The following is a 70,277-nucleotide window of genomic DNA, read 5'->3' on the forward strand; positions in this document are numbered from 1 at the left end:
GGGGTTCTTTTCAATTCCCCACAAGGAGAGATGATACGATTCTGGTGCGTGAGGCCCTCGTCATCGAGGCTGGAGGCCCAGGCCGCAGCCTGCCCCAGGCCACAGCCTGCCCCCATCATTCCCGGATCTGGAACGTACCATTCAAATACAACAAGAGGACTGTCTTCTCTGGGTGATCCTTGCCAGACGCTCATTTCCGTCTGAGAATGGTCCCTGAGATGCCCAGGGCTGGACTGGATTAGCAGGTGCAAAGGGGATTCAGAAGTGGCTTGTGCGGTGAGCGTTCTCACAGCACAGGGTGTCAGGAAACGTGAGCAAGCCTAAGAAATTAACCTCTCTTTCATGGGTTTCATAACTAAGAAAACGATCATTTTTTAAATTAATCTTTTTATTTTGAATAATTGTAGATTTCCATGCCATCGCAAGAAAGGATACAGAGGGATCCCGTGGACCCCTTACCCAGTTTCCCCAGGGGCGGCACCTTGCACGGCTCTAGGTCAGCATCACCTCCAGGATGTGGACACTGACCGGTCCAGGTACAGAGAGTCCCCTCCCCACGGGGTTCCTCCTGCAGGCCTCGATAGCCACGCCCTCTTCCCTTCCACCCCACCTGACCCCTACCACCCCTGCTCTCTTCTCCATTCTATACATTTGTTCTTTCATGAATATGATATACATGGCATCACACACTACATGACCTTCGAGGTTGGCTTTTTCCACTCAGCATCGTCCCCTGGAGATTCACCAGGTGGTTGTGTGGGTCAGGAATCTGTTCTCTCTTATTGCTGAGTTGTGTTCCAAGATGCGAGTGGACCACGGTCTGTTTAACCATTCGCCAGTTGAAGGACATCTGGGCTGCTTCCAGTTATTTTGCTCTTCTGAATAAAGCCGCCATAAACATTGACTACGAGGTTTTTTTATGAATATGACCTTTCATCTCTCTGGGATGAATGCCAAGGAGTGTGAGCACTAGGTAATATGGTAATTGTCTCTCTACTTTTCCAGGAAACTGTCATTCCCGAATGGCTGTGCCAGCGCACTTTCCCACCAACAATGTGGGAGGGGCCCAGTTTCTCCACACGTTCACCAGCTTTCTGTGTTTTCCCTGTTTTATTTTAGCCATTCGGATAGGGGTGCAGTGCTGGCCCATGTGGCTTTAATTTGCATGTCCCCAGTGGCTGAGATGTTGAACATCTGGAAGAATGTACACTGTATGTCCTCGTTGGCAAAATGTGTGTTCATGTCTTGTTTGGGGGTGTGGGGGTGAGTTTTGGGAGTTCTTTGTAGACTGCAGATACCGGTCCGATGTGTGGTTTGCAATATTTCCTCCCAGTCTGCAGCTGGCCCTTTCCTCCCTTGAACAGCGTTTTTCACCGAGCAAACATTTTTAATTCTGATAAAGTCCCACTTATCAGCTTTTCCTTTTATCAGTCTTGCCTTTGGTGCCAGGTCTAAGAACTCTCTGCCTCCCTAGATCCTGGAGATTTGCTTCCATGATTTTTTTCCAAAAGTCTTGTCGTTTTATGCTTTAAGCCAGGGTCCATTTTGAGTTCACTTTGATACCAAGCGTGAGCTCTGGGTTGAGGCTGGTTGTTTCGCCTGTGAATGTCCAATTGCTTCCGCTCCATTTGCTGAGAAGACTGTCGGCTCCACCCACCTGCTCTTCCCCACTCCGTTGTGCACGTTCCTGTGGGTGTGACCCTGGTTCTCTGTTCTGCTCCATGGACCTCCGCGTCTGTCCCGCAGTCTCTTTCCCAGCGTCACACAGTCTTGGTTATTGTAGCTGTGTAATAGGGCCTACAATCGCATGGACTGATTCCTCTCCCTTTTCAAGAATATTTAGCTACTCTAGTTTCTTTGCTTTTTCATGTGCATTTAAAATCATCTTTTCTGGGCTCTGACCGCATCTGGGCCTGGGGCAGGGAGGAGCGGGGGTGGCAGTGGGGGGCGGGGAGAGGGGCGGCTGGGGCGCAGCTGCTGCAGCTTCACCGAAGCCAGTTCTAGCCAAGTCGAGTGCCCGCTGCATGCGCCCCCACACCTCCTTGGAGGACTGCGCGCAGGGCCTGCAGCGGGAGCTGGACGGAGCGGGAGCAGCGCAGAAAGCTGAAGGAGATGCGACAGCTCTCAATCCACGCATCCAGCGCATTGAGGAGGAGTTAGGGCTCAAGAACGACTGGCCACGGCCCTGCAGAAGCTAGAGGAAGCAGAAAAGGCTGCCGATGAGAGTGAGAGAGGAATGAAGGTGAGAGAAAACCGGGCCATGAAAGAGGAGGAGAAGATGGAGATCCAGGAGTTGCAGCTCAAAGAGGCCAAGCACGCTGCAGAGGGGGCTGACCGCAAATAGGAGGGGGTAGCTCGTAAGTTGCTCATCCTGGAGGGCGAGTGGAGAGAGCAGAGGAGCGGGCCGAGGTGTCTGAACTAAAATGTGGGGACCTGGAGGAAGAACTCAAGAATGGCACTAACAACCTGAAATGGCTGGAGGCTGCCTCTGAAAAGGAGGATAAATATGAAGAAGCAATTAAACTTCTGTCTGACAAACTGAAAGAGGCTGAGACCCGTGCTGAATCTGCAGAGAGAACAGTTGCAAAGCTGGAAAGATCTATTGATGACCTGGAAGAAAAACTTGCTCAGGCCAAAGGAGAGAATGTGGGCTTGCATCCGACACTGGATCGGACACTGAAGGAACGTAACTGTGTAGAACCACACAGAAGAGTCTTGTTCCAACAGGAGCTCCAGACCTCCGCTTCTTTCTCTTCTCTTGTAGGAAGTTTCTTCTGTTACTGCATCTACGCAAATTATGAGTCTGTGACCAAATACTTTGTATCAGAGAAGCTTTGAGCATCAGTTAAATCTCATTCCTTCCCCTCTTCCCCAAATGGCACCAGAATTTTTTAGCTCTATTTTTATCCTTAAATTGCATTTATTCCTAAGCTCTTCAGGGTGTTTCCTATTGAACATTAGTCTCTTAAGACTGAGGGCATATGGTTTCTGGGAGATTAAACAACCCCACACTTCCAAAACACAGACTCTAATATCTAGTCACTGGCCAGTTTAAAAGGTTGAAGAATAGAACCACTGGGCCACTGTTGGACACGCTATAGGAAGCCAGGGATCATCGCATTAAAAAGGGTGAGGATTTTCCATCCAGAGCAAAATAAAGTTGGGGGAGAGGCTATTGTAGGAAGTCATAAACCACAGACAGATTCATCATCCTGGCTCTTTTCCACACTCTACTGTGCAGAACATCCTTTGAGCAAACAGTATGAGAATGCTTGGGAAATAGTTATAACATTTACTCTTACTTGAGGCCATCCACTCAGCAGGAATGAATTCAGTCCTGTCCAGGAAGCCATACCAAAAATAGCCTTCAATCATTGAGCAAGAGCATTTTTCTATTAAATATTGGGCAGATCTCTCTCTGGCTAAAGAGATCATGTAATCGGCCTAACTTATCTCCTCCGTACTTTGGGAATGGGAAATTGAAGATTTACTTATTTAGGGCTTTAATTCCTTCGTCAGCACCAAGTTAATAAAAGACCGAGAAACTCCTGATTCAACTGGATATAGAGTATTTTGTAGACAGGGCTGCACATTTTGGCTTTGTTATGTTTTTGCTTCCTTGGTTAACATCTCAGCTGAAACATTCCATATTCCCCAGCAGTGAAGGGGGTAACTCAAGTTTACAGTTCTGCCTAAAAATCACCCTGATTCTAGCTTTTTGGACTCCTCTGCCCCTCACTCCTCTGTATTACGCATCACACTACCCAGGAGATACACTAGCAAATTGTGCAATTGAATAAAACCCACACTTTTCATTTAGATTCTTACAACTGTATCATATACAATAGTATCACTTTTTCTACATTTTGGTCAAATGAATTTTTACATAAACTATAAAAAAATAAAATCATCTTTTCTGTATCTATAAAATCTTGCTGGGGTTTTGATAAGAATTGCATTAAATTTGTATTTCAGTTTGGGGAGAATTGACATCTTTACTATGTTGTCTTCTAAGCCATGAACATTGTTTAGTTCTTTCCTCAATATTTTGTAGTTTTCAGCATACACATCCTATCTTGTTAGATTTACACCCAAATATGACTTTTTTGTTTTAGTGGATGAAAATGTATTATTTTTAATTTTAGTGCCCATGTGTTTATTGCTAGTCTATAGAAATACAATTGATTTTTGTATATTGATCCTGTATCCTGTAATCTTTTTTTTTTTTTTTGTGAGGAAATCAACTGTCTTTATTGTTATGCCCAGATTTCAAGATTCCCAAGAAACCACATCAGGGAGCCAGCCAATCCGATGCAAAAGCATAAGAATCTGTATTTCAAGCTAGCTCGGCTCCCCATCCACCAGACTCACCGACACAACGACAAGCCAAGTGGCGAAGAGAGAGAGAACCCCGCCTAGAGACCGGTTATATAGGGGGGGGTTGGAGTAAGGGGAGGAGAAAGGACTGTGCTCTGCCGATTGGCCAGGCGCAAGTCGATGTCTTGTTCCTGGGTGTGGCTAGCAGAGTCTTAGACTTCCGGGAAGACGCTCCTTGCCAAACACGTGGCCAAGGTAAGATGGAGGACGTAGCCCTTACCCTGGGGCAAGGTGGAGGGCCTAGCCCTCGCCCTTTCATTCCCCGCTTTGTCTTGGAACTTCCGGCTCAATCATGAGATGGGGACTGCATTTCCATTCCACCGTTGCTAGAGGCCCGAACTGGCAACTGAACTATCCCTATACGCTTAACAAATGGTCCGGTGGAAGGGAGAGAAACCATTTTAGCTTTAACAACTTCTATTGAAATAGGATTTTTCTTCTTAAAATTCCTCCATGGCTATCAAAAAGCCAAATCAAGATTAAACACAACAAGAATGGTAACTGACTACCTTTCCTGGAATCTCATGGTTGAATCTTAATATGCCCCGTAGGGCCAGGAAGCCACGCCACCCAGCTGCCATCAGGCCCGCCTGCAGTATCTGCTGAGTTAGGTGAATCCCTCACCTGTAGCAACTCCACCTGAGCCCACGCTCCAGGCTTTAAGGCCCATCTCAGTAGCCCTCCTACTTGTTGCGGCCCAGAGTGTGTGGGGGTTCCGCAGGGACGCAGAGGCATCCTTACTGCTCCCCTTCTACTCTTACCAACCGCCAGTGATGGTAGGGCATCGGCCTGACACTCCAGCGCCAGCCATCTTCAGGGCTTCCAAGCAGGAAGTATCCTGTAATCTTGATTAGCTCAATTACTAGGGGGGGGTAAATTCTTTGGGATTTTTCATGTAAACAATCATGTCATCAGCAAACAGGGACAGTTTTATTTCTTCCTCCTGACCTATATTCCTTCTTTTTCCTTTTCTTGCCTTATCACACTGACTAGAATGTCTAGCACCATGTTGAATAGGAGCAGTGAGAGCAGACATCCTGCCTTGTTCCTGATCTTAGGGGAAACTCTTTCACCATTAATTATAATATTCTTTATCAATGTGAGGAAGTCACCCTCTATTCCTGTATTCCTGTTTTTTTTCTGAAAGATTTTTCCTTGAATGGGTGTTACATTTTGTCAAATGCTTTTCCTGCATTGATTGATATGACCATATGGTCTTTCCCCTCACCTTGTTAAACTGGTAGGTTACATTGATTCGTTTTGCATATTGAACCAACCATGCATCCCTTGTATCCCTGAAATAAACTCCACTTGGTCATAGTGATTCATTCTTTTTATAGATGGCTGAATTGTATTTGCTAATATTTTGTCAAGGATTTTGCATCTATACTCATAAGAGATACTGGTCTGCAGTTTCCCTTTTTGGTCCTGTCTTTGTCCTGCACAGTTCAATTTAACCTGTTGTATTTTCATGTTGATTCAGTCCAACGTAATTTTTATTTCCCCTGAGACTTCCTCTTTGATTATTTGGACCCCAGAAGCAGTTTCCTCCCTTACCCTCCACGCCTAAGGGATACCACAGCGGCCTGTCCTTGCTAGAACACTGGCTTTGGTATCAAGAGCGATACTGCCTTTGTTGAGTAACTTTGGCCGTGCTCCCTTCTCTCCTATTTTCTGCAAGAGGTTGTGTAGAAGTGGTGTTAAGTTTTTTGTTTCTTTTAAGCCTGGAAGACTTCTCCAGTGAGAACATCTAGGTCTAGGAATTTGGGCAGAGTATTTTAATTACTGATTCCATTTCCTTAATAGTTCTAGAGCCTGTCAAGTGATCCACCTCATACTAGGTGAGTTGGCTAGTTTGTGCTTTTCGAAGAATCGGCCCACTTCATCTAAGCTGTGAAATGTATGTGCGTGGGGTTCTTTGAAGTGTTTCCTTATTATCCTTTTGATGCAGTGATCTGTAGTGACGGTCCCTATTTCATGCCCGATTTGGGCAGTGTGTGTATCTCCCTTTATTTCGTTGTCGTCTTGCTAACGGGTGATTGATTTTTTTCAAGGAGCCAGCTCTTTGTTTTGTTGAGCTTCTCTTATTTTTCTGTTTTCAGTTACATTCATTTCTTCTCTTACCTTTATTATTTCCTTCCTTCTGTTTGTTTTGGGTTCATTTTGCTCTTTGAGAGCAGAGCTGAGATTATTGATTTGAGATTTTTTTCCTCTCTCCTAATGCCAGCATTGATTGCTGTAAATGTCCCTCTCGATCCTGCACAGTTCAATTTAACCTGTTGTATTTTCATGTTGATTCGGTCCAACGTAATTTTTATTTCCCCTGAGACTTCCTCTTTGATTATTTGGATCCCAGAAGCAGTTTCCTCCCTTACCCTCCACGCTTAAAGGATGCCACAGCAGCCTGTCCTTGCTAGGACACTGGCTTCTCTACGCCTGCCCCCAGCCTCGTCACTTTCTTCAGTGACCCAGTTTTTTGAGCCATCTGTTTCCTGCTGAGGCCTCATCATGTAATATGTAGCCCAGCGGCCTAATACCATCCCCAGGATGCCTACTGGGGAAATTCCCACCAAAAATGCCCTTGCAGAGTGATTTCGTTCAGTGTGGGCTGCAAAAAGATGCGTTAACAGAGACTTCCATTTCCACTTAGAATGCAGGAAGCTGCAAGGAACATCGCTCCCACGCTAGCGATGACAAAAGCCAGGTAATCCTCAAAGCCATCAGACAGATGAGTCACAGAGGGACGCGGTGAACTGGATTCCAGAAAGTAACGAGCCCTCCAAGGCGAGAACTGTCTCCTCTCTGACAGCACAAGACGGAGAGGTGGCCACCTACAGGCGGACAGGAAGGATTCAGCCGCATTTTAAGAAATTCTTCAAGACTAGTTAGTAGGACAATGGGGAAAAGCTGGGGGTCACTCCAGTTTTTCCCAAATAAGAGGAGTTTGCACCCACTTGCAAGCTCTCTGCCATGCCCTGCCCCGCCCCCAGCTGCTTCCAAAAAAGACTGGGGACAGGGCAGGAGACCTGAGAGCCATGGGTGCCACAGGTGGTCGTGAAGTGGTCAGCAGCTCCCAGGGGCAGGAGCAAGCCCCACATGCTTCCTGGACTCTTTTACAAGCAAAAGGCTGAGGCTGCTGAGGGAAGGGCAGAGCAAAGACCCCGTGGTTCTCAGGGGGGTAAGAGCTTGGCAAGGGACCCCCTCTGTGGGACAGACAAACAGCGACAGTTAAAGACAGAGGGGACACAGGAACCCTGAGAAGAAACCTCAGCCCACTAGCCCCCGCTGTCACCATGCGGCCGACGCAGCCTCACCTGGAGGGATTTGAAGTCTGTGGCACTGAGCTAACCATGGTAACAACAAACCCAAGCCAGCCAGTGCCTGACCAGATGGCCCAGCCCCCACGCTAGGCCTGCAGGAGACTAGAGGCCCTGATTGCTGGGCCTCTGTCTACATCTTCTGTCCACACATTCCATCAGCATGGAAGTCTCCGGTGTCATTGTGGTCTATGTCAACATTCACTTCTGTCAGGTGTTGTTTTGTTATTTTCATTATTTTGAGGCCCTGCTGTTGGGACATACACATCTAGGATTGTGCTGTCTCTTCTTCAGGACTTGACCTTCATCTTTATGGATGTCCCTCTTGATCCCTGGTAACAGGGGTCATCATTTGGCTTCCTGAACTGGTCACTAGAGATGGCAGTCTGACTTCCTACTCAGCTGACTTCCAACAGCTGACTCCCTGGGCCGGTCACGGAGATAACGGGTTGGTTTCCTGGGCAGGTTGCTGTAGGCTGTGGGTCAGGGGTCTTATTTTTATATATCGTCTGGCCATGGTCCATTTGTGTATTCAATCTCTCAGCATTCATTATCAAGGTCACCTCATGGTCCCAATACGGCCACTGCAGCTCCAGCCATTGTGACCACATTCCAGGCAGAAACAAGAAGGTAAGCAGAAGGGCAAAGGGCATGCTTCCCGGGTGAGTCTCTTCACAGGCTCTTTAACGAGATCCACCCAGACACATTTGTTTACATCTCTGCAGCCCTCCCTACTTTCAGGGAGGCTGGAAAAGTGATTTTTACTGGGCACAATGATATCCCCCCAAAACACAAGGCCTTCTGTTAAAGGGAAAGGGAAATGGACAGACAACTAGCAAATTCATTCACCCCTTCAGATTGAAAAGGTGGAAGAATAAATCTACAAAAAAAAAAAACACGTGTATGGAAAACACATCACTATCATCTTGAATATATTCTTCAATATGATAATTACTTTAATAAAGAAATGGTTGATGAGAGCTCTTCGGAGTCAAGGTTATGTGCCTAAGATGTCCTCTCCAGTGCCCTCCCAACCCTTCCCCCGCCCCCCCCACACCCCACCCCCCGTCCCTCCGTCTCCGGGGCACTGAGGCAGAGACTAAGGAGCAGTCTGAATATTCTGATAGGAACACAAATTGAAAACTGCTCAACTGAAACGAATTAGTGCAAAGAAACCATTGATTCAGGGAATTGGTCACTTGGCAAATTAGCTCTACAGAGAACTGGCTTTTAGCGATTGCCAGAGAGCAAGGAGTGGGTTCACGCAGAAGTCCATAGGACAGCCCGATGGGGGCTCCCCTGTGGGGATGGTGCCCCCCCTCACACCCCCCTCCCCAAGCTCAGGGAGGGCCCCAGGGCTGGAGGGATGACTTCACAGCACAGTAATCACTCCCTCTGAAGTGACTGAGTAATGTCCTCTGGAAACAAAGAAATGGGATGAGCTGAAAATTCAGAGTTTGGGAGAGATTATGTTCTGAAGAAATGCATGGAAACGGGTGCTTTGCACATTGAGACCCAGCCATGCTTTCAAGACAGGGCCCTGGGCAGCCGGGAGGCCTTGCTGGGGAAGCATGCTCATGGGGGGGGGGGGGCAAGGGTGGGCTTCGGGGGCGGTGGCCTTCCCTCCAAGGCACCCACCTTGCTTAGGAAATGAGAGCGGCTAGTATGTGAGTCCCTTTCCCGACGAAGGTCCAGATGAACACATATTTGTGCACGCGTGCATGCACCCACACCCCCACACGCACGCACACGCATATACACACACATGCACACACATGCATACACACACACACGCTCCACTTGCCTCTCCTTCCCTGGAGTTTTCCATTTTCTCTGCTGTTGGGAGGTGCTTTCCGTCTTTGCTCTGTAGCTGTGCTCAGCACATTCCCTGCCCCGCAGCCCCATCCACACAGCTCGTCCCCCAATGAAATGCCGCTCCCTCCAGACTTGCCAAACACACGGAGGGCCCTCCTGCCACCAAGTCTCCCAGGAAAAATTCCTCCATCAAAAATCCATCTCCGCCGAAACCGGTTTGGCTCAGTGGATAGAGCGTCGGCCTGCGGACTGAAAGGTCCCAGGTTCGATTCCGGTCAAGGGCATGTACCTGGGTTGCGGGCACATCCCCAATAGGAGATGTGCAGGAGGCAGCTGATCGATGTTTCTCTCTCATCAATGTTTCTAACTCTCTATCTCTCTCCCTTCCTCTCTGTAAAAAATCAATAAAATATATTTTTTTAAAAAAATCCATCTCCTTCCATGGATGAAGCGTCTGTGATCAAAATGCAAACCAGGAGGCAGGACACCACCACCCGGTGACTTCCAGCCGATAAAGAAAACACTGAAATCACCTCCAATCCCTCTGGGAGAGGGAAACTGACAACCCAGGGCGGAAGGAAAGTTGGCCTGGTCCTGCTCTGGGTGTACAGTCAGCAGCAAGACTCTATAGAAGAATAGGAAATGATTGCATTGGAAGCTTTTCAATGTTAAAAAAAAATTGGTGCCGAACCAGTTTGGCTCGGTGGCTAGAGCATCGGCCTTCGGACTGAAGGGTCCCAGGTTCGATTCCGGTCAAGGGCATGTACCTTGGTTGCGGGCACATCCCCTGTAGGGGGCATGCAGGAGGCAGCTGATCGATCTCTCTCATCGATGTTTCTAGCTCTCTATCCCTCTCCCTTCTTCTCTGTAAAAAATCAATAAAATATATATTTTAAAAAATTGGTGAGTTAACACATGATTGACAACTTAATGGGAAGTAGTCCTCTGATCATGTGTAACGGCCCTAACAGGAAAGTCCTCAATTCCCGAGGAAGGCTCCAAGCCTCGTGTCCACCCAGAAGGGCCACCATTGTGTTTCTTCACAGCTCTTGAGCTGTTTCATTGGGAAACTGCTGACTTGAGGGAGAAGGGACCCAGGAGAGGGGGGACCCCCAAGGGTGGGAGGTGGCAGCGACGGCTCCCACAGCACCAGCCACAGGCTTTTCCGAGGCTCCTACAGGTATTGTCCCCCGTTTTTCTGGATTAAGCTTTTCTATTTCATTTTTCTTTCTACTATTTGAGTTGTACACTTATCCTATTTCCAGCCTTTTCACTGGTGCCATTCACGCTCTCAACTGTATACTTAGATTAACAAAGTCAAGTTACTAAATCTCCCTCTTGCCAAAGGCAAATATCTTTGGATACTTTCGTGTGTGTGTTTCTGTCGCCCAGTGTTTCGGAGTCTACCCTGGTGTTTAAATGACCCACATTGAACTGTTACCATCGCGTTATTTTATAGTCGATGCTTGTTTCTAGTCACCCACGGTTGCCAGGGCTTTTGTCCACCTCTCCTTTTGCATCTCCGCTTCCTTCCTCGGGCTGTAGAGTTCCTTTCATGGTAAACTCCCTTTGTTTTCGCTTCTTTGAAAATGTCTTTATTTCGTGACTCGGAAAAGATAAGTCAGCCAAGCTGGCCCGTCCTGGTTGGCAGTTAATTGTTTCCTCCGCACTTGGCTTTTCCTGCCGCCTTCCAGCTGCCTTCACTGCTACTGAAATGCCAGCTGGTCGTCCGTAATTGCCACGTGTCACTTAGCATTTCGCTCTGCACGCTTTTAAGATTTTATTTTTGTCTCCCAACAGGAAATGGTTAAAGTGGGAAAGCCACAAACAGGGGAATAAGGCACAGATCTAGCAAGAGAAAAAATTTTAAGATGAACTGAAATATAAAATGAACTTGGACATCTGAAGATGGGCAGGAGCAGGTAAGATGGAGACAGAGGAGAGGAGGGGAGACAAGGGGAGGGCCGGTACGGGGTGAACCGTGCATGGCTTCCCCCCGCCGTGTTCCTGTGGCCTGTGGCTTGTCTGACATGTCCCGTGGTTCCGAGTGTTGGCAGAAGCTCCCAGCAGTGACAGCGAGTCCTCAGGGCAGCCACTGGGGCCTGGGGTGTCCGCATGCTGGATCACTGGGGCGGCTGACCTTGATCACTAGGCTGAGGCGGCATCTGCCTGGTTTTTCCATTATAAAGACCTGGTTTTCCATTTGTAATGAATAAACGCCTCAGAGGAGCCACTCGGAAGCTGTGTAGATGTCCCGTGGCTCCCCAAACAGGGTCTGACCGGCAGCAACTATTTCTGCGGCATTTGCCTAGCGGTGACTTCGTGTTTCAGTCCTTCCTTTTACATTATTAATTGGGATCCTCTGTAAGGCAGAGCTGTCCCTTCTCTGTTTCTTTGTTTACTCTTCAATGATTCATTTACATCCGGATGGGTTCATGGGTATTCGTCGTGCTACGGCTTACCATCCAGGTCTACCCTCATTTATTTTCTTGCTCCAATTGTTCCAGCTTCGCCACCGGGAGCTCCTTCCGGTTGCTTCCTGCGTTCTTTCAACAAGCCCATCCTTTTAAAGCATGTCCTTATTTTCTGGTTCCACAAAATGTCCCAGGCTCCGCTTGTATTTTTCCTGCCCCAGTTCTGGAACCAACCACTTCTCCAGGGGCCCCTGGTTTCTTAGCAGGCGCACATCGGAGACAGACGGTGTGGGTTCAGTTCCAGACACCGCAGTTAAGTGAGTATCGCAAGGAAGGGAGTCGTAATCTTTCTGTTGGTGGAAGGTTTTGCCTTCCATTTATTAAAAACACATCTGGTCAACTGCAATTAAAAATTTTTTTTTAAATTGAAATATCACATCCATGAAATAAATGACACAAGCCTGCAGGGAGATGGTTTACTTCCTTGGCCGCTGTCATGCTCAGGTGGTTCCTCCCGTGTGGCCTGCGGGCTCACACCTGTGCTGCGCGTGGGGGGCAGAGGCAGGGCCATCAGTGCCTTGTTCCTGACCTCGGTGGGAGTGCCTTAGGCTCTTTGCCAAGTAAGATACGAACTTGAGCACCAAGGTATATAGATCTTATCAGGTCAAATGTGTATCCCTTGGCTGCAAGCAATGTGAGTGTACTTAATGCCACTATCTGTACACTTACAAATGGCTAAATGGGCCCTGGCCGGGTGGCTCAGTTGCTTGGAGCATCGTCCCGGACACCAAAAGGTCGTGGGTCCAGTTCTCGGTCAGGGCACATACCCTGATCTAGGCACAGATGGGAAGCAACTGAGCAATGTCTCTCTCTCTCTCTCTCTCTCTCTCTCTTCCTCTCTCTATCTCTGAAAATCAATAAAAAATATATCCTTGAGTTGGGACTTTTTTTAATGTTTTTTATTGATTTCAGAGAGGAAGGGAGAGGGACAGAGAGAGTTAGAAATGAGGCACATGCCCGGGTTGCGGACTCAACACCCAGGGTGGGGCGTGTAGAAGGCAGCCAGTCAATGATTCTCTCTCATCATTGATGTGTCTCTTTTTCCCTCTTCCTTCCTCTCTGAAATCAATAAAAATATTTTTTAAAAAAAAAAGCAAGCTGGCGAATTGAGGCAAATAACCATGTGATCTCAAGTCAAGGGCAGTGTCTGCCTTGTTCGCTTTGCAGGACAAGCCACTTGGGCCAAAACGTATGAAGCAGCACATTTGCGACGTCCTAAAAGCCACTCCACTGCCTTTCACCAGGCGCCCAGACGTCCCCTATCCCTTTGATCTCTCAGCCGATGGTCATGTGAGCCAGTCACCTCCAAGGACAGACCTCAGGCGCTGAGCCGCAGGCGCACAGGAACTCTTATCTTGTCGCCATTCCCGCCGTCCTGATCCACTGGGTCCTCTGCTCTTTGCTCTCCATCTTCCGTCCGTCAAGCCAGCAAAACACAGCCCAGAGGAGCCATGAAAACAGCTTTATTTTTCTAGTTTTTTCATTTGTCATGAAATAGGAGCCAGCAAAACATAATACCCAACTGAGAATCCTACAGTGTCCCCTCAATTCCATTTTGTCAGTAACAAGCCAGGCTTGCAGGGGGAGGGGGGGCACCTACAAGTAAGCGGCTTTTTTGTTGTTAATCCTCACCCAAGGATATTTTTCCATTGATTTTCAAGGGAGACACAGAGAAGCATCGATGTGAGAGAAACACATAGATTGGTTGCCTCCTGTATGCGCCCCAACCAGGGCCTGGACTGGGGAGGAGCCTGCAACCAGAATTGAACCCGAGACCCTTTGGTCCATAGGCTGATGCTCTATCCACTGAGCCAAACCGGCCAGGGCCTAAATGGCTTTTGATGTGGAAATCAATCTTCCCATGCGCTCGCTTCCCACCAGCCACTGGTCGCCACCTCATGTCAGGTGTGCCCGTTTCTGTCCTCTGTCCCACTCTCTGTCTCCCCTTCATGAGGGGCCATTTCAAAAGTGGAGGGAGTGGAGAAAAACGTTTGATACCCAGAGAGCACAAACAAAAGATGGATAAATTGGACTACAAAAAGGTCTGTATTAAAAAGAGAACACTAAAAAAGCCAAAAGTCAAACTGGAAAAAATTTGCAATTCATACAGCAGGTGTAGAGTAGAAAGATCACCTTCAAATCATCTGTCCTCTGAAAAAAAAAAAACACAGAGAAGCAACTGGGCAAAGGAGACTATAAAGGCTGTTCAAACAGCTATGGCTGGTTTGGCTCAGTGGATAGAGCCTTGGCCTGAGGACTGAAGGGTCCCAGGTTGGACTCCCGTCAAGGGCACATGCCCAGGTTGTGGGCTTGATCCCCAGTAGGGGGCATGCAGGAGGAAGCCAACTGGTGATTCTCACTCATCATTGATGTTTCTCTCTCTCCCTCTCCCTTCCTCCCTGAAATCAATAAAAATATATTAAAAGTGGGTCACCTTAAAAGCAACGTGGATGGCCCACTTTGGGGGATGCCAGCCATAGGTCATGAGCACACTCAGGCAGACACACCCTCGAGGATGGCAAGGAGCTGAGATCTGACCGCAGCCCAGGGAGGACAAGCCCAAACGGAGCCTGACCACCGAGGGGAGACCAACACTGGAATTCGGAGGCCGAGGCAATTCGAATTTGGGACAGAAAGTCTGCAGAGGGGGAGCTGCACAGAGAAGGCAAACCTGCAACATGAGGATTAAAAAGAACATAAAGTAGCTCATGAATAACTACATAGGTTATGTGTTGAGACTATTTTTGCTGTTCTGACTTACATGAACTATGTTCTCAAATTTATTTCACCTGCTTTTTAAAAACTCTGCAAAGCTGGGACACTTCCAACTACATATGTGGCTCAGGTTGTATTTCCATTGAAATCCAGTGACTTGGGGTTGGGTTTTTAACTGATTTCTTTTGTTTAAAAAAATTTTTAGTTGATTTTTAGGAGAGAGAGAAATAGAAACATTATTACTCAGCTGCCTCCTGCACACCCCCTACTGGGGATCGAGCCCGCAACCCGGGCATATGCCCTGACCGGGAATTGAACTGGAGACCTCTTGGTTCTGGGTCAATGCGCAACTGTTGAGCCACACCAGCCAGGCTGGGGATTTTTTTTAAGGGCACATGGTCTCCAAATGGCCCACTTTAAGTATAAATGCAAACAAGTTAGAAAAGGGTGAAGAAGGAAATTCCACGCTAACACGCATCGAAAGAAAGTTGGAGTGGCTACATTAACATCAATTTATACTTCAGAACAAAGGACAGAACTGGAAATAAAGAGAGGATGTTTCATGAAGATGGGGTCATTCCACACGATAACAAATTTCCAGGTGTGTACAAACCAAATATCAGAATATTTAAATCCATGAAGCAAAACCAGTAGGACAATGGAAAATTAGACAAAGCCACAATTACAGACATTTAAATACTGTTTTCAATAACAGACGTGCACAAAGATGAGGAAGATGGTAGTTTTCAAGTTGGTATCGCCTAATCCACATTTACAAACCCTCCTCCTGCCAACAGCTCAGACACATTCTTTTCAAGGGACGTAAAATAACCGTTTGTGGAGCGGAAAACAAAGCTCAGTAACTTTTAAAGGAATGAAGTCAGCATATACCCTAAGACCACAATGGAATTAAAACCAGAAACCAGTAACGAGAAGAAAAAAGAATCCAATGTCTGGAAGTTAAACCATACATCCAAATAACCCATCGATCAAAGAAATCGCAAGGGAAATTAGAAAGAAAAATACATGTCAACACGGAAGGGTTCGGGTAAATGGTGCTGCGGGGAGGAACCCACGGTGCTCTGTGTAGAGAAAGCAGCTCTTCCAAGACGGCTCAGTCCGGGCGGTCAGTCGCCGGCTGTAGGCAGATCTCAGCTCCTTGCCATGCTGACCTCTTCGCAGGCGGCTCCAGTGTCCTCATGACCCATGGCTGGCATCCCCCAAAGTGGGCCACCCACGTTGCTTTTAAGGTGACCTTGCCCAGAGCAAGATCAAGTTTCAGTGTGGAGGACAGGCAGGTGGGCAGCTTCACTGACTCCCATGCTCTCAAGTTTGTGCCTTTGCAAAAGTCAACACCATCGCCTCAAATGTAGAGCATGAGATGCACCAAATGTTACGTTCTGTGGTGGGGTTAGAATTAACAAGGATCAGCGGCATCGCCCAAGCTGAACAACTGTGAGCCAGCAGCCCCGCTCCTGAACATACAGCGGACAGAAATGTTTACTTATGTTCCAAAAGACAAGGACCAGAATGTGCACTGCAGCCGGTTTGGAAACTATTCAAATGCCAGTTGCTAGCAGAATGGATACATTGTGGTGTTTCCGCACATGGGAATACTACGTAGCAACAAGAATGAACAATTTACAACCAGTGCAGCAATGTAAATGAATCTCACCCAAAAAGCTGAGCCAAAGCAAACTAACCTGTTAAATGGGCCTGGCCTTCACTGGGGAAGGGGGGGTGGGCCGGGGAAAGGGGTGTAAGAAGGAACTTGGGGGCCTCTCAGCTGTGGGTAAATGTCCTGTTTCTGGTGGAGACTGTCACATGTGTGTCCAGTGAAATTTCAGTTTGTGCTTTCCAGATGCCCTTCTTGTATACTGCACTTGAATCAAAATGTAAAAAGAACTAGAACCCTTAGAATTAAGAAATATAACCCGATTTTTTAAAATCAATAAATGTGGTGGGCCCTGGCAGAGTAGCTCAGTTGGTTAGAGCATCAACCCGATGTGCCAAGGTTGTGCGTTTGATCCCAGTCAGGGCACATACAAGCATCAACTAATGAATGCATAAATACGTGGAACAAACTCATATTTCTCTCTCCCTTGCTCTCGCTCTCTAAAAATCAATCAATAAAAAATTTTACTATTTAAAAATACAAAAATAAGACGGGGAGCGGAGGCGGGGCCGAAGAGCAAATAAATGTTGACAGAATAAAAAAAAAATACAAAAATAAATAAGTTGGAACAAAGCCCAAGGAATCTCCCCAAAGTAAAACATGTAGAAGCCAAAAAAAGGATCGAAAAAGTGAGAAAGATATCATCAGGAGTGTGTGAGGAAACCAACTCTTTGGCTCCCACAATAGGCCAACTGATGAGTCAAGAAACTGCTTTGCAAATCAGGAGATGGCTGTGGACCTGGTCTTCTCAAAAAGCTAAAGTCAGGGAAGGAAGGGGACACGGTGTTCTAGGGAAAGAGTTAAGAGATTTAAACCCTTGCCCAGCCAGTGTGGCTCAGTGGCTGAGCATTGACCTATGAACCAAGTCACAATTCAATTCATGGTCAGGGGACATGCCTGAGTTGCAGGCTTGATCCCCAGTGTGGGGGGGTGTGGGGGGACGTGTAGGAGGCAATCAATGATTCTCTCTCATCATTGATGTTTCTCTCTCTCCCTCTCCCTTCCTCTCTGAAATCAATTTTAAAAAAACTTTTTTAAAGAAAAACCACCATTAGAATGACAGATGACTGTGGTTCCCCCCCAACTCTGCTCTGATCTACTGACCTTTGCTCTGGGCACCACCCTATACTGTCAGGTATGTGTAAGCAAAAGGAACTCCTTAGACACCCCCGCTCCACACCCCCCCTCAGGGCTCGCTCCCAATCTGGGCGGGGATGCCCAGGACTGACCTGTCAGACACGTGCTCTCCCTGCCCACAGGGAACACCATGAGTGTTTGATGCAAAAGCTCAAGATGAACACAGGAAGAACAGAGTTGGGTTTTTTCCAAATAAATGAACCAGTTCCTTTTGAAAATTTCACGAATTTAAAAGGGGCATGAATAGCTGTGGACAAACTCTCTGGAAAGGGCTGGGCAGTAACCAGCTTAGGCTCTGCAGGCTGTCCTTCCCGCCAGCTGCCCCTCTGCCGCGGAGCACAGACCACACACCTGCACGAACAGGCGTGGCCGCACCCCGTAACGTTTCTTTTATGGACACAGGAATTGGAACTGCATGTGATTTTCATATGCCTGCAGTATTACCTTTCTTCTGATTTTTTACAGCCATTTAAAACTGCAAAAACCATTCTTAGCTCGGAGGCTGTACAACCAGGAGTGGACGGGATCTGGTCTGCAGGCCACTTTGCTGACCAGTCTTAAGACATGACATTAACAAGACCAAACCTAAATTTCTCCTAAAACCAAGAATTTCAAAGCAGCTTATTGATGAGAACACCCCTGGGCCCAATGCAGTGCTAGCAGGCAGGCCCCTCCTGCAGGAGGACCATGGCCCGGGCAATCCCCTCTACCCTGGGGACCCGTCTGCTCCGTGACCCCCATTTCACCCCAGGCACCCCCTCCGCCTGAGCACCACCCCTTGCTCCTGAACTGGTTTCGTCCCTGACCCCTCGCTTGGGGCTGTTCCTGTGGGAAGCGATCCTGAGCGCGGCACAAACTGTAGTTTTCAGATCCATGTTCAAAGTAAAAAAGGCACTTAGGAAAACTGTGAAGCACTCCGGCTTTGATACACAGAACGGTTTGTCTCCAAGCACCTCATGAATCCCACACCAAAAACCTTTTCTCTTCAAATCAAAGAGTGCACTGCTCGGTCACACACAGTACACTCATCAAAAACGGTTTTGCTCAATGTATTCTGAAATTAGTTCCACATGTTGCTGCTAAACATTTCCAGAAGCTGCAAAAGCTCGTCTTTATTGATTGGTGATTTGAATTCAGCTGACACCCTGCTCTTTGTGACGTGTGCAAGGTTCAAATCAATCCACGCACATGTCATCAACCATTTCCCTGTAGAACTCCCATATTCTACATGTTCTCACGTCCTGAAAAAGTCCAGTTCTCCGCTGTGTGTCCAAGCCTGCACGTCTGCAGCTGAGCAGGAACCCTCACTGCGTGGGACGGAACACATGGCCAGGCTGGGGAGGAACTGAGACTCCATTCTGCTCAGGCTGATGGCCCCTCGTGGGGAGCGGCGCCGTGGTGGACAGTGCAATCCACCCACCAGGAGGACCGCTGCCGGGAAAATGAAAATGCCCCTCACGCTGGTGTGAAACCATTTGTGTGGGTTCCCCTGGAAGGAAGTGTGCCCAGCACGGGTGGCATTATAGGAAGAGTGGAAAAACCAACAAGTGCCAGGGAAGAGGCTCACACGTCCTCCACCATGAAGATGAAGTGCTTCCAGGCACCGAGCTGCTCACCTGCAGTGTCTCCCCGTCTGGCTTCCCTGCAACCAGAGGATGCTCAAGACACCTCTGCTCAGCGACAGAATGTTCTAGAGCCCGGGACACCCTCAGTTACTGGGCCAGCCCAGGTGTCTGGGGAGCTGTATGGACCTCACTGTCACCAAGCGGAGTGGACAGTGATGTGCCCCTTTTTTTCCTCAAAGGGAGCTGCTGGCAAGGAGGGGACAAAAGCTACTCTGCTTCTCGAGGCCAGAAGCCGGCACCAGGGCTAGGACGAGCCACTCCAGGAGGCCTCCCCGGCCTTCACCTTCTTGGTCTGCCCGTTGGGCCCAGGGGGCGGGTTCTTATGCCGCTTCTTCCGAAGCTGCTGTTGCAACCTCTCCTCTTTCTTCTTCAGGTAAGTGGTCATGTTGTCAAAGGTGGCCTTGTACAGACTGCTAAAGCCCTCGTCCACGCCAGCAGAGCCTGTGCGGGAGGAACAAGAGTAGATGCCAAGTGGGACGGTGACGCAGGACATAGCGGGACGCCGCCTCTAGGAGCGGGATCTGGTGGGCCTGCCAGGCCCTCCCACAACAGGGAATCCACCCGGCAACCACGCAGTCTCTGTGGACTTGTGGCGCCTTCTCCAAGGTGACTCTAACAAGGCCCACCCGCTGGTAGCCACACAACTGGATCTCAGACTCGCTTCTAAGAGAACACAAACTTCTGCTATTCGAGACCCCCTCACCCGGCAGGAACTCCACAGGGCCCGTCAGGGAGGCGCTGGCCTGTGCCCACAGGCATGACCTTCATCTGCCCGCAGGAGTGACCTCCCAGCTCCCTCAGCTCCCCTACCCTTCTGTCCTGTGATTTTCAAGGTCAACTCGCCTTCCCCGTGCTCTCTCCAAGACTTCCCCCACCCGCCCAGGGAGGGGCCTCATAGTGATGCTTCCACCTGGGTCCCTGACAGTCCTGCTGAAGGTCCACTTTCCCAGTGTGGCCCCTGTAAACCCAAACAGCCCCAACCCTTCAACTCTAAGCGAAAGGATGGAACTTAACCCTGGAATCAGAGCCGACGGGCCTTCCGAGAACACTCCGCTTGGGGGACGCTCTGCATGGAGAATGTTACACATGGGGAACGCTTCGCATGGGAACGCTTCGCATGCACACTGAGATCACTGTTCCCGTAAAGACTCTGAATCCATGCTAGGCCCTCTCGAGAGCTCCCAGGAACCCAGAATGGCTTTGTAAGATTTCTTCTGAGCATCAATTTCGTGATTGGAATGAAGGCACCTGAATTCCAGTGCTGAGCTACAAATCCCCCTTCAGACACTGTCGCTTCAAGTCTCTTCCCAGGAGTAGCAGAAGGGAAAACAGCCAAGAGGTGTGTGACTAGGGGTCTGCCTTCTACCAGTGCAGACAGATGGGGTCTCACCGTGTTCTCTCTCTCCGACAGACCCCAGCACCGCCACCTCAGAACTCGCTGTGGGCCCTGTGACAGACAAGGCCCAAGGAACTGACAGCCTCACCGCCCTCACTGAATGCAGAGGCTGGTGGGGGGGACCTGTCTTCTCCCACTGCTCTCCCCTCTCCTCAGCCTGATGTTCCTGTGAGCACCTGCCCTGGGCTGTGAAACCCCTCAGCGACTCAGCGACCGGAAACTGTCCTCACACCTGGTCTCCTGGCCCAGAAACTGCACGCACCACTGTGCAGCCGCTCCATGCCACCAGCTGGGGCCCTTGGGTGGCTCCGGCTCCCTCTGGGGGACATAGAGGCACTGGCCCTGCCTTGGGGCCTGCGACCCCAGCTCTGGAGGCAGAAAGGCGGCAGCTGCTCTGACTCAGACCGCAGGGCACATGCAGCTCGGCTGTCCTGACGGTCAAACCTGGTTAGTGGGTTACCTCCTCAGTGCCCCCGACAGGGACACACGCACACCCCACACCCCCTATATTCTCACAGCTTCCTACTGTGCACCTCGTCCTAGAATCTGCTTTGTCGGATGTTACCCTGAACACAGGCCGCGCCCTCACCTTCCAGCATGGCCCAGTGCCCGCGGAGCTGCGTGCAGACTTTCTTCACCGTGGCATCTTCAGGCACAGGCTGGGGGGCAAAGGAAAACCTGTATCAGAAGGTGCTGCCGGCCCAACAATGGGCAGACCTGCCAGGCCCGGACTGCGGGGCGGGGAAGAGACCCCGTAAATCTTTACATGAGACCAGGTGAAGCCGGCTCACCAAACACGGCAGCCACATCTCGTCAGGACAAAGCCCATGACAGGAGGGCTGCTGGCACCTCACGTACTGGCTTGTTGGGTGCGACTTTATCTACGAAGCCTGGCAGACCTGACAGGTACCGGCTGGTGGCACTCTGTTCTCTGCCACTTTCCAGATAAAAACGCCTGGAAGGTCAGTGGTTCCTGCGGACACTCGGCCAAGTGAGCGTCTATAAAGGATGGGAAAGGCGCACTTCTCCCGGTCCTTCCCACGGCAGTCCTGCCAGACACGGGACAGGAAGGAGAGGACGCCCCCACTTTCAGGATGTGCGGCCGACTCAGAGAAGGCGCGGAGCTCACTCGCCCACAGCCCACGCGCCTTCCTCCAAACCCAGAGGCTCCTCTAGCCAGTGGGACCACTGCCCCAGGCGCAAGGACATGCTAAGCTGCAAACTTTAAGGATGACACACCAAGTATCAGCTTCTCTGATTAAAAATAATTTAAAAAAAAAACAGTGTGACCAGGACAGGAACAGAGAAAACATGCCAGTTTGGGGTGGTGAGCCTCCCAAAAGGCCACTGCAGGCTCAGGACACTGGACAAGTTGGCCGGGTACCCAGCTCCCTTCTCCCAGGTCACAAGTCCTACGACCGCCCACCCAGGACACCCTCTGGCATCAAGGCTCAATCAGCTGAAAGGTATGAGAGCTGTGGCCCTCCCCCAACCCCAGGCTCAGGGGACAGCAGGGGCCCAGCACAACTCACCTGCCACTGGCCGTCCACAAGCCTGCAGAGCACGAGGGGGGCTTCCCGGCAGTCCTGCAGCACCCACAGCCCCCGGTTCTCCTCGAAAGCAATGTCCCACACTCTGTGCTGGAAAGACAGCTGCTGCTTGTAAACCAGCTGCTGCCTGGGGGCCTCCAGCTGGAAGATGTAGACCACAGGGACACTTCCCGCAAGAAAGAGAGGGAGATTGTTACAACTCCCACAGCCCACACCACCAGCAGCTCAGCCTCTGCCCAGGCCAGCCCCAGACAGAGACGCGGTCCTCGCCAACGTTTTGGCTGCAACTGCACAAGACCCTGAGCTAGAAGCACCCAGCTGAGCGCTCCCAGAGCCCTGAGCCACAGACTGTGAGGTAAGGACCATCCGAGTCACCAAGTCCTGGGGTCACGTGTTACACAGCAAGGACCACCAATACAGAACCAGCCGTTCCACCTGCAGGCAGCAGGCAGGACACCTCCTGGAGGCACTTTCACCTCCTCTAAACCTGCGTCCTTATTTCTAAGACAAGCTAAGGTGCCCTCCCTAGACTTGTTATGAGGACAAGTAGGAGCAGAGCACAGGGAAGATGCTCAGGAGGAAGCAGCTAAGGCAGGGGTGGGCAAACTTTTTGACTCGAGGGCCACAATGGGTTCTTAAACTGGACCGGAGGGCCGGAACAAAAGCATGGATGGAGTGTTTGTGTGAACTAATATAAATTCAAAGTAAACATCATTACATAAAAGGGCACGGTCTTTTTTTTTTTTTTTTAGTTTTATTCATTTCAAACGGGCCGGATCCAGCCCGCAGGCCGTAGTTTGCCCACGGCTGAGCTACAGGCATGTGCTACCTAATCCAGCTCACCAACCACTGGCCTTCAGGGGGGTCTACCGAGACCGCTCTCAGCTGGCACTGCCTGAGGCAGACTCTACCACAATCGACCCTTAGGTGAGATTGATCACACACAAAAGACCAGCCCCAGGCCTTGCTGTCCATTAAGCCAGTTTGTTTAAATAGCTTATAAAAGACTGCCTGCCTATAGAACCCTCACCCACACGCCACAGCAACTTCAGAAAGGGAGACACATACCCCGCCCCCACAGGGAGCTGTGGTCCCAACATACCAACTAAAACCTCCCGAGTTAGGAGACAGAATGTGGGGCCAGTGGAACAATCCATGTATTCCTGCTCTCACAGGCTGGAGGGGACCAGAAGCCGTGAGCTTACCAATCACACAGCAGCGCCACACAGCTGTCCCGGCTCCAGTAAGTGATCCTGGATGCAGCAAACCTCTGCAAGGAAAGCAGCAGCTTAACTGCACATCAGGGACCAATACCAGCCTGTTCCGCTCCCACTGAGCTCACACTGCAAGACTGAGTTCCCACACATGTCCCGGATGAGAGAGAGAAGACAGTGCCAGAACTTTCTGCAAACTATTGAGGGAAAAGAAAGGCAAGGGCTTGCCCGGCCGGCGTGACTCAGTGGTTGAGCATCGACCTATGAACCAGGAGGTCATGGTTTGATTCCTGGTCAGGGCATATGCCTGGGGTTGCAGGCTTTGATCTCCAGTATGGGGTGTACAGGAGGTAGCCAATCATTGATGTTTCTCTCTCCGTCATTGTCTCTCTCTCCCTTCCTCTCTGAAATCAATAAAAATATTTTTAAAAAAGAAAGGTAAGGGCTGATTTCCTGTTTCACAGTAACGCCAACATGCCGGGCACGTGGCAAAAGCCTCTCCATGGTCTGGCCCACCCTCCAGACAACAGAATGTCTCCAAAACCAACGAAATTGGTCAAAAAGCAAGAACGAAGGGAACAGAGAACACAAGTGGAAAAGAAGGGGATTGTTCGGTACAGACACAACTGCCCTGCAGGTGCCCACACGCCCAGCAGGGATGAAACACTGAGCACCAGTCAGAAATGGAAAGGGAAGGGCCTGGCATCCACAAGGCCCGAGCAGGGCAGGCGCCTGAGAGGCCGGGCTGCCCCTGGTCCTGCAGGCCGGGCTGGTGTCACCTTTAGAAAGAGCTCACATCAACCTCGCTGCTAGAGCATCAGGTAGAGTGAGGGCACATGGGCGAGAAGTTAGCAGAAAAAAATCAGGCCTGTTTGCTGCAGCTTCCACGACTGCAGGGTGCCAGCAGGAGGCGCCCATGGGGCAGCAGAGCAGCTGGAGCCACTGGCCTGGTGGTCACTGCAGGTGCTCAGCTAGGGGTCCTAGGGACCTTGGCCTGGGTCAGGCCCAGCCTGCCCACTTTGAGGACCTGTGAGGGCAGCTGCCATGGAGTGCCTCAGAGCAGACAACGGAAATGAGAAGCCAAGCCGAGGACCAGGCAGACAAGCCCTGCACTTCACACCCAGGTCTTATCAGACATGCGGGGGACTGCAAGGGGAAGGGCTTGGTGCCTCTGGGGACAGGCAGAGGGTACCCAGCTCTGCAGGCCTGAGTGGACATGATAGCAGTCCTTCCCTCCCTCCCCACCAGGACCAGGCGGGCCTCTGGGAAGCTGGCAGGGCCGTCCACATGTGACCAACCCGGGGTTGCATAGGACTAGCTCAGGAGCATCAGAGCTGGGTGACCATGAGCACAGAATCCTAGGGATCCTGAAAGGCAGCCCACACTTTCCCCCTGAGAATCTCCTTGGCAACCAAAGACCCAGGCAACCTGAACTGGGGGGTCATAAGATTAATCCATGACGGACAATAGAGAATGCTGGGTGGGTACCAGCCCGCTGCCCAGTTGATAAAACCACAGCAAGCCTCGCTGCTCTAGCCCCACTATTTTTTCCATTTCCAAGTGGATTAGAGGCCGTTCTATAATTAGTTGTTCAAATGCAAACATGGTAAGAATATAAATTATTCCCCCACTTACTTGACTAGCTGCCTAGAATTTGAAATACATGATTTCTCCCAAGCTGGAAAAGTTCCAGCTGCACTAACAGCAGAGAAATGTTTCCAATGTAAAACATTATTTTTCTCAAGACCTGAGTGCCTGGAGAGGCACCCTGCAGCCCCCACAACCCAGACAAACTCGGTTACCTTGTCGCTCCGGGGCCCCGCTGGCTCCTGCAGGCCGGTCAGGTGACAGCAGTGCAGCTCTTGGCCACGTCTGTACTCCCAGAGCCTCAGGGTGCAGTCCTGCACACAAGGACAGGTCAGCATACCTCTCAGGGGCCTGGCACCGCCCCCCGCCGCAAGCACCCAGGCTTCCACCAGGTCGGAGGGATGGTAACTCTGGGACAACCAGAGCACCCTTCTCAATCAACGGCTCTTTGCTCTAAAGAGCTCATGCAAGTCATTCAGAAAAATGGGCCTGGCCAGTGTGGCTCTGGTTGAGCGCTGACCTATGAACCAGGAAGTCATGGTTCAATTCGAGGTCAGGGCTCAAGCCTGGGTTGCAGGCTCAATCCCTAGCAGGGGGCGTGCAGGAGGCAGCCAATCAATGATTCTCTCATCACTGATGTTTCTCTCTCTCTCTCTCTCTCCCCCTCTCCCTTCCTCTCTAAATCAATAAAAAAATTATTTTTAAAAATATGTTTAAGAAAAAAAAAGTCGTGTTTTTTTTTATAGAAAGAAAAATGGGTAACCACACACAGCAAAATGAGCAAAGGACACATGGTAACATGATGTCACATGCCAGGCTGTATTTGGGCCGAGTATGCACACATAGGAGCACACATGTGCATAAACACACGGGCACATCAATGACCAGGCATTTGCACAAGGAGAAACACATGGGGATACTGAGTATGTGTCAGCAGCAGTGGTGACCAAACCCAGGTCCCTACAGACTCAGAAAGGGTTCCTCCACCAACTGTCTGAAATAGGATCACGATGTTATGACAGATGTAACAGACCTTAGAACGGACTCCCTGCACAAGATCCTCCAACTCTACACACACAGACCTGCATACACACACACACCCAAGTCCACAGCCACAAGCAGGAGCAAAGCCCAGCCAGCTCTAAACTGCAGAAAACAAGCACCATCTAGTGGACGGCCACCAGTGAAGAAGGAACACTGACGTCCAAACCACGACTGGAAACAAAGGACAAGCTCTTGGCTGCGAGCAGGGCTCCTGCTCGGTCACTACAGAGGAACCCAGAGGGGCCCACGGCGGAGTGGCACTCACCCCGGATGAGGACAGAAGCAGCTCAGGGTGGTCGGGCACCACGAAGATGCGGCTCACGAACCTGCAGCACAGAGAAGCAGAGTGAGCCAGGTTCCAGTGCTGCTGTGACCTCCACACGACTCCTGTCACCTCAGAGACAAGACTGTGCCCCCCAAACTCCTGACCTCCAACAAAACTGATATGAGTAACATGTGTAACTGGTGATGGCCGTGTGGATAGTGATGAGGAGGCTGGGAGCTCGCTGGCCGTGTATTCTCAGGAACCCAACAACACAACAGCCTCCACCAAGAGCGGCCCCCAGCCCATGTGTGCTCCTCTCAGCTGCCTGCACACAGCACCGGCCGCCTTCCAAGCCGGGGGGAGACATGGAAGACAGTGGGGGAAGGAGGAGCAGCAACACTGCCCAGAGGCCAGACTCAGACCAGCTGTCCCTCAGCCTGAGGAACCACCTCTCCCCAGACACCAGCTCAGGGCAGAGGGAGACTCACTCAGTGTGCCCCAGGCAGAAGGACTCGATGTTGTGCGGTGCCACGGCCCAGCTCACCCGGATCTTCTCGTCCCGGTCAGCGGTGAGGACGTAGCGGTCGTCAGGACTCACAGCCTGTGCGAGGGGTGAGAAAGGACAGATCCAGTCACGGGACAGCCAGAGACACTCACCTCCACCACCGCCCCTCAGACCTCTTGTCTCCAGCCCCCATTCCATATCCATGAAGACCCACCTCAACACAACTCCTTACTGCCACCCATGCCTTCCTGTCTCCAGCACCGAGTCACCTTCTTCTCCCTCCTATTTCACAGTCACCAAGTCCTGACTCCCTCCATTATGCCTGTGTGTCCCCGTGGGAACCCACCCCAGTTCCACCACCCATGGCTCTAGCCCAGCCCTCACTGGGACAGCTCCTGGCTCAGGAGTTGGAAGGACACCATGGAGATGCCCGTGAAGCATGAAGGATGAACTCTGACCTCGTGACTGCGCCCCTCCACCGCATCGCCCTGACCTGGGCTGACCTCACATCCGGAACCACCCAGCGCCTTTCTCACTCGCCCGCTGTCAGCCTCACGTGCCTGGATCCCAATCCTCCTGCTCATGTATCTGCAGAGGGCTGTCCCTGCCACAGGAAGACCCGCACCCACCCAGACGCTCAGCGCAGACCCCCGCCCCCGCCCCACCTGAGCCCGACCACAGCAGAGTTAATAAGCACTTGGACCACCACATACCACATCCAGCAGCATCGACAGGTGCCCAAGTTCAAGTTTGCCACATTCATTCGGCTCCAGCACCGAAAAGGAGTAAACGTCCCCAGACTTGTCTGCCACCAAAACCTTCTCCTCAGAAGCCGTGAACGTCAGGGCTGTACACCTCCTCACCACGGTCCTAGGAGGCCAGAGAGATGCCCAAGGTTGGCTGACAGACTGACACAGGTCAATGCAAGATCCTGCAACAGGCCTGCAAGCCGTGCGCTCCCAGCATGTGGAACTCCAGATGTCAGCGTGAAATGGAAACGGAAGCCTAAAGGAATTAGGACCCCAACACACCATCCCAACAGGCCCCCGTGCTTCTCAGGAGCACAGGGACACATGGACAGAAAGGCTGGAGGAGGCCGCCCAGGCATCGCTGCCAGAGGAAACAGCAGGTGCCTAAGGACCGCAGGAGGAGGCACAATAAACATGGTAAAAACAATGACAAGAGAGACAATCAGGCTCCGGGTAAGATGCCTCAAAATTCTCCCAGCCCTGTGATTTCAACAATGGCTGTGCCCATTCTAATAGGCCAATTAAGCAGCTGTGACAGCCCAGCCACAGCACTCTGGGGGAGCAGCTAGGACAGTCCTCCAGGAGCTGGGCTGGGATCCAAAGAGCTCGGCCACCCCAGAGAGAATCCAGCCCCACCTTCACCCCACCCCCCATGAGCACCCCTCCCACCCAGCTTCTGCCAGACTCCGCATCATGTCCCTTTGTCTCGCACCAGATGGCGGCTTTCAGCTGCTCAGGCTAAATCGGGCCTGGCGATGATTCCAGGATGCAGCTGAGCTTTACAGAGTAGGTTTAGGGCGTTGGGTCCAGGGGATTCAGGTAGCAGAAGGGAGAGGAAGGGCAGGTCATAGGACAGGACAGTTAGGAGGCCTCTGGACTTCCCCAGGGGAAAGTACCCTGGGGAAGGCAGAGGCCACAGCAATCTTCAATCTACACAGGGTCTCCTACACAGGGTCTCCTTTACAGGACCTTGTATACAGGGCCTCGGCACCCTCCCCTCCCTTCATGGAGTGCCTGGGTTCAAAAGCTCCCCCACAGCACACGTCCCAGCAGCCACTCTCCCCATCTTTAGGCCCCTGAGGGTAGAACAAACCCAGATCTGATGTCCAGAGGCTCTGCCTTTTCCAGGGCCTTTATTATTGGGATACAGGTGCTTTATAAAATGGTGTGGTTTCGTGTGTAAGATTTCTCATTAACACATCAGAAATATAAAATACCAAAATAGAAGACATCATGTCTTCATTTTTTATTCAAAAAACCTTGTTTTTCTGGCCTCCGTTCTGAGCCTGAAGTCCTTCTGACTTGCCCAGTTCACAGGTTCTCTGCCCTTTGTCACTCTAAACTTTACCTTGAAAAATGTCACTGCTACCCATAATTTCCTTCTCAGTTTTTCCTCAAAACCCTCCAAGGTGAAGTTTTAAAGCAGCTGCAGTTAGGTCGTGCCCGCTTGGAGAGCTGTAAATTACCACAGTAGGACACACTGTGTAATCAGAGGAACCAAAGAAGCTGTCCTCACCTCCCTGATCCCATCCACCCCCAGACTCTGCACTGGTCAAGTCCTGCCGCACAGAAACCACAGACCTGCAGCAGACATGGGCCCCGGGCTTTGAAAAGTATGCCAGCAACGCAAGTGCCAGGAACAGGCTCACCCAGCCTCCACAGCCCTGAGCGGCTCTCACTCTCCACGCTGAGCTACCGAAAGGCCATGTGAAAGTAACCGGTGTGGATGGGCTCCTCTACCACAACGGGAAACCCGAGTTCCCTAATACACAACCAAATGAGAAAGGGAGCAGCCCAGTGGGAAAGCCAAGCTCACACCCGAGAAGCCAGCGCACAAGACATTGGTTCTTAAGAATAAGATGTGCTCCCCTCACTCACACTTAAGTATACAGGACACCAACTTCCTTCTACCTGACTGTGTAGGCCCCAGGTTCCATACCACCTGCTGTCCAGGGTAGGAAAGGCACCTTCCACCCTGGGAGGCGGAGACAGAGCCCCTTGGGAAGACAATCTGGGATTCTCTGTCTAGATTATAAAGGCACCTATCTTTTGACCAGGCAACTCATTTTTGGAACTTCTCCTACAGATACATGAGATTTTTTATGTTTGGGAACACAAAGAGACACCAGGGACACAGGCACAGAGGGACAATGTTGTGAGAAGGCAGTAAGAGGACAGCCATCTACAAGCCAAGGAGAAAGGCCTCCGGGCAAACCCTGCCGACAACTTGATCTCAGAATCCCAGCACCAGACTGTAAGGAAGAACTACCTGGCTTTTTCACGCTGTGGTGTTTGTCGCGGAGGCCCAAGCAGAGTAAGACAGCCGCCATCCTCTGTGATTGCTATCACTGGCTTGCTTCTCTCTGGCTTGCTTCCCATCCTCACATCCCTCCCTCCTTCCCACAGGTGGTGGGAGCAACTCAAAACCAAGGCCAAGTACAAGGGTCCCTGCTGGAGAAGCTCAGTCAGACCCGAAGGCCCCGTGCAGTATTTACCCCAAATGCTGAAAGCACTTATCTTCCATAACCTAAATACTGGCTAATGTCCTGGCTATTTTGGCAAGATGCTACCTAACAGACCTTTCAAGTGAAGGATGATGTGAAGTCATAGCAGTCAGCTACAAAAAGTGATTCATTAGCATTTATAACCTGCATGCATGGCAGCAAATGTTGTTTACATTACTCTTCTCCTGGGAAACTCTAGCTGCCCGTGGGGAGAACTGGAGAGAGGAGGTGGAGGGAGATTCACTGTACATCCCGTATCCTTCTGTTAATCTGCTTTTTTAAAGCTTTTAGGTCATCTATTATGGTCATCTATTGCCTGATATATGAAAACACACATAAGATAAAAATGGAATACTGTTACCAGGCTTTATTTTTAACCTGAATGGAACACAGGGCAGAATGGGTATTCCTTGCTTGTGATGTCACCTGGAATGTGGCTTTTTATTCTTCTCTTAGGAAATGAGAGGAAATAAAAATTTAAAAAGCATAGCTGTCCCCAACACAAAGGGAAATTCCTTAGTCTTGGTCACTTAGTAATTCAAACATTATGACCAGCACGTGTTTTCTCTGATTATCAAGGGACATTTAAACCCTGCAGCCTCAGGGAAGACAGAAGGAGGGGACAGGGGCTGACTCCGCCCTTCCAAACCGAGTGGGATCAGCTTCCAGACTCCTGGCCTGCAGATATGAGTGAGGACCATGTCCCCTCTCCCTGGGCATACAAACGAAGCTACGTGTTAGTTGCGTATTATAATCGTTGCTGTCACTATTGTTATTGGCAAGCAAGTGTAAGCTGTGTGTTCAACAGGGTAATTATTCAACATTAGCATTTCATACCTGACACTCAGACATTGCCATGGTTTTGTACGGAAAAGAATCAGACGCTTACTGTCATCGGTTAAAGCAAAATAGCTGCCAGACTTGGAGAAGGTGGACGCCAGGATCGTGTCACTCCCCTTCTCCACGGGCTGTCCGTCCTCCCTGAGAAAGAAGGAGAACGGTGAGGGCTTTGCTGAGAAATAAGGCTGCATTCCTCTAGGCCAGCCTTGTTCATTTTTAATGTGAACAGAGGTAGAAAACGCCAGGAGGTTCATGCAGCCAGGCTACCAGACCTAGTAGGGGAACATGGGGAGGTTCAAACAGTTCTAACGTTTAAGGAGTAAAAGCTAACTAACAGAACAATTTCTCAGTGTACACACCAAAATAAAAAGAGCTGAGGTGGAAGGACCCACATGGTCCACTCCCTCATGGACATGAACTAATCAAGACTAGAGGCAGGAGCCCAGCTGGCGTGGCTCAGTGGTTGAGCATCGACCAATGATCCAGGAGATCCCGGTCCGATTCCTGGTCAGGGCACATGCCCAGGTTGCAGGCTCCATCCCCAGTAGGGGGTATGCAGAAAGCAGCCAATCAATGATTCTCTCTCATCATTGATGTTTCTATTTCTCTCTCCCTCTCCCTTCCTCTCTGAAATCAATGAAAATATATTTTTTTTTAAAAAAGACTAGAGGCAGGAATTAAATAATAATAATAATTTTTAAAAAGCTGAGCCACATGACCAATTCTAGTAAAGAAAGTCACCAGATAAAATCATCACACTCTGCTTTTCTTACCTTTCAATTAGCTAAGTTAATGTCATGCAACTGCCCCCAATGCACTTAAAACTGATTGCATTATTTCAAGGTGCCAATAAGAACATTATTGACAAAAACTAATTAAAAGTACTTAGAGCCAAAACTGGTTTGGCTCAGTGGATAGAGCGTCAGCCTGTGGACTGAAAGGTCCCAGGTTCGATTCCGGAGGGCATGTACCTTGGTTGTGGGCACATCCCCAGTAGGAGATGTGCAGGAGGCAGCTGATCGATGTTTCTCTCTCATCGATGTTTCTAACTCTCTATCTCTCTCCCTTCCTCTCTGTAAAAAATCAATAAAATATTTTTTAAAAAAAAGTACTTAGAAAAGTCCTAATATTCTTTAACGCCTAATTTGAAAATCCCACATTTCTTTCCTGAGGTACCCGGTTTTCTACACAGCAAGGTAGAGAAATGAAAAATTCAGTGAGAAGACATCAATCTCCTTCTTAGGCTATCAGGGCCCATTACTCAAACCACAAATTGAATCTGAAGAGACTTCCCCACTATCTCACCCTTTATTTTCTTGTGACTTCTTTTCTGCAGTACTGCAATCATATGTGAAGAGGCCGCCGTCATCATCACTGAAGAAAAACAATAGAAAGATTTTTTAAAAGTACTTTGTTAATTAAAATGCTCATGTCTTTTATTTCCCTGGAACAGAAAAATATTTGCCTAGTCATCAAGTTAAGGGTCTCAGCCACAACAGGTCTGGGTTCGCTACTTCAGGCAACAGTTATGGAGCTTTATCCGCCTAATCTCTATTTGGATTTGCCATACACAACTGGCATGGTTCTGTACAAAAATCCGTTTAGTAAAATAAGTGAGAACAAAAGTCAACGGGAAATATCCTCCTCTTTCAGGCACCAGCACATCAATGTAAAATGGTTATGTCTGAAGAAATGTGTCCTGATATTGTTTTCAGTGGGTTTTTGTACCCAAACTAAAAACTGCCATTTCTAGTTTAGAAAAATGTCTCACCTGCCCCAAAAAGCTCCTTTGGCTGCCAAGCACTGACCAATACAGGAGCCACCCATCTTCCCCATTACACCCCAAGTTCTCTACTATATAGTACCCCCCACCCCGCTTCTAGCACACAGAAGGCATCTTGTACAAATGTACAGCCTTTAAAGTGGCTGCGCTTTAAACTCTTCACAGGGAGCACTGGAGCATAGAAAAGAGAAGTAGTCCTCCAAGTCAGAAACTGTGCTGGCCCCTAAGGCAGCAAGCAGATGGAAGTCTCCCCGTGGCATGTGTGGGACACCGTGAGCCTCGAAAACAAAGTAATCTGGGATACATGACCGGTTTGGGAGGAAATGTTTTGTTAAATCTAAATTTAACATTGAGTTGGGAGTTCTGAAACAGGACACTGAACAGGGAGCACTGATAGTGCATTTGTTAGGCACGTTCTCTGATTCAAGCATGAGAATCAAAACCCTGAGAAAAGACACAGGGCCCATACAGACCGCTACTAACATCCCCGAGGCTCCTGAGTCAAGAATAATGGAGCAACAAACATTTCCTGAGTTAAAAATCCCGAGCGCTGTGTCCACACTGGGGAACCACAAGGAAAGAACGTTAAATTAGGGAAAGCAGCCCTGGCTGGTTTGGCTCAGTGGATAGGGCTTAGGCCTGTGGACTGAAAGGTCCCGGGTTCAATTCCGGTCAAGGGCACATGCCTGCGTGGCGGGCTCGGTCCCCAGTGGGGGGCGTTCAGGAGACAGCCAATCAGTGGTTCTCTCTCATCACTGATGTTTCTATCTCTCCCTCGAATCCGGAAGAGCCAGTGGGGCGGGGTCCTCAGATGCAGAGGAGTGTGCGGCGCCACCGCAGGACCAGGGAGCCAGAGGGAGGGCGCCCTCAGGAGCCAACCCCTCCGACCAGCCTGCCTTCCTCCCCGCGCTCGGGTCTGCCGGGCGTCCCCGGGACCCGCTTTGGCCCCATCCAGCCCCACATCGCCCCACGTACCTGGGCTCCATCTGCCCCCTCAGAACCCAGCCCAGAGCCACGCAGACCAGCCATCGAGGGGGCGGGGCCCTGGACAGGTGGCCAGAGGAGCGCCCGGGGCGGTTCCAGGGAGAAGGGCTGCAAGGAACCGGTGCAGGCACGCAGCCAGGCCGAGGAGGCAGTGGAGGCCCGCAGGCAGCGGCGGGACTCCCGCGGGGCACCCCGGCACGAGCGCAGCCCCGGGCGCAGGGAAACCGGGGTCTCCAGGCCCCGAGCGCGCCCGCAGCCTGGCTCCCTGCTCCACGCCCAGACGCCTTACCTGCTCGCCGTGGTGGTGGCCAGGAACCGGCTGCCTCCCCGCACCACCAGCGCCCGCCCGCACAGAGCCAGCCCCGCGGAACTCGCCATGAGCCCAGCCGTCGCGCTGTACCCACGTGCGCCGCCCAGCGCCCCTGCCCCGCCGCGCCGGAAAGTGACGTTGCGCGCAGGCGCAGTGAGGTGACAAGTCCCCGGTGACCGCGCCGACCCGGGCATGCGTAGAAGGTCTGCTCTCGCTCTCGGTCCTCCAAACCGGGTTCCTGTCTCTTGGCGACTCACGGTGTGTCGCTGACCAGATGTGTCCGGGGGAATACACGGCACACGCGATAATGTTGGTCTTTTCCTCCAGACCGAATGGCCGGCTCTGAATTCTAACCATGCACCGTGAAACTACATGAGGTCTGGCCCCACGAGACACGGAACAATGCATAACAGAAAACTTAAAGAACTGTGCTTGGCCGTCAGACGTAAGCACAACTCAATCATTTGGATCTTTTTGAGATGCTAAGTCACTTGCCTCACACTTTGAATTCTTACAGTACTTGTGCAAACAAGATTGATTTGCCTCAAGATCTTTTTCTTATCAAATTCCATGATAACCCATATCTTGCTTTTTAATTTTAATCAAGTCTGAATTGAAATGTTTTTAAGCTAAGTCTTATTTTCATAATCTTTCCCTTTTTATGTCTCTTCTGGTACTACTTATTTTGTTGTGTGCTATTAGACATTAACGTTTGCCCGCAAAAGTATTGTTTAAGTGGATTTTATCATTATTACTCTTATATATAGGTAAACTATAAATTTCATCATTACTATGATGCATTGGTATTTTACTATCTAATTATCTTAGCATATTACCCAAAACACACAACTTGAATTTCAGTTCTGTGTAATTTGTCTGTTGTTGTTGTTTTTTAATTTCTTAATATGGCTAGTTAAATTATCACCAAGTTTTCACTTCTATGAAATTTTAAAAACAATGAGGGGGGTATATTAATCATTTACAGCTTTGATAAAAATGGAGAATTATTTGATTTCATACCATCTCTCTTGGTAATTGTTAGGTCACCGAAGGAGGAACACACTAGGCCAGAGTGGTGAGGGATTACAAATTTATTTTATTCGATCAGCCCCCAGTGATGGGAGTCAGCGGCTTTTAAAAGACCGCTGAAACTGGTTTGGCTCAGTGGATAGAGCGTCGGCCTGCGGACTGAAAAGTCCCGGGTTCGATTCCAGTCAAGGGCATGTACTTTGGTTGCGGGCACATCCCCAGTGGGAGATGTGCAGGAGGCAGCTGATCAATGTTTCTCTCTCATCGATGTTTCTAACTCTCTATCTCTCTCCCTTTCTCTCTGCAAAAAAATCAATAAAATATATTTTTTTAAAAAAAAGACTTTTGGCGGGCTTTTTTTCTGGGTGGAGACTTCTTTATGCAAAGCCGGAGTGGTCACCGAAAGTGAAATGTGGTCAAAGGGAATGTCCATAGTGAAATGACCTGAAAAGCCAGTTCCCGGGAGAGGGGTATCAATTCAATTCAATTACCTAACAGTAATTTTCTCAAAGAAGGTAGCTGTGTTATTAGTAACTCTATCTGCTATCCACTGCCATAATAATGCATGACAAACACAAAAATTTTGTGACCTAAAACAGCATTTACTTAGCTCGATTTTGTGGGTTGGCTGTCTAGGCTGCACTTAGCTGGGTGGTTCTTCTGGTGTTGAATGAGCTTTGCTCTGTGTCTCTGGCCAGCCACCTAGTTGGAAGAGAACTAGCTGGTTTGAATGGCCTGGGATGGCTCATCTCTATTCCATCTGGCCTCTCGTCCCCCAGAAGGGTAATGGGAATGGTGTGCATAATAAGCAAAATCAGGAAAAAGCCCACAAACCTCATGAGATTCAGGCATAGAACTAGTGCACTGTTCTAAGTGCACTTTTGACACATTCTATTGACCATAAAAAAACAAGTCACCAGGGCATTAAGAGCCAAGGGGTGGGGAAATAAACTGCTCCTCCTGACAAGAGGTGCAGCTACGTCACATACAAAAGGCCTGAGCGAGGGAACTGGTGGAACATTGAGGGCAATTTTAGAGTCACATCTACCTCAGTCCATCCTCTGGCCCCAATGATTCATATCTATTCACCTGGAGAACACTTCCAACCCAAAATCAAGCTCAAAGTGCAAGGTCTTGGGATCTGTACTAGGTTGGATGTGGCCCCTCAGGTGCAGCTAGCTCCTCTGGATCCAGAGACCTACCACCTAAAAGGCTGAGTTGTCCCCCACACGGCCAGCCTGCCCCGGCGAGCTGGGAAGGAGAGCCACAGGAAAGGGGAAGCCGGGATACACCCAGCAATCTCTTGTCTCAGGAAGTCTGAAACCCACCGGGAACTGTCTGCAGGGTGCCCAGGAGTGGGAAGTGTTCCTTGATGAGGTGAGACATCCCATCCTGACTCTTGCCTCTGCCCTCTAGGATATCCCTCCTCTTCTAGCACCTCTTGGTCACTTTGAAAAACATGCCCTTTGAGCAACTCTCTTACACCTTTGGCTGCCCTTAGCAAGTTGGGAGCCCAGAGGCATTTGTTCACTTTAAACTTCCCAGGCCCCTTGAGCCAGCAGGTGTGCTTTGTTCAATACAACTCCCATAGAAACTCTGTGGAGCCCTGGCCGGTTTGGCTTAGTGGATAGAGAGTTGGCCTGCAGACTGGAGGGGCCCGGGTTCGATTCCGATCAAGGGCAGATGCCTGGGTTGCAGGCTCGATCCCCAGTAGGGGGATGTGCAGGAGGCAGCATCATTGATGTTTCTCTCTCCCTCTCCCATCCTCTCTGAAATCAATAAAAAAAAAATATTTCAAAAATGAAAACACTTTGTGGAGCCCAACTAGTGTGGCTCAGTGGTTGAGTGTCTACCTATAACCAGGAGGGCATGGTTTGATTCCCTGTCAAGGCACATGCCCAGGTTGTGGGCTCTACCCCCAGTGGGGGCGTGCAGGAGGCAGCTGATCAATGATTCTCTCTCATCATTGATGTTTCTATCTCTACCTCTCCTGTCCTCTCTGACATCAATAAAAATATTTTATTAAAAAAAAAAAAGCTTTGTGGACATGTCAGCATTGCAGTTGAATAAGATAGATCCCTCGTCATGTCCTGCCCCCCCCCCCACCACCACCACCAAAACAATGCAACGTCCACAAGCAAAAGCGCCCTTGTGGGAGCTGTGGGGTGCAGGATCATATGCCAAGGAACCCAGGAGTATCACCACCATCAGATAATAGGCATACACACCTCGGTCCCGGCTGCAGTGGCTGCCATGGCCCATGAACTGCCTCCACCCCTCCTGGCCACAATCTGGGAGCCCCTGGAAAACACCGTCTTAGACCATCACCCATGAAAGAGCTTTGGTAGGAGTCCAGGTTTCCAGTGGACAAGTTCCAGCACATCATCAGAGCAAAAAATATGAGGGCAAGAGGAGCAGATTGACTTTGCCAGCACCACCCCTCCCCTAAGGCAGCCCCGCTTAGGGCCCAGAGAGACCTTTTCAGCCATTTCTCCCGAAGGAGAGTGAGAGCACTTGAGTGAGCACCCAGCTTCCCCAGCTGTGCCAGATGCTGCTAAGGAGTCTTTTTCTCCCTTGTCCTGACCAGAGTACCGAATGGTGAGACTGGGAGAGCCGGAGATAGAATTCTCAGAGGAACCTAAAGGGACATCAACACTGCTAAATGCATCACAGACTCTATCTATCAAGAAGTCTGCCCATGAGCCACTAGGCAGTAGTTCTCAACCTTCTGGCCCTTTAAATACCGTTCCTCATGTTGTGACCCAACCATAAAATTATTTTCGTTGCTACTTCATAACTGTAATGTTGCTACTGTTATGAATCATAATGTAAAGATCTGATATGCAGGATGGTCTTAGGCGACCCCTGTGAAAGGGTCGTTCGACCGCCAAAGGGGTCAAGACCCACAGGTTGAGAACCGCTGCACTAGAGTCACTGAAGATCCCCCAACTGGCCCATAGGCACCCCGGCACACCACATACCTCATCCACACACACTCCTACCCTGTGAGCAGCTCCCTGTGCATTCCCAGTGGTGGTGAGAGCCAGTTTGGGCAAAGGAATAGTGAGCACACACGGGGAGGGGGGGGGGGGGGGGGGGGTAACGTCTGTGGGCCAAGGAGAGACAATAAACTTGAGTTGTAGCTCCACCTTTGGAAAACAAAAGGGAGTGTCATCACCCACCTTTTCCATTGCAGGATCCAGAAAAGGTGGAGCTTAGGAATTCTACCACAAGAGGGAGCAAGAAGCGTGAAGCAAATGTATCCACAGAAGGTCTGAAAGACAGAATGCCTGGCAGCTGGGCTAATGGAAGGTATTTCTCTCCCAAAGGCAGTTGGCAAAGATTGAGGAGGTGGATTGCTACTTCAAATGTGAAGACAGCAACACAAGACTTCAAAGAACATGAAAAATCCAGGAAACAGGAGATTACCAAAGGATCACAATAATCTTCAAGTAACTTATCTCAAAGACAATGGAGATCTGCAAGTTACCAGATAAAGAATTCAAAATAGCTGTTTTAAGGACTCTCAATAAATTGTAAGAACGCGAAGGACAATTCAATGAAATCAGTAAAACAATACATTTAAAAATGAGTAGTCTAACAAAGATAGAAATCATAAAAAAGAATCAAAGAAAAATTCTGGAGCCTAAGAACACTATGAATAAATTAAAAAAAAAAAAAAGGTGGCAATAGAGAGCATTAACAACAAAATGGATCCAGCAGAAAAAAGCATCTGTGAGTCAGAAGACAGAAATTGTAAAATATTCCAGTTGGAAGAGAACAAAAAAAAAGAAAGCCTATGTGATCTATGGAATACTAACAAAAAGAACACTTTGCAAATTGTTGCAGGTTCAGAAGGAGAAGAGAGAAAGAAGGGGGCAGACACTTATTTAAATAAATATTAACAGGGAACTCCCCAATTCAGGGGAGAGATTTGGACACTCCTGTGTCCCCCGACCCCTAGGGCTAATTGGTCACCAGGTTCTGTTCACCTGCCCTGCCTGTGTCTCCTCCTGGGATTCTCACAGGAAGATAAACAGCTCTGATGGCCGGGCCATGTCTTTCTTGCAGCCCACAGTGGGTGCTCAGGAGATGGATGCAGTCGAATGCATGGTGAGAGGACTCTCGAGGGCACGCTGGAATCTAGTAGGTGATCATTTCACGCAGTCCACGTTTCCTCCCAAACAGGAGGCCGGGCCCAGCTGCAGGGCCTGGACCCTCTGCTCCCCTTCGGGTTGGAGCCAGGACTGGCTTACATGCTGCCCGGCCCTTTGCACTGCGGAGCGCTGGCTGGGGCTCCTCTCACAGGTGCCAGCAGAGGCTGTGTGTGAGCCTGACCCTCCTCTGAGCACTTTATATTGGTCCCAGGTTTCTGACCCAAGAGTTTTTACTCCCTGATTCCCCAGACGTGGCCCAGTGATGGTTGGTCCTTTCTATCACTGCGATTGTTCGCAGGCTCGCTCAGCTCCCAGGCTCGCTAGCATGGGTTTATTGAGTACTCTCGGGGTGTGATTAAGTAATTAAGCTGAGGATTCTCTGGGAGCCACCAGGTGCCCACCCTTGAGGTTTTCGCAGAACCAGCTGGGCCAGAGCCTCCCCTCCTCCCCAGGGATGAAGCTGGCAGCCTGGGCTCCTCGAAAGCCCTCCAAGGCCAGTTTCCGCCCTCCCCCGACCCCGGCCCCCCCCCACCCCCCCGCAGGCTGCTGTGGCTTCCATGACCCGGGCACAGCACCGGCCCTGCTGCTTCCATTAAAAATGTCTGTGTATTTTCAGGAAAAAAAAAAAAACATAAAGGGGAGGGAATAAAAGGGAAGTTATTGTATAAAATCAAAGTTGTAGTCAGTGTAAAATGGACTTTTATATCTAGATGAAGTTTTATATAAGCTCCAGTAACCACACAGCAAAAAACTTACAATAGATTCACAAGAGAGGAGAAGGAAGATGCAAGGAAGAAAGAATTCTACCCAGAGTCTCAGAGGTTGGTGGCCCTTCTGATACCTTGATATAGGACTGTGATGCAATAAATTTCTGTTCTCTTAAGCCACCCAGTTTATAGCACTTTGTTATGGTAGACCTAGCAAACTAATATAACGTGCATTTTTCTTTTCTTTTTTTCTAAAATATTTTTATTAATTTCAGAGAGGAAGAGACAGGGAGAGAGAAATAGAAATATCAATGATGAAAGAGACTCATTGACCGGCTGCCTCCTGCACGCTCCCCACTGGGCATGTGACCTGATCAGGGAATCGAATTATGACCTCCTAGTTCACAGGTCAACACTCAACCATTGAGCCACGCTGGCCAGGCAATAACATGCATTTTCATTTTGAGAACAATGGTGTTGTAACAACTAAGTTGTAACTCAGTGGCAGCACTCAGCTAGAAGCCCTCCCTTGGTAATGACACTCGGCCATTAGAGTTGGAAAGTCTCCAGCGGCATCCACTTGGTGAAGTGGGAGACACACGAAGGTAGATCCTCGAAGCTGGGTGCCAGTTTTATTCCACCACCGGGTGTTCCATCCAGAATGACTTCCCGCTGGGTTATATATGCAAGATGCATGTACACGAGATCTTGCTGGACAAGCTATTTGTCATTTCAGTGTACAGAAAGGTAGAATATTCAGTAGTATTATCGGAACCTACATTTTTTCCATTAAAAAGTGGGCATCTAAAACTAATATAATTTGGGGGAACCAAATGAAACCAAAATATATGTAGGGATTTTTATTCATCAAAATGCATTATGGCCCTAGCTGGTTTGGCTCAGTGGATAGAGCGTCAACCTGTGGATTGTAGGGTCCCGGGTTTGATTCCTCTTAAGGGCATATGCCTGGGTTGCGGGCTCAATCCCTAGTGGAGGGCACACAGGAGGCAGCCAATCAATGATTCCTTCCATCATTGATGTTTCTATCTATCTCTCTCTCCCTCTCCCTTCCTCTCTGAAATCAATAAAAATATATTTTTAAATGCATTATGAAGTATATCATACATGTCAAAAATATATAAGTAAGATACAAACACTCGTGTACCTACAACACACCTGAAGAAATAAAGATTACTAATGGAACTGAAGCCCAAGGTTCCCTTCCATGTGGCTCTCACCCCAATCCACCCCCCACCACATCCACCCCTCCAGAGGGAGCCATTATCCTATTCTTGTGGGTGGCTTATCTTTCTTGTTTAATGAGTAGAAAAGTCTTTATGTGCTCTGGATACTAATTCTTGACGAATTAAATAATTTCCTAGTTTGTCTTTCTTAACTTTTTATAGTGCCTTTTGCTAAACAGAAATTTTAATTTTAATGTCATTAAATCACTTGGAATGTCCTAGATCACAGCACGTGTGTGTGTGTGTGTGTGTGTGTGTGTGTGTGTGTAACACCAAATTATTCAAAGCAGAGTAGGTCTGTAGACGTTTCCCCCTGCCCAGTGCCCAGGCTGAGATAGACACATTTCCTGTGGCCTTTTTTGCTAGCAGGTGGCTTTGCCCAGTTTACCTTGTCAGGTAGGCGCAGCTCTGCAAGGGCTTCCTCTGCTTTCCAGCCCATTCCCACGGGTTCACAGGTCAAAGTTCTCTCTTCTCTTCTCCTGATATCACTTAATTTAAACCATGGGACTGGCTTACTGAGATCCGCAAATGCTCCCTGGGTCGTGCGCTGGGCTTCTTGTGTTTTCTTTCTTCTGGTGTTTGTTTGTTTGTTTGTCCCTGGAGACACCCTTCCTATGGCCCAGGACATTCCAAACTATGAAAAAATGATCACATGAGACCAAGATGGGCATCGCTCAGAAGGGCCTGTTGTACACGAAAAGCAAATCCACGTGGGAGGCATGTACACTCAACCAGGCTTACGAATTCCCACAGTTAGGAGCCCAGAAAGACATGAACTTCAAGCACATCACTGCACAGTGATCATGAACAAGCACCAGCAGACAACAGAAAACAGAACTGGGTGTGTGAGCAGAACTGGTGATTTAAATTATGCTTGTAACGTTTTGCCCAGAATTGCAAAACGTTCTGTAGCCCAAGGTTTTTCACAATACCTAGTGGCCAAATGCTGCCAGGAAGAGAAATCATTACATGTGTTTTCAATCACAGTTTTAGGTACCCCTAATTTCACTTTAATTTCCATTACTTCCTTAATTTTTCTTGACCAAAAAAATGTTTTAATTTACGTTTCCTGTCTGCTGAGCAACCTGTTTTTATTCTTTTATTAAAAACAAAATGATCAGCCCTGGCCAGGTATCTCAGTTCGTTAGAACATTGTCACAATATGCCAAGGTTGTGGGTTCAATCTCTAGGCAGGGCACATACAAGACGTAATCAAAAGGAGAATCGAAGATGGCGGCATAGGTAAACACCGGAGACTGCCGCCGTAAACAACCACTTCAAAAATACAACTAAAAGACGGAACGGACATCAACCAGAACCACAGGAGGGCTGGCTGAGGAGAGACTCTTCAACTAGAAGGAAAAACAGCATTCCGAGGCTCAGAGGAGGCGCAGTGTGGAAAATTTAAAGGTACGGTGGTGCGGTGGTGAGGTGGTGTGCGCGCAAAGCGGGCTGGTGGCTGAGGGCGCGGTTGTCGTTTTCAATCAGGAGTGAGTCTCAGACTCTGGGCTACAGATCCGGGCGAGTCTCTAGGGACCCAGACTCAAACGGGAGAAGTGGGACTGTCTGGCTACGGCCCCTCCGAGGTTTGCAGCGGTTGCTGGGACAGAGAGGCAGAGCCCCTGGGGACGGACTGAGAGCAGCCATAGCTGCTCCCTCCCCCCGCCCTGTTGAGCCCGCCCCGCCCAAGCCCTGCGCACAGCCATTTGCCGATCGCCTCAGGCAAAGGCTGGATTAGCGCCTCCCCAGAAGACAGACGTTTTCCACACAGCTGATTCCTACAGCCAGTCGGCCTGGTGGTCAAATCCCTCTAGTGTTAACTACAACAACTAAGGCTTGGCTAGAACAAGACTGCGCACAAAGACCACAAGGGGGTGCACCAAGAAAGCATAAAAGATGCGGAGACAAAAAAACATGACAGAAATGGAGGATATGGAGCTAAGAATCGCAATTTTGAGGGCTTGCTATAAATTTGAACAGAGCCTCACGAAAACTAATGAGACCCTCGATGCTACGATAAAGAAATTAGAAAGTAAGCATACACGGACTGAAATAAAGAATATTATACCCAATAGCAGACCAGAGGAGCACAAGAATCAAACCAAAGATTCGACAAAAAACACCCAACTGGAAAAGCAAAATGAAAAAAGAATCCGAAAGTGTGAAGATAGTGTAAGGAGCCTCTGGGACAGCTTCAAGCAGACTAATATCAGAATTATTGGAGTGCCAGAAGATGAGAGACAGCAAGATATTGAAAACCTATTTCAAGAAATAATGGCAGAAAACTTCCCCCACCTGGAGAAAGAAATGGACTTACAGGTCCAAGAAGCGCAGAGAACCCCAAACAAAAGGAATCCAAAGAGGACCACACCAAGACACATCATCATTAAAATGCCAAGAGCAAAAGACAAAGAGAAAATCTTAAAAGCAGCAAGAGAAAGAGGCTCAATTACCTACAAGGGAATACCCATACGACTGTCAGCTGATTTCTCAACAGAAACTTTGCAGGCCAGAAGGGAATGGCAAGAAATATTCAAAGTGCTGAATACCAAGAACCTACAACCAAGATTACTTTATCCAGCAAAGCTATCATTCAGAATTGAAGGTCAGATAAAGAGCTTCACAGATAAGGAAAAGCTAAAGGAGTTCATCACCACCAAACCAGTATTATATGAAATGCTGAAAGGTATCCTTTAAGAAGAGGAAGAAGAAGAAAAAGGTAAAGATACAAATTATGAACAACAAATATGCATCTATCAACAAATGAATCTAAGAATCAAGTGAATAAATAACCTGATGTACAGAATGAACTGGCGATTATAATAGAATCAGGGACATAGAAAGGGAATGGACTGACTATTCTTGGGGGGAAAAGGGGTGTGGGAGATGCGGGAAGTGACTGGACAAAAATCATGCACCTATGGATGAACACAGTGGGTGGGGAGTGAGGGCGGAGGGTGGGGTGGGAGCTGGAAGGAGGGGAGTTATGGGGGGAAAAAAGAGGAACAAATGTAATAATCTGAACAATAAAGATTAAAAAAAAAAAAGATGTAATCAAAGAATACATAAATAAACGGAACAACAAATTGATCTCTCTCTCGCTCTTTCTTCCTCTCTCCCTCTCTCTCTCCCCGCCTTCCTCTCTCGCTCTAAAATCCATAAACAATATCTTAAATTAAATAAAAGTAAAGAAAATTATCTAACTTAGAAAAGCATAATATATAGGGTCATCCTAAACAATATTTTAAATGAAAGCTCTTTAAAAACAATCTTAATTTAAAATGCATAATTAAATTGTATTAATTTACATAGGATAGTGGCATAATACATTCTTTTGGGGGCTTAAAAAGAATATACATATTAGGCAAGAATGCAGCCGGACTGATGTGGTTCAGTGGTTGAGCATGATCCAGGAACCAAGAGGTCACAGTTCCCCTCCCGGTCAAAGCACAAGCCTGGGTTTTGGGCTCGATCCCCAGTAAATCGTGCAGGAGGCAGTTGATCTATGATGTTTCTCTCTTATCATTGATGCTTCTATCCCTCTCTGCCTCTCTTCCCTCTCTCTGAAATCAATTTTTAAAAAAAGAATGCAGAATATAGACAAATACAAGTTTTTGAGGTTGTTAACCTCAAAATAGAAAGCCAAAGTGAGAGGCAAGCAGCATTTATTTGAGAACAAAGGCTAGCTAATCAAGAAGCACTGATTGAGGCAGAAACCTAAATAGTGTTCCAATAATGGGACTGAAGGCAAGAGGTTTTTATGAGAAAAGGCAGGGAAATAATTACATGAACAGAAGGAAGGAATTTGTATTGCTGTTAATAAGCTAAGTTATTCTTTAGCTACACGTGACTGTTCACCAATTCTAAAGAATGTCTTTATTTTCAGTCCTATAGCCAGGGGGTATGTTTCCTGTTAGCTTTACAACTGTTTGGAAGACAATGCTGCTCCGGCCCAGTCCAAAGGTTATTTTGCCAAGTTCAAAAGTTCAAGGAGTAAGACAGGCAGGCAGGACCTCTGGAATTGCTGCCCGGCTCTATTTTAAAATGGCTCCACTTGTGCCAACTTTTCACAAGGTTTTATCTAAAAATGTTGGGTTGGTAATTGGTAGAGCTCCAGGCAGAGGTGATAGGTGCCTGCAGAAAGAGTTTGGACAGAGAATTAACAGTTGGAGGACCAACCCTGTGGCCAGCAAACTCTAGGCTAGTTTTTTAGCTGATTGGAAAATATGGTATAATCCCCTCTCCACAAATAATCATTAAATCACCAGTCCTTTCTATGATTGATAGATAGATAGATAGATAGATAGATGATAGATAGATATAGATATAGACATAGACATAAATATAGATATAGATATATATAATTGATTTCAGAGAGGAAGGGAGAGGGAGATAGAAACATCAATGAGATAAAATCATTGATCGGCTGCCTCCTACACGCCCCCTACTGGGGATCGAACTGGGGCATGTGTCCTGATCGAGATTCGAACCTTGACCTCCTTCACCTTCAATTTTCTTAATCACTTGTACAACAAGCACACTTCACAAAGACAAGCACGAACTTTCCCCTGGGACAACAAAGTTAATTTGGTTTGAGCAAAGGATAATTATTCTGTTAGCATGTGGGTGTTTTTTTTCTTCTCCCTGTAGGGATGTTAGTAGGACAAGAGTCTCAAGGTCTGGGCAGTTCTAAATGTTATTACTAAATGTTATTCTTGCTAAATATTAAAATGTGATACAGTATTTTGCAGACCAGCTGTAAACAGGATGAGCTTGACAGGAACCCAAACGGGATACATGTAGCCAGCTGTAAAGAAGAAATCGATTTGTAATTAACCAAATATGTATATAAGCCATGGCTAACTTGGATGTAATACTTTATTAAGGACACTGGGCATGGAAGGAGTGGGGGCGGGGAGACATGATCAATAGAGAAGGAAGCCGATTACTAACTACATTTACTCCACGATTATGTCTAACTCTGGGGAAAATTTACATTGAAAGCTATAAACATTCGGGTGAAATAAACTTGCATTTCTGATCTGCCCGGATCCGGTATTAGTGTTGTCACGGGCCAAAAGCGCGCTCACGGTCCGGCCTGAGGTAGCGCAGTACAAAGGGCAGTAAACAGAGGCGACCACAGAAGACTACGCCGATGGGAGGACGGAGTCTGATCCGGTGCCGCAGGGTGGCCGCGGAGGGAGGCTGGGCACGTGGTGCGTTTTGCACGTAACGTGCAGAGGGGCTTCAAGCCCACCAAACATTACAGGACTGTCGGCCAGGGCCAGGAAAACTCCCTCGGACCCGCGTTCCGCACACAACGACAGGAGGCGTGCCTGGCAATAACCACGGTGCGGTCCCTGCGCCCGGGCCGCTGCATCACCCGGTCCGGGAGAAACACCAGCCCGCGACCCACGAATCCACTGGGAACAAGCTCCAGGCGTCCCGCGGAGAACCCGGAGCAGCTGGGTGCGCGCTCAGGCCCCGCCCCGCCCCCGGCCCCTCTCGTGATTGGTGCCCAGGGAGCATGTACTCAATGGTGCGCGCGCAGCGGCGGCTTCCTCTCCCGTCCCCGCCTGGGATTGGTGCCCTAGGTTCAAGGGGGCGGGCTTTCAGGTGGGTGCGCGCGCGCAGTGGTCGCGTCAGTCCGGATGCGACCTGCTCTGGCCGGCCGGCCTCCGAGTCACCGCGATGGCGGCCTTCGTTCTGCTGCGGCAAGGGCGAGCCGGTGCGCTGAAGGTAAAAGGGAGCCGGGCGGTGCCTGGGAGCCCACGTAGGGCCGGGGCGAGGAGCGCGGCCCTAGCGGCCACCTCTGGCCTTCATGGGGAGACGCTGACCTGCTTCCCGGCGGAGGAGAGAGCGCCTGGCCCTGGCAGCAGCCGGGGGTGGGGGCCGGGGAATGGACCCCCGACACCGGCCGGGCTCCCGCTGGACCCCAACTCCCTGGGGAGCCTCCGTGGTGCGGGGCTCCCAGGGGGCGTGCGTCGCCGTGCTCCGCCGAGACCGTTCCGGACCGCGTCTTTACTTAGGGAACCTCTGGGTATCTCGTCGACCTGGTAACTTCACAGTTTCTAAGAAGCCAGCTTACAGTACCTCGTCTGTGAAAAGAAAGGACGAAAGAAGGGCTTTCCTTCTCCATATGTAAAAACTAAGGCCACGTCACTATATTGAAAATGTGAAAAGGCTCTTATTACAGAAGCAATAACTATTCATTGCAAAATAAAGTACAGATGGGAAATCTATTGTCAAAGAGTCTACTATTTGCTCCTTGATATATCTAGTTGCAAATGAGTTTTTCTGCTTTCATATGCCCACGTGGATAAAGTTATAAACAAAAAAAATAGTTTCTCCTTCAGATGCACCCTACAGACACCTCTGTTCTGTGTGGAGCGTCTAAAACAGTGCCCAACATGTAGTAGTAAATACATGCTGAGTAAATGGACAGTTTGTAAAGTGCTTGCCACTTATAATATATTGTAAACAATGTTGAAGCAATTATTCATCTACATCATTTTTAAGTTACTATTTCAAATATTATCCTAAATTACTTTACAAGTGTAGGAAAAAATTTTAGAAAGAGAATCATAGTGTTTTGCAGGTTAATAGATAATTGGAGACTACAGAAAAAGATGCACAGGAAAAAGTCTGGTTGGACAAGTACCCAAATGCTAATGGTGTGTGTTCTTTTTTTTCTAATATATTTTTATTGATTTCAGAGAAGAAGGGAGAGGGAGAGTGAGTTAGAAGCATCAATGATGAAAGAGAATAATTGATTGGCTGCCTCCTGCACGCCCCAGCCTGCAACCTGGGCACCTGCCCTTGACTGGAATCGAACCCGGGACTGTTCAGTCCACAGGCCAATGCTCTATCCACTGAACCAAACCAGCTAGGGCAATAGTGTGTGTTCTTGAACTCAGGTGTTTTTCTCTTTTTGCAGCTCTTTTGTGTTTTATAATCATAAATATGCCATGTGAGTGCAAAGCAAAGCATTTATATGTAGTAGTAATACATAATCCTTTTATGTAGTAATAATTGTAAATGGTATAATGCTAAAATAGTCTTTAAATTATTTTTTTTAATTTTTACTTTACAGTTTACTTTGAATATTATTTTGTATTGGTTTCAGGTATACAACGTAGCAGTTAGGCAATCATATACTTTACAAATATTCCCCTGATATTTTCAGTACCCACCTGGCAGCATGCATAGTTATTGCAATATTATTGACTATTCCCTGTGCTGTACTTTATATTCCCTTGACTATTTTGTAACTGCCAACTTGTACTTCTCAGTCCCTTCACTTTTTTCACTCAGTCCCCCAACCCCACTTCCCTCTGGCAATTACCAGTCCACTCTCTGTGTCTGAGTCTGTTTCAATTTTGTTTGTTCTTCAGATTCCTAAAATTATCCTTATTTGTTAATTCTTTTGTCAGACTCTGCTTCTAGAAGGACAAGTGTTTCGAGGACTTGCGTCTACAGCTTCTCTCTCTGCAGAATCAGGAAAGAGTGACAAGGGACTGCCACCAAATTCCAAGAAACAAAGTCCACCAAAAAGTAAGATTTTAATGGTCGTCATGGGGGAAAAGAATGCATATAAATCAGTCAGCTTTCCAGGAATAAAAAAGAGTTTTACTGGCTACATAATTTATGATTGTTCATTTCCAGCAGCATCCACTTTATAATCAGACATAAGATCTGTAACAGGTTTTAGACCAAACTGGTTCTATCTGTATTTACTAAATGATGTGTAGCAACGGGATGCAGAGTATAAAGGTTCTGGATATTCAGGTGGCCCTAATACAGACCCCGTATTCGCATGAGGCGGCCATAAACCCCATTTTACTTTTCTTTCCCTGATTGTGACTATTTTCAATGTTTTGAGACTCATCTGTAGTCTCCCAAGCTTTGCTCAGCCACAGTCCAGGACTGCAGGCATCAACATTTTGTGACTGTGAAGAGAGTTAAGAGCAGGCACCATTTTTAATTATATGACTCACTTTGATGGAGTATGATGTCTGCTTTGTTTCCAGCTCGTTCTGCAGTCATTTTGACTTTGAGCACCAGTTTTTACTTTTCCCCTAAATACCAATGGAGCAAATCCTCATTGAAGGAAAAGAGGAAATGCAACAGTATGTTTTAAATACTTCTGGGAATTTTATGTTCTACTAGAGGCCTGGTGCATGAAATTCATGCGCAGGTCAGGTCCCTAGGCCTGGACGAAGATCAGGGCTGATTGGGGCCTTCCTTGCCCAGCTACTGGCTGCCAGCCGGCTGGGCCCTTCCTTCCGTGAACTCCTAAGGGGATAATTTGCATATTAGCCTTTTATATATATAGATATATATAGATAGATTCCCCACGCTCATTGTTAATTGATTATAATCCAGATTCATTGCACTTGGTCTTAACTGATGGAACTTTAGTGAACTCTTAAAAAATATATATGGTATCTATAATCTCTTGGCAAATCTTTTGTTTTCTTTTTTATTATTGAGGTGACATTGGTTAATGAGGTGACTTTCCTGACATAATAATTATATAGGTTTTGGGTGTACAATTCTATAATACATCATCTGTTACTGTGTTTTCACCACCCGAAGTCATGTCTCCTTCCATCCCCATTTATATCCCCTGTACCCTTTTCTACCTCCCGCTACCCCACTTTCCCTCTGAGAATCACCATACTGTTGTCTGTCTGTGAGGCTTTTTGTTCTTGTTTAATCCCTTCACCCAGCCCGGAAACCCTCCTCCCCTCTGATAGCTGTCAGCCTGTTCTCTATGAGTCTGTTTCTATTTCATTTATTAGTTTTTTTGGCATATATTTAATGTGTGTGTGGAGTTTAGAATGATAATTTCAGTTTGTCTTTATTTTCATGATAATACCATTTTCTCAGTTTAAAAGTGTTTAGATTCTTTTGTTAGGTCCCTCCTTGGTCTGCACACAAAAACATGAGTCGGTTATAAGAGACTGGCCCTCTGTTGAGAGTGCCAACCTGCCAACTGCCTTTCACATGCCATCGAGCTCAACTAAGAAGACACACCTTTCTGGGGATGTCTTCGGCTCCTGTACACTGGAGGCCTGATTTTGACAGGAACATTATTTAATTCTGTCCTACCTGTTTCATTTTTAGATCGTGTTCTCTTTTTTTAATCCGTAAGTTTTAAAATAATGATCTTATATATAAGGACTTTTTAAAAAATATATTTTATTGATTTTTTTTTACAGAGAGGAAGGGAGAGGGATAGAGAGCTAGAAACACCGATGAGAGAGAGAGAGAAACATCGATTAGCTGCCTCCTGCACACCACCCACTGGGGATGTGCCAGCAACCAAGGTACATGCCCTTGGCCGGAATCGAACCTAGGACCCTTCAGTCCACAGGCTGATGCTCTATCCACTGAGCCAAACCAACCAGGGCTATAAGGACTTTTATTTGTTTATTTTTGTGTGGACATAACCATAATACCATTATCACACTTAAAACATGTTTATAAGAATGTCAGTTAAATTCTGTATGGTGCCGGGCATATTTCTGACATTCTTTCATTGTTTACTGATGAATGACTAGTTGAGTTTCATTACTAATATTACCCTTGGTCTTGGAGAAGTTTTATCTTTTTCTTTCTGGGTTTTTGTGTTTTTTTCTGGTTGGTCAGTAAGTTTATTATTGTCTTTATCTGAAAATATGCATAGAAAATTGTGGTTTGGTTCATTAGCTCTCAGCAGCCCGTTCCTGAGCTCTGAGGAAGTTTGCCTTCTGAGCTACCAAATCTTTTTTCTAGATTTTGAAATGTCTAGAGACATTTGGGAAATTTTCTTTCTTAGGCCTCTTCTCATAGACAGGATTCTCTCGTATAGCAGCACGAGATTTCTTATACATCTCCTTTGTGTCTTGAGTTACATTGTTCTTTATGAACTGAGAGATTGTTTTTTGTAAGCATCTTTATCTTCTTCCATTAGGTAGCACATATAATATGCAACGTTCTGACCTATGATGTACTTCCACATTGAATCCCTTGTTTTCTGAATCATAACCAGGGAATCATTTGGTACTGTGAGGGATAGACAAGCCTCCATCCATAGCTCCTTTTAGGGCCCCAAAAACTTTATTGCCAGTAGTAGTTCTGACAAGCCCTGCATCCAAATAGCAGGTGAAGGCACCAGGCTGACCAGCAATGCTTTCCACATTCTATTCACCTGTAGCCACCTCTACTTGGCCTTCATAGATCTTGTCCATACCAACTCTATTGAAAAGCCTGCAGGCCAATATAATATACTGTAGCAGGTTGTCAGGCCAACCTTCACACCATACTCGGGGAGTTCATGAGTGTAAACTGCAAAAACTATTCTGTCTCCTTCTGTACGGGCATAAGCAATCTGGCAAATTATATCTTTGTTAGTTACACTATTATCACCCTGCTTTGGGGTGTGTTGTGCTTATTTTTATCCTGGACTGCCAAGCATTTATGGGCATTGTAATCAGTTTTTCTGTCTTATCACCCTCTAAATTTCACTTGAAGTAGGCCTTATTTTTAACAATTTTAACAAACCCTGTTTTGCAGAAGAGAGATCCACGTTTGTGGCTCTGAAATTTTATATCTACAGTCCTGCTTCATAGGCTTATGAAATTGGGTTAATGGATTTTAAAATATCATGGCAGAGCCAAAGATTCCCTTTTTATAAATATGCTTCTGTATGTGAGTGGGAATGAGGTGCTTCTCCTCTGACAGTTTGGGGTGTAGTTATGAGAAGGGAACCCTGAGCTGGGAGTTAGCCTTGGGCTTGTAGCTTTTGCCCTGCGGGCCCCTGAGCCTCAGACCCTTCCTGCCTTAGTGGGGTCAGTGCATCTCAGAATCTAAACAATAGTAATCCCCATTTGAAGACAAAGAAGTAATGCTTCTAAATAGATGTGTGCAGGTGTCAGTGTTTCCCCAAAGCATCAATGATTGGTAAGCATGAGACAGACTGCTTATCGCCCACAGATGGCTCACTGCCAGATTAAACCCCTGCCAGTGGTGGGTGTTTTATCACATTTGTCTTTCAAGGAAAGTCACTACCAAACTAAAACATTGTCAGACCTATCGGCATCCAGCTTCTAGACCAGGTGGGCTATATAAGGCCTTGGAAATCATTTGGTCTGCCAAAGCATTAGAGGTGAGTTAATTAAATGTTTGACCAAATATAGCAGGCTCATTGTTAAGTTGATAATTTTGTATGGCCCACAAATGATGTTATAAATATCCAAATGGGCCCTAACTGGTTTGGCTCAGTGGATAGAGCATCAGCCTGCTGACTCAAGGGTCCCGAGTTCGATTCCGGTCAGGGGTATGTACCTTGGTTGCAGGCACATCCCCAGTAGGGAGTGTGCAGGAGGCAGCTGATCGATGTTTCTCTCTCATCGATGTTTCTAACTCTCTATCCCTCTCCCTTCCTCTCTGTAAAAAAAAAATCAATAAAATATTTTTTAAATAAATAAATAAATAAATAAATATCCAAATGGCCCTTGGCAGCAAAAAGGTTCTCCACCCCTCTGTAGACAAACGTCAGAGATTTCATGAAAACACAGGTAAAGTCATCCTTACATTCAAAGTGAGAGCAATTGTTCCTCTACTTGACACTGCTGTGTTCCAGGAGCTCCCCGACCAGGGATTGAACTCAAAACCTAGGTACATGCCCTGACCAGGAACTGAACCCTCAACCTATTTGGTGTACGGGACAACGCTCCAACCAACCCAGCCACGGCATTTGTTCCCTTTTGATAATAGCAATTCTGACCGGTGTGAGGTAGTATCTCGTAGTTTTGATTTGCATTTACCTGGTGATTAGTGATGTTGAGCGTCTTTTTACATGAATATTGGCCATCTGTATGTCCTCTTTGGAGTAGTATCTGTTTAGGTCCTCTGCCCATTTTCTAATTGGATTGTTGAGGGTTTTCTTTTTTTCCTCATTTTTAGAGAATTTTTGCTCAGTGTAGAAGTGGATTAATGACACAGGTGAGCAGGCTCATGGGGTTTGGAGGCCAGCATATCCTGTTCATTGCCTTTAGGCATTTCTGAACTGTATGGTTTAGAGAGACAGGGAGAAAGGGAGAGTTCAAGTGTGTAGCCACTTCTTTGCCTCAATATTATATTTGGCATGATCCTGGAGCTCCGTGGAGTTAACTGCATCAGCACCTGCTCTGGGCGGTCAGGATGCAGATTCTGCGCTGGCACCTGGCCACAGAATGAGACGTGGCGTGAAGGAGGTAGTGCTGGAAGTGGAGGTGACGGCTCTAACCAGTCACCCATGCTCTAGTTCCGTCAGATCCTTCTACACTGCCCGCTAACCTCTGCCCCATTTCTGACTTTTTATTATTTCTCAGTTTTCTTTCATTATTTTCTGTCATTCTATTATATATAAGTCCCTGAGCTCAGAAGACAATTAAAAACCTTTTAGATACTGGTAATATAGAAAAGCTAGGAATACCGTTTTTTTTCTTCACTTTAGAGATGTAAGATTGATACCTTTTTAGTATAAAATTGACTTCTAGACTTGAAAATAAAGATTTTGGACTTAGAGTTTGCTCATTTGTAATATTTCTTAAGTTTTTACTTTAGATTTGAAAAGTTATTTTAATTTATAAAAACATGTCCTATATTTTTCTTTTAATCTGTATAGTTACAAAAGATTTACCCCCTGAGAAAACTGAAATTAGTTCTAATCAATGTACTGTTTAATTTCATTATTTTTCATAATTGACTTGACAAAATGTAAGGCTTTTATGTTAGCACTTACTAGATTTTTTGCAGTAAACCTGTTGCTTCCAATGATATATATGATGTTAAATTATTTTAGACTTTTGTGGTCTTATAATACTTTTGCTTTCCTTAACTGAAGAAATCTCCAAGTGGCTTATGATTTTGAAGGACTTCTCTTCCTCTTAGCGCAATTTCATTTGAACTACTTTATACCCTCCCTCTGTGCCCCCCACTCTTTTGTGTGTATGTGTGTGTGTGGTGGTGTTGTTTGTTTTGTTAACCCTCACCAGAGGATATTTTTCTATTGATTTTTAGAGAGAGTGGAAAGGAAGGGGAGAGATAGAGAAACATCGATGTGAGAGAGACACTTAGATTGGTTGCCTCCCGCACATAACTGGAGATCGAGCCTGTAACCGAGGTATGTGCCCTTGACTGGAATCAAACTTGGGATCTTTCATTCTCTAAGCTGATGCTCTATCCACTGAGCCAAACCGGCTAGAGTATGAGCCCCCCCGACTCTTAACACACATGGATGTGTATATCCCAAATCCAAACCAGGCTTTTGTCCCTACTTTTGCTTTGCTATTTTGTTCAAAAAGTCCAAGTTCATACAATATGGGTAACTTCTTTAATATATGAGAAGCACCAGTTTTTTTAGGATTTTAAGAAATTATACATTTGTAAAACTTCAACAGTCATCTGAAAATATCTTTATATTATAGTTTAACCATCTTAAATTTGGATGAAATAGTTTAAAAATAATTACCAAAGAAGCTCTCTTGTGAAAAATGAAAACGTTTATTTCTGTTTTTAAAAATCCCCATTTTTAAAATTTCCATTTACAAAGAAAAAAGCACCTACATTTCTACTATTCTCTCATGTGGTTTGGCTTTCACTTAAGAATGGGTTCCCCTGAAACGTTTCTTAGGATTATTACGTTGAAGATGTTATAAATGACAAGTTGGTATATGATGAAATGTCTGTGACATTGATGAATTTAGATTGTTTTACTAATTATTAAAAATAATCCTCTTTATGCCATTTCCTAGATGTAGTGGACCCAAAAGAGAGGGGCAAGCTACTAACCACTCCAACAGCAGCTGAATTGTCTAAAAACTTAACTTCACCCAGTTCTTACTCATCAGTTGTGAATCAAGGTGGGACAGTAGCTAGCCCTAACCCTGGTGACAACACGCTATTCACAGATGCCGGGGTCGCAAAGTTTTTGTCAAGAAAGACTTTGGTAGAGTTTCCTGAAAAAGTTCCATCTTCATTCAGAAAACAGGGCTCCGATTCAGAAGCTCTTCAGAAGAGCAAGAGAGTGACGGACAGTTCCTCTTCATCGTCATCTTCATCCAGCTCCTCTGATTCAGAGTCTGACGAGGAGAGAGATGGCTCAGAAGTTTATTCTCAACTGGTGAGCAAAGGCAAAGGAAGGGTTTCAAAATCAGAGGCCTCCCCTTCCTTTGAAAATAGAGCCTCCAAAATTTCACCATCAGCAAAAGAGAAACCCTGGTCACCACAGCCGCAACTGGACCTCCCCTTGCCAGAAAAGCCCCACCCGGCAAAGAAAGGGACCTCCGTTATGCCATTAAAGGACAAGAAAGATGAAGCAAAACCCACAGTACCCAAGTCACAAGTAGGTGAAGAGGTTATGAAGCAAAATGTAAAGGAAAAAAAACTGCAGAAAATAGTTAGCGCGAATAAAATAGATGAAAGCCAAAAGCCATTTGAAGGTAAAAAAATCTCATCTGACCATACAAAATCAGGGTTATCTACACAACCGAGTGGTGGCCCGGTGCCCACTCGATTGACAGAAGAAACCACTGCAGGAAGATGGCTGCAAGCAACTCCTCCTGAGACCAGAGGAAGAAACTTAGAAAAACAAGTCCCAGAGCCTGATGGGGAGGCGCCTTTGTTCCCATTCAAAAAAGAAAATTTGGGGAAGCAGGTGATAGAAGGACTCTCACAGGCTAACAAAGAGATTTTGGAAGATCGGGTACCAATGAAAAATTTGAAGCCAGTTCCTGTTCCTAATAAAGGCGTTTTCCATGAAAAGACAACAGTACTAAAGCATGAGGCAAAGGGTGAAATCATGGAGGACTCAGCAACCCAAGTGGGAGACCAGCAGGACACACAGGGTACACCTTGATTGTTGAGAACTCTCCTTGTCCTTCGGGGGTGGTTAGAGTGAGGAACTAGGAGATAAGACATACTGTAATTAATCAGATTCTATAGGAGAAATATTGCCTATAACTCTCAGATAAGCAGAGGTGTCTATGAATTATGAAAAATACCTTATAAACAAAATCCCTAAAACATTTTACATTTCTTTTACAAGGAAAGAGGAGGCCCTTGACACTCTTGACTTTGCATAGCCAGTCTAATTTTGAACACTGGCAGTGTAACTCATCACCCTTAACTTTGGAGGGTGTGCCAGTTCCACTGCATGAACTTGCAGAGCAGCCCACTGAGTGTAAAGGGGAGTCCTGTTTAATGTGAAGGGCGATAGTTACACTTGGTCTGATGGTCTTCATGTGAGCTGACAGGCGATAACTCTTAGCATCCTTATGCCTGAGGGGAAACCCACAGTAATAAGTGACTCACAGGCTGCCATGGACTGCATGAATCTTGTCACTGGACTTTTCCTTTTCTGCTTTACTGAAAAAACAGTGGGCTGCTTTCCTTCTCTGTAATGAATTTTTATGAAGGGCATTTTTGCTACCACAGATTTTTAAAGGGAAACTGTTTATTCTTATGTTACCATTTACTTGTACATTGAACTCCATAAAATATATTGTGCATTAGGTAGGTCATGGCAAAACAGTAAAGGAGGTCTCCAATTTTAGGGTCTGTGCTCAAGACACCTTTAAAATGCATTACTAACAAACCCAGCTCCTTCCTGTCCGCTCTTTTTACTTTTAAAGAGCATACATTTTCCTGATTTATGTTACCTGGTCATTGTTATTGGTTGCGTTATGTTGACAGAATTTACGTGTTTCCTTCCCTCCTTTTTCTCCTTTTGTCATTAATATGCAAAGTGCCAGCACTTACCAGACTGCTCAGGACCTCAAGAACTGCATTGCCTAACGCTCCTGTTTCAGCCATTATGTTGTCATGAGGAATACCGAAACCTTCAGGAGGAAAACAGAATGTGGGGTTTTCAGATTGCACATCTTTTTGAACAAACTTTGCTCCTAACTTTTCATGGATGTGTGAATTTTCCAATATTCTCTTTGCCCTTTGGAATCGAGTGATGCCATCCAGGAGCACAGGGGTTGTGTCTGTGCAGTGGACTGAATGTCACTAAGTCCACCCGGCTCCGTGCCTTCCAAGGGGATCGGTTTTTGATAAGTTTTCTATATCCCTGTTTACCTTCATTTTGAAGATGCCCCTACACCACATCGAAGATACTCAACTCGTGGAGATTGGAGAGGTGTCAGCTCTTTAAATAAGACATCATTTTTACTTAATACAATTAAAAAAAGAAAACCAAAGTTTTCGGTATGAATTCAAATAGTGGGAAAATGTATTTCAGCTTTTTGGGCAGCCCAGAGAGCTCCAGGGAGAACTTAACCCAGACCTTAGCCGACTCCCACGCAAGCTTGATCCTGCCGTCATTCTGTCTTGCATTCCACCTTGCTGGCGAGCGATATTTCTTTTGCTTCAACCACACGCTTAGTTTTAAGATTACCAGATATCTAGTGTATGGGTTTTAACTTTTTTCCACTTAAGGAAACAAAACTAAGTAATTTTAGTCTATGAATCTAAACTATATCAACAACTTTTTAAAAAAACACTACACATCCCATTTCCAGTACCCCTTAACTGTGTCATCATTAAAACAGTTTGAGTTTGTTTAATCTTCTTGTATTCAGAGACTTAGAAGTGACTTAGTCACTGCTTTTGAAAATTTTCTTCTGTAAATGTTTGTTTCTGTTTATTTCTAGTAGATCTCATTTTTCCCCCTGAATCTTTATGTGACCTGAAAGTCCCGCCTCCGTAATTGTTCTAGGCATTTTCAAAGTTCTGACAAGTTCAGGGTCTAGAAGTACAAAAAGTAAGATGTTAAGACACATTATAATAACTATTTCCATTTCATACGTTGTTAAGGCTATATGTTGTAGAATAGATTTTCAGCTAATCTCTTCATTTTGGTTTTGAAGGTACTGTTTCTCTCATGGGCTTTTCTTTTCTAATTAGACACTTCATAGCAGTTAGGGTTCTAACGAAGCTCCTTTCCTTGTCCGATGTGCTCACTGCATGTTTCCCCCACAGAGCCCGCACCAGCTGCCGCACCGGCCGCCGCACCAGCCGCCGCTCCTGTCGAGCCGTTTGACAACACCACCTACAAGAACCTCCAGCATCATGACTACAACGTGTACACCTTCTTAGACGTGAACCTGGACCTCTCGAACCGGAGGTTGCCTCAGCCCTCTTCTGGCCGAGAGTCGCCTCGCCACTGAGAGCTCAGTTTAATGATCATCCTTATGTTGTCTGCTGCATTCTTACCTGCAAAATAAAGTCTGCTCGAGTCATAAGGCCTGGCGCGTGTCATTGGTTTCCCTTTTACGCCTTCACAGTGAATGGTGAATTAGCAGCATGACTGCTGATCATTTATTCAGCATGTGGTTAGGAATTTTTCTTTTAAGCTATGGCTCACTGGACACATCCATAAAATTAGAGAACGTGGGTGCTTTCTGGCAGTGTGGTTCTGTGTTGAGCCCCTCGGCAGTTTAGCGTTAATCTGGGTTACCAACTAGGTGTTGACAAATGGAATGGCAGCTTCTAATTTTATAGACCTTAATAAATTAGGAGTAGGAATTCGCTAATTTTAACTACTGCATTGCAAAGAAATAATATTAAATTATAGCCTTTTATTATCAGAAGGTACAGAATCCTTTTGTTTACTTGAATTAGGTATTTGATGTAAACTCAGAAGCTTTTGGTGATGGGATTAGCTAGAGGAAATTGTTTTTTAATATATTTTTATTGATTTTATAGAGAGGAAGGGAGAAGGATAGAGTTAGAAACATCAGTGAGAGAGAAACATCGATCAGCTGCCTCCTGCTGGGGATGTGCCCACAACCAAGGTACATGCCCTTGACTGGAATCGAGCCTGGGACCCTTCAGTCCGCAGGCCGACGCTCTATCCACTGAGCCAAACCGGTTAGGGCTAGAGGACATTTTATAGGGTCCAGCAGCATCTTTGTTCCCAGGTGGCCACAGCCAACCCAGCTAAATTAGCTACAGTGGCCGAATAACCTTCCCTCCTTCAAAGTGTTACATGCTGTGGGTGTGCGTCATGCAGTGTGCACCAGGCAGCCTGTGGGGACGAAGGAAGCAGACTGCTGTGAGACAGTCACAAATCTCTGTAAGAGTGCTGCTGATTCGGAGCAGAAATGAAAGACAGCATCTAGTCCTCAGGCAGCACTGAAACAGCCTGACATGGGAAGCTTGTCTGCACATACATGACCGTTTCATGATTGGCTTTGTTCTCACGCTTCCCTTGTTTATGGGCTTCATTTCATTTCATAGGAATTCTGGTCCTTGGCCTCCAGTCAATTTAGCAAATACTGTGGATTTGTAACTCATGATTCACATTCCTGTAATCATACATTTCTTAAAATTAGTCCAAGTAAGAATACCAAAATTGAAAACAGTCTTGAAAACTAGTACTAAGATTGTCTGCCTCAGATTTTCTTACCACCCGAGAGGCTTAGCAACTCAGCAAGTCTTCTAAGCACATTTTTTATTATAAAAGTACTAAAACCACATTACCAAAGGGAAAATGGAAAGTAGTAAGATTACCTAAAATCCAATATGCTAACCCAGCCATTATTAACATTTTACATGTTTCCCTGGTGGTGGTGGTTTTAGTTGGATGTAATAGTGTATAATGTACATACAGTTTTCTGTTGTGCCGGTTTTTTTTTCCATTTAACAGCTTGCTTGTCAAACTGGCCCCCAGAACCCCTATAATGTGCGGGGGTCTCAGGGTAATAGGGGAAATAGAATATGAAGCCACAGAGTGTGTTTCCCTGAACTGTTAATGCCACAGACTTGACAGTCTTTATATAAAAATGTGTATGAATATATTTCAATTTGTGTGAAGTTTTCCCTTAGGATCAGTCCTGTGGGGTTGACTTTCAGTCTCCCTGGGACTTTGGTCCCCTCTCCTCTACCCACCAAAAAAGGCTTGAAAGGAAACAACAGGCAGTGTCTGGCGGGTCTGCGTTTTAGACCCATCGTCGCTAATGACTCCTTCATGTCCCATCTGGTGGCGACACGATGGCTGCCCACTGAGCGCAGTTTGCGATCTGTGTTATTTCCCGTGTTCTCGTTTGCGGAGTGCTGCCAGAAACAGCGGTGTGAATTTAACTTGTTTTGTGTTTGGTATTGTCTCCTTAGGATGGATTTCCAGAAATAGATCTGATGGATCACATGTGATTCCTGAACATTTGTCTTTCTTTTGTTTCTGTGAGATTTTTTTAAAACATATTTTTAATGATTTCAGAGAGGAAGGGAGAAGGGGAGAGAAATTAAAACATCAATGATAAGAGAGATTCATTGATCAGCTGCCTCCTGCATGCCCCAGACTGGGGATCAAGCCTGCAACCCAGGGATGTGCTGTGACCAGGAATTGAACCATGACCTCCTGGTTCATCGCTTGATGCTCAACCACTGAGCCACGCTGGCTGGGCTCTGAGAGATTTTTTTGAGCCAGTTTAATAGGTTTGAGCTAAATTAGGTAGGCAGTTGTTTTTATCTTCTATATTTTCCCTGTCACCTGCACTCTGGATTCTTTCTAGACATTTGATCTCTATACTGTCAAATCCTCTGATGTTTACTGGCAGCTGGCTAATAACTGAAAATCGCAGATGATTGGGGGGGGGGGGGGGCGGTAAGGAGGGTCTGATTCTGCCTCCAGGCACGGGCTTTGTATTTTAATAGTCCTGTCCCTCTGCCTGTCTCTCTAGCATTCAGAACCGGGAAGTGCTCAGCAGCTCGCCACCCAGCACTGTCTGACCTGGCCCCATGCTGGCCCAGGACGCCATCCGAGGCCTGTGAAATGAGCTCACCAACAGCACCACTTACTGCACCCCATGGGATGCTGCAGGAGAGAGACGCTAAGCGGTTTGTCCTGTGGAAGCAGGGAGTGGAGAACTCTCTTAGGCTTTGCCACATACATATAGTCAGTGTTGCACAGACTTTTTTTTTTAACCCTTTAAAAATGTTAAAATCATTGTTAGCTTGTGTGCCTTACACAGGGTTTCTCTGAGCAGCCCCCCTTTGTGGACCCCAGTATTAAAGGGCTCACCATAGACGACCGAATTGAATAAAAGGGCTGGCCAGAGAGAAGACTCAACAAGGGGTGTGTTCTAGGTGTCCAGCCTCCCTGGTTCTGCCTCCTCTCCCTGGCCCTCTGGCCCTTTTCCCTTCTCTTGCCCTTATTCTAAAAGGGATCTGAAACAACACCAGGGTGTAAAAAATTAACAGCTCAAGTGCTGTTTCTTCTAGAGCAATTTTCACTCTTATGGGCCTGTAATAAACATTAGTGTAAGTGCCTCCTAAGTGACAGGCCTAGTCTGGGACTGGGTTCAGAGACGATAAAGACAGTCTCTCCTCAGGAAGGGAGGGAAGCTAATGAAAAGCACCGCGAGGTAAGGTGCCGCATCCAATGACAGCGGGGTGATAACGGAAGTGAGCTGATTGGGGAGGAGGTGACGGTGGGCGTTCATCACAGAAGGCTGGGTGGGACGTGAATCCACCAGGTGCTGGTGGATTGTGGAGGGAGCCTGGAGGGTCTTCAAGCCTCAGGATGGGATATGCAGAGGCCTGGATGCTGAGACATCCGTTGGTTTTCAGGAAATTCAGTCCTTCCGCTGGAGACCCCGTTTGAGAGGGGACACAGCCGGAATGAGTCATGAGGGCTGAATCATGAGGCTCGGGCTCTGCTCTCTGTGAGTCAGCCCCGGCTGCCATATCAAAATACCACAGTGAACGGCTTAACCCACAGATTTATCGTTCTGGAGGCTGGAAAGCCCAAGATCAAGGTGCTCGCTGATCCAGTTCATGGTAAGAGTGCTCTTCCTGGCCTGCAGCGGCTGTCTACTAATACCATCACATTGGAGATCGGGCTTCAATATATGAATTTGTAGGGACACACATTCAGTCCATGTCAGGCTCTAACCTGTAGGAAAAGAATTTAGTGTAGCTATCCTGTTTTATAAAAAGAACCAAGCTTATCATCTGTTTGAAATACCCTGACCAAAAAAAAAAAGGAGGGAAGGGGCTGTAGCAGAGGACATAAAAGAATGGTAAAGCAGTACATGTTGAGACTGGGTGATGGGCAAAAGGAAGTTCATGATTCTGCTCTAACTTTTCAAGTGCTTGAGAACTTCCATAATAAAAAAAAGTATTTTTAAATCCTAATAGGAATATGGAGAATAAAGTTGGAAAGGAAGAAACTTGAGGCAGAGAGAGGAGACAGATCACTCTGCAATTCCTCCAGGCAGAGTGACGAAAAGTTGCATTCAAGCGTGACTCCTCTGCTGGCTGGCCAGGTAACTTGGAGGTTTGGATAGACATAGCCAAGCTGACGCCCCAAAAGGTCATTCCGGTTTATAATCTTTCCAACAGTTTATGAATGCACCTGTCCCATTACACCCTTGCCAACAACAAGCATCATGGTCTCTGATATTTGCTAATCTGATAAACAACTTTTATTGGAGTGTGGGTGAGCTTATATTTCCTTCAGGTTTACAGGCATAAAAAGCGAGTTGCTTTGATGATAACCACGTGTCTCTGTCTCTTTTTCTATCTGCTCTGTCCATTATTTGATACAGTTTTTCATTTTCAGCTGATTTTCCTGTAGTGTATCTAAACACACTTCCTATTTCTTTTCCGTGTCTTTGGACATCTAACCATTGGTGATACCGCTTTTGTCTGCTTTCTTTGAGAATGTATCAACACCCTGAGCCCTTCATGGGAGAAAAATTAGACAATGAAACCCAGCCAGCTAGGAGATGATTAACATGAAAACTCAGGAATTGAGGAGCCACAGTAAGGGGACTGGGGTTGGCCATAGAATAACTTTGCATATAGAATTAAGATGAAACAAATACAAGATCATGGTTGCAAGACAGGACAAAACTGTTAAAAATCCTGACAAAGTAAAAATCATAGAAACCAAAGACTCTGGAGGCTGGAGCCAGGAGCCGGGAGGCCGCCTCCCTGAGAGGAACCCAGCTCATCTTTCAGAGCAAGTCAGGCCTGTCTAAAATAGAAACGGGCTCAGGAAGCGGCGAGGCTTCGCTCGCCGTGGTTCCCAGCCTGCTGCTTCATTTCGGTGGGCTTTATTAGGAACCAGGGTCTTCTGGGGAAAAAACAACAGCACAGTTATTTATCTGAAGTTTAGAAATCCTTTCATTTTTACTTCAATTTCTTTTTATCAATTAAATTTAATAATTTAATGCTTTGTATTTTTAAAAGTGTCAAAATAAGTTCTTTTATGTCTGACAGGCTCTTGTACAGAAAATACTTTGTTTTAATTCTCTCCTGAGGATATTTTTTCCATTGATTTTTAGAGAGAGTGGAAGAGAGGGAGGGATGGGAGAGAGAGAGAGAGAGGTCGCACCCCAACCAGGGCAGAGAATCGCAACTGCAACCCAGGTATGTGCCCTTGACTGGGAATCAAACCCGAGACCCTGTGGTGTGAGGGCCAGCGCTCTAACCACTTGAGCCACACTGGCCAGGGCAGAAAATGCTTTTTTTTTTTTTAGTTAATATTTAAATTTTTAAAAATTATTGTAAAATTTAAACAAAATTTTAAATCAAAGCTTTAAAATGTTTTTAATATTCAATCTTTTAAGAAATCTATTTTTTTCTTAAAGCCTTTTTGTAAATATTATTAATCTATTTTAAAATATATTTTATTGATTTTTTTTTTTTTACAGAGAGGAAGAGAGAGGGATAGAGAGTTAGAAACATTGATGAGAGAGAAACATCGATCAGCTGCCTCTTGCACACCTCCTACTGGGGATGTGCCTGCAACCAAGGTACATGCCCTTGGCCGGAATTGAACCTGGGACCTTTCAATCCGCAGGCTGATGCTCTATCCACTGAGCCAAACTGGTTAGGGCTTTAATCTATTTTAAATTGATTATAGAGAGAGTCAAGTAGAGAGAGAAAAAACAACATTGCTTTATTGTTCCACTTATTTATGCATTTATGGTTGATTCTTGTATGTGACCTGAGCGAGGACAGAACCCTCAACCTTGGTGTATCAGGGTGATACTCTAACCAACTCTGCTACCCAGCCAGTGCTTATTACTCTATTTAGTAGTCATATTTTAACGATCACTTCTAAACTTAAAAAGTAAAATTTTATTGGACATGCATTTCTTAGTGAGATGTATTAGAACTATTCTTTTCAGTTAGTTTTTATATTCATGAGTGAAATTACTTAAGGCTAGAACAGTTCATGAAAATTAATAGTCAAAAAAAGGGAGAAAGCATAGATCACTATCAGGGATGAATTTGGATTTTGAGGGGCCTAAAGCTTACAGAATTAGGAGAGCTCATTTTAACAACAACAACAAAAAATGCAGAATTATGAATTCTAAGTAAGGTATATAAAAGTGAATATTATTTAGAATGAGAAAAAAATCTTACAGATTTTCAAAGCTGGTAGATACCATAAACCTCCTCACAAAATCCAGAAAAATAACATAATATTTTTATTAACTGCTTGACATACCTCCATATGTGTCAGGCAGTAAATAAAAAAACTTGTGGCTGCACACCTTTCAATTGCTTTGTGACGTGACAATTTTGTAGTACCATTTTGCTGGAATATAAAGGTACTTCAGTCTTTCCCCTTGCATGGTTGGTCAAAATTTGTTCTTTGATAGTTTAGATACCTTAAAAATGTGACTTCACACACAGATGTCCTTGCTGTTTGTACTACTGCCCCAAACATAGGTATTGTGATAAATTTTATTTCACACGATTCCCATAAAAAAAGAAAAAGTGAACCCATGTTTAATTGCACAGGCTGCACTCGGGAGTACATTCCTGCAGGAGAGGAATTCCTCGTCCCGGTATGGATGGGAACCAGATCCTTTGCTTACAACTTTTCATGACTGAAGGAATTTCCCACCAACTAGCTTCTGGCTTTGTGAATTTCAAAACCTGCTTCATCTTTTCCTCCACCTACTTCTGGTGCCAAGCATCTCAGGACATGGTCATAGCATGTTTGCGGCCAAGTCACATGTTTGTGGCCACATCACACGTTCACATTTCGTGTGCAAATGCACAAAAGGGGTGAACTGGGGAAGAAAAGAGGGCAGTTTCCTTGCACTTTTCTAGGTGGTGCAGACCTAACTGACCACCTGGACTCCCTGGTGGAAGCCACCCAGAGGGTTCCTGGGCCGCAGAACAGCTCCCTGGCTACTCTGTCCTAGGAGGCTGCCCCCCCACCCTTACCCCGACCCCCACCCCCACCCCCAGGAGCAAGACCTACACTCAGGGATCAGATCCAGCCTCTCCACCTGGGCACCCTGAGCCCTTGTTTCTTCCTTCCTTTTAAACACTGGCTTTGAAATCTCACGAATCAGAGCCCAGGCTCCAAGCATATCTTGATGTTTTTAGTTCCTCACAAGCCTTGCCAAGGTTTTTATTTTTAAATGCGGGGCTTAAAATACATCGTCCTCAGCTCAGAGCCAGCCAGAGGCAGCCAAAGTAAAGCACCGTCTTCTTCAGAACATATGGCCAGTCACTGCCGCGGAACGAGGGAACGAGGGGGTGCTAAGGAGAGAAAGGAGGCTGGTATGAAATAAAAATGCAGGTTTAGTGCATGGAAATTGGCAAAGCCTCATGCCACCAAAAGCTGTTTTCAAAGAGAGAATTTTTAAACTATAGAGTTTGTGGAAAAGAGAAAAAAAGGAAAGGGGTGGGAAAGACATTCCCAAAACTGACCGAGGCACTAGGAACCTGGATGTCCTATCTGAGCATGGACACAGGACACAGGAAGGGAGGGAGTGGTGTCACCAACAAATTTAGGACATAATTTAGGACGTAGCTGAACATGTACACACTGCTCTGTGAGGCTCATCTCCAGGATGGGCCCTCACCTCCGCCTGAGTGGTACTTAGTTCCTTTTCTTTCTCCCTTTTCTTTCTCTGGCTCTCCGTTTCCACCACCTCCCTTTTTCATTGTGCCACTGGGTCCTTTAAAGCATCCTGATTGTACCGCCAACTACACAATTGCAAACTCAGGTCATCTACACGCAGGGGGCAGCTTAAACAGCTTATGGCGCTTGAACCATTTTGAAGGTTTATTTTTCAGCATCTTTTGATGTTCTCTGTATATATTTTTTTTTGTCTCAATCTTTTGATTATTTAGTCTAAAACCCATAATGCTCCCCCCACGCTTTTAGCATGCTGGGAGTTTCCAGGTCTCTCTTCTGCTTCCAGTGAAGCTACAGTTTTTATTATTGTTATTAAGGATTTGACCACGTCGAGTAGGGAATTTTAAGTAGTGTTGCTGGATAGTCAACGTTTTAGATACCTGAATTTATTATTGCAGATAGTGTCATTAGAAAAAAGCGTGCACAACAAAAGGGGACTGTCGGTGGTGTAATTGTAGAGGCATTAGGTTAATATATAATGTAGAAGTCTGTGTAATGGATAGTTTTTATTCATCATAAAATTTTCAAATGACTCGCAGATGTGCAGCCCTTGCAGCTGTTTCTCCCTCGCTAATGGCCTTAGGCTCTGACTCAGAGATAGTTTGTGCCAATGGATTCTGGCAAGGACGATGGTTCTTGGTTCTTGTGATCCTCCCCCGGAGGAAATCATTCATTGTCAGCAGGGGTGATGATGACAAGCCCATAAAAGGCTGAGTGGGGAGGGGCTGGTGAAGGAAGAAGGCTGGACCTTGGCATGTAAAGAAGGCTGTTTGAAGCTGATTTCAAAAAGAAATATATTGACCCCAAAATTCTTACCATTGATTTACTAACTTCAAAATTCTTACCGTTGATTTACCCAAATCTGTTTCTATTTACAAAGTCTGCTTCCCCCACCCCCCACCTCCCCTTCTCACCACCACCACCCCCCCTCCCGCCCAAAGCAGGGCTGCCACGAACATCAGCTTGAAGCTAGAACTACAATTTGGAGAGGGAACTCCCTGCCAGCGCCCACTGCGCCCTCACCTGCTGGTGCAGAAAGTGTCTGAGTTCCATTGCATAGACCCCATGATGTTCCCCATCACACCGGCCTCCAGGGAGGAATGGCTCAAACTTGACCCCATAGGAATCACCCCAGGGTGCTAGCAAAAATGCCAATCCCTGGCCTGGGCTGTCAGGACCAAACATGCAAGTAAGGAGACTGGTTTTATTCTGGCTGCTACAGGAAGGAGAGGCCGCATCCAAAGATCAGAGTCCTGCCAGGGTGGTCTCACCTTGAACTTTTATGGAAAGGCCAGACTAGTCCCAGGCACGGTGACTTAGAGCGTCAGTGTCAGCAGCGGAGGGCAGTCAGGCAGCTGACAGGGAAATGCTCATCGCTGTGTCCAGCTGGTTTCACGGAACAACGCTAATCTTAGCTGAGCATTCATGAGACAAAGAACAGGAAACTGGGGCGGGCGGGGGTGGGGGTCCTGTGTGTAAAAGGCATCTTCTGCGACTCCTGTCCGAGTTGTGAGGAAGAGCAGACAGCAAGTCTTACCTAAATTACACAGGGAAATGGGGGGCTCTCAAGGTCGCTGTTTCCCGGGGGTTCAGCTAAGATCCATCCTTTTCAGCGCCACTAACCTGTATTTTGGACAAATGCCTAGTGACTGGAGACAGGTGGAAGTGGACCAGACTTTGAGCAACTCTGGGGGCACTGGAGTGGTGCAGGTGCTGCCCGTTACTCCAATATCACTTTGCCATTTCTTGGTTGGTGTTTGCTGGCCCGTCTCCTCTCACCTGAACTTTCTGACCAGAACCACCCAGGATGTCCCCGAGACAACGCTTGGTGCTGGGTAGGTGGTAGCCGCTCCCAAAGGGCACAGGCTACTTCCTGCTGCCTTCTCCCCACTCCTGTGCCTGGCCAGGGCCAGCGGACTACAGAAAGCACGCACACCAGGCAATCTGAGGACACTACCTGGCACTAGCTCCGAGCTGTGGCCTGTGGCCAAGGGATGCTGCAGTGCTAGCTCCTAGCGCCTGGTTACCAGGAGCTGTTTGCCCATCAAGGGAAGGACAAGGCAGGGAGCAGTTCCCAGAATCTGGGAGGCAGGTGACAGCATGAAGCTGGGAGGAGGGACCTGACTCATGGTGACCGGGTATAACCCCACACACTTTCTTCCCACCCTGTGAATGCTGACAGTGCCTGCCGTTGGCCAGCCCACCGGGAAGCCTGGAGGAGGGAGCCCGGGACCAGCCTGTGCAGGTGGCCCTCAGGGCACAGAGCAGGTGGGAGAAAGTGATTGTAACAATGTGTGTTATCCAATAATTAAAATCTAATATGACTGTTTTAAAACATAAATAAAGCAATAACAGAGAGAAACGCTGGACTGTTTGTGACCCATCCCTTCGCTCAGGATGGGCTGGAGCTCCTTCCCTCGAGGTGCCTGGGACTGTGCATCACCTGTGTGGCCAAGGCGAGAGGCCCCAGCTCCCCGAGGCGCTGTGTTGCGATCTGGGGGTGGGTGCAGGACTGATCATGACCAGGTACCTTTGGACCCAAGAAGAGTGTGCTGGGCTGAGCAGAGCGATTCTGACACCAACTCCGGCGCTTCGTGCAGGCCCACGGAGTGAGGGCACAGCCTCCCACAGGCCTGCCTCCATTCTAGACACCACCCAAACTTTAAGGGTTCCAGGCCACTGGTGCTTCTGGCCAACTGGGGACTAGTTTCAGGGGTTCCCACCACCCTTCTGATTCAATCATTTGCTAGAATGACTCAGAACTCAGGAAAGCACTGTAGTTTTACCATAAAAGATATAAATCAGGACCAGCCCAAAGAAGGGACCCACAGGGTGAGGTCTGGGCGGCCTCCAATGCAGAGCCTCAGGTGCCACCCTTCTGGCACATCCACGTGTGTCTCCAACCAAGAAGCTCCTATGGATTTCCCATGTTTGGAGTTCTCATTGGGGATTTTCACAGGGGCCCGATTGAACTACTGGTCACGTGATTGACCTCAATCTCCAACTCCCTTCCCCTCCCTGGAGGTCACGGGGTCAGCCTGATATCACTTGGCTCAGAGTCCCAGCTCTCTGAACCCCTGATGGTCTTTCTGGCCTGATGGGCCCTCATCCTGAAGCTATTTAGGGGCTGTCAGGACCCACCTCATTAGCATAGACTGGTATGGTCTGAGGGGTTAAAGGCTGCCTCGGAACTAGGGACAAAAACAGGCCAAATCCCTTGCTGTACTAGTACAACAGCTTCCAGCAGCACCACAGGGGATGAAGGAAACTCCCAAATCACCTGAGAGCTGCCAGGAGAGTCACCCACCTGTGGGGACAGTGGAGGGTGGTGACATGCCTGGCACTGTTCCCCTGAAGGCCCAGGTACCCAAAGCTCAAAAAGAAGTCAGGAGAAAACCCCAGACATTGAAGGTGTCTTAGTGGGAGACGGCCTTTGCTGTAAGTTCTCCTTGCAGGAATGTTGGCTTTGCCAGTGCAGCAAAACAAGTATTTCTAGAGCTGCCTTTGACCGGAGGTCGCACATTCATTCTTTATGACTCCATATGTTTGGATTTCAAATAGCATTCTTCTGAGTAAATGTCACTTTGGGGATTTAACTTCCTTGTTATTCTTTAAAGGGACTCTGATTTATAGTTTCAGGAAGTGAACTCTTTTAATTTATTTAAATACTCAGGGGCTGAGATAAATCCATCTATGTGAGTAATCTGTTCGAATATCGTTGCCACAGCTGACATTGTGTGGGTGACACACACTCTGTGTAACTGAGGAAATCAATTTGGGGATAGTTTGATTTCACTTATAGAATCAGTGTTAGGAGAGAGGGAATCGACTTCTGGCACCTTCCTTCCCCACAGACTCGCTGTATTCTTTTGGGTGAGATTCTTAACATTTCAGTGCTTCTATTTTCCCATAAAATAGAATTAATAATGCTTGCTTCTACTGCAGTGAAATAACATGATATCTGGGATTTCTTTTAAAGTACTTAAGGGGAGGGAGGAAGGATGGGAAACAGATGAAATAAAATTGGCAAAATATTAATAATTTTACAGCGGAATGATAGGTACACAGCGGTTCATTATTCTCTTCTCTCTACTTGGGTGCATGTGAAATTTTGTTTTTAAAAAAGGTTAGAAAATAATAACACCTGCCATTCTCCCGCAGAGAATGCGTGAACTGCATCCTGTCCTCGCGCACCTCTGGCCCCTTGGAGGAGGATGCCACGTTAACACAAGCCCGAGCTGTTACTCTGTGGCCCTCAGATTATTGCATCACACCTTGAGCGTCGTTGACAAGGAGACAGAAAATAGATGAGGACCCAGGGGAAGAATGGCTATAAAAGAGTGAGA

General features: G+C 47.2%; 2 protein-coding genes, 1 long non-coding RNA gene and 2 pseudogenes across 11 annotated transcripts in view; 3 read left to right on the forward strand and 2 right to left on the reverse strand.

Moving 5' to 3' along the window:
- The first annotated feature begins 2,024 nt into the window (after window positions 1-2,024).
- Window positions 2,025-3,020, forward strand: LOC102433320 (annotated as a pseudogene).
- A 10,751-nt stretch (window positions 3,021-13,771) lies between these two features.
- Window positions 13,772-34,002, reverse strand: WDR4 (WD repeat domain 4). Of its 6 annotated transcripts, none has more exons than XM_014446246.2 (12): window positions 33,548-33,749; window positions 32,095-32,163; window positions 30,787-30,930; window positions 27,410-27,566; window positions 26,680-26,792; window positions 26,192-26,252; window positions 25,098-25,196; window positions 23,287-23,351; window positions 22,064-22,247; window positions 21,121-21,190; window positions 19,419-19,576; window positions 13,773-14,134 (listed from the first exon to the last, which is right to left on the reverse strand). In XM_014446246.2, exons 1-12 carry the CDS (start codon window positions 33,556-33,558, stop codon window positions 14,063-14,065), a joined length of 1,203 nt encoding a protein of 400 aa, XP_014301732.2. In that variant the 5' UTR covers window positions 33,559-33,749; the 3' UTR covers window positions 13,773-14,062. The 6 variants fall into 6 exon arrangements, 5 of the variants coding, with proteins under 5 accessions (XP_023600911.1, XP_014301732.2, XP_023600909.1 ...); XM_023745141.1 differs by lacking the exon at window positions 33,548-33,749 and adding an exon at window positions 33,846-34,002 and having other exon boundaries at window positions 13,774-14,134; XM_023745142.1 differs by lacking the exons at window positions 13,773-14,134; window positions 33,548-33,749 and adding exons at window positions 15,197-16,098; window positions 33,846-34,002.
- Window positions 34,003-46,599: 12,597 nt separating this feature from the next.
- On the forward strand, window positions 46,600-58,279 carry NDUFV3 (NADH:ubiquinone oxidoreductase subunit V3). Of its 4 annotated transcripts, none has more exons than XR_002826522.1 (5): window positions 46,600-46,742; window positions 48,437-48,557; window positions 54,788-55,879; window positions 56,780-57,242; window positions 58,017-58,153. XR_002826522.1 is itself a non-coding variant. In XM_006103897.3 (4 exons), the coding sequence occupies exons 1-4, from the start codon at window positions 46,695-46,697 to the stop codon at window positions 58,202-58,204; spliced, it is 1,449 nt and encodes a 482-aa protein (XP_006103959.1). In that variant the 5' UTR covers window positions 46,600-46,694; the 3' UTR covers window positions 58,205-58,279. The 4 variants fall into 4 exon arrangements, 2 of the variants coding, with proteins under 2 accessions (XP_006103959.1, XP_006103960.1); XR_002826523.1 differs by having other exon boundaries at window positions 56,780-57,174; window positions 58,017-58,147; XM_006103897.3 differs by lacking the exon at window positions 56,780-57,242 and having other exon boundaries at window positions 58,017-58,279.
- LOC102433008 lies at window positions 50,449-53,338 on the reverse strand (annotated as a pseudogene).
- A 3,382-nt stretch (window positions 58,280-61,661) lies between the features above and the next one.
- The window catches only part of LOC111823502, an 8,732-nt gene continuing 116 nt past the window's right edge, over window positions 61,662-70,277 (forward strand). The window contains exons 1-3 of the long non-coding RNA XR_002826524.1: window positions 61,662-61,817; window positions 62,178-62,305; window positions 70,093-70,277. The exon at window positions 70,093-70,277 is cut by the window's right edge and continues 116 nt beyond it. This is a non-coding gene — a long non-coding RNA (uncharacterized LOC111823502). The remainder of the gene's footprint in view (window positions 61,818-62,177; window positions 62,306-70,092) is intronic.

Source organism: Myotis lucifugus, unplaced genomic scaffold, assembly GCF_000147115.1.
Source record: "Myotis lucifugus unplaced genomic scaffold, Myoluc2.0 scaffold_520, whole genome shotgun sequence".
Lineage (NCBI taxonomy): Eukaryota > Metazoa > Chordata > Mammalia > Chiroptera > Vespertilionidae > Myotis > Myotis lucifugus.

Coding starts and splice junctions, on each gene's coding strand:
- WDR4 (XM_023745141.1), bottom strand. CDS start 33,934: ATGGCGAGTTCCGCGGGGCTGGCTCTGTGCGGGCGGGCGCTGGTGGTG. Junction 27,567..30,786: donor TGGCAATGTCTGAGTGTCAG/GTATGAAATGCT, acceptor CTGGCCTCCTAG/GACCGTGGTGAGGAGGTGTA. Junction 21,191..22,063: donor TTGTGGACGGCCAGTGGCAG/GTGAGTTGTGCT, acceptor TTTGCCCCCCAG/CCTGTGCCTGAAGATGCCAC.
- NDUFV3 (XM_006103897.3), top strand. CDS start 46,695: ATGGCGGCCTTCGTTCTGCTGCGGCAAGGGCGAGCCGGTGCGCTGAAG. Junction 48,558..54,787: donor GAAACAAAGTCCACCAAAAA/GTAAGATTTTAA, acceptor GCCATTTCCTAG/ATGTAGTGGACCCAAAAGAG. Junction 55,880..58,016: donor AGACCAGCAGGACACACAGG/GTACACCTTGAT, acceptor TTTCCCCCACAG/AGCCCGCACCAGCTGCCGCA.